Here is a 72089-nt window from a genome sequence, read left to right on the forward strand (position 1 = left end):
GAAGTTTTTGCTGCAAACGTTTCGTTCCCTGGCTAGGGAACATCATCAGTGCTGTTGGAGCCTCGTGTGAAGCGCTGCTTTGATGTTTCTTCCGGTATTTATATTGGTTTGTTCTTGCCGCTTCCGGGTGTCAGTTTCAGCTGCAGTGATTTGTATATGGGGTCCAGGTCGATGTGTCTGTTGATGGATGTTCTTGCCGCTTCCGGGTGTCAGTTTCTGAAACTGACACCCGGAAGTGGCAAGAACATCCATCAACAGACACATCGACCTGGACCCCATATACAAATCACTGCAGCTGAAACTGACACCCGGAAGCGGCAAGAACAAACCAATATAAATACCGGAAGAAACATCAAAGCAGCGCTTCACACGAGGCTCCAACAGCACTGATGATGTTCCCTAGCCAGGGAACGAAACGTTTGCAGCAAAAACTTCCAGCTCAGCGAGCAGAACAACAACAACGGATACCCGAGCTACAAATCTTCAATCAGATTTTAAACAATGGATGAATAAAGATATTGAAGTCCTAGTCAAACATAAAAAAACATATACAGCATTAGATATAGACAACTGGGCCCTTGTGAATATCTTAAAGAGCATAAAGAGTGGCGGGATTACACAGAGAGTGGTAAGTTAACTCAGCTACATTAGGGAGATTTAAACAATCCTTGGATAAGCAGATTGATAGTGTAGGGTGATGAGCTTAGATTAGTTCACAGGTCAGCACAACATCGAGGGCTGAAGGGCCTGTTCTGCGCTGTATTGTTCTAAAATCTATTTTTTTAAAGAGGGAAATCAGGAAGGCAAAGAGGGGATATGAGACAGCCTTGGCAGATTGGATTAATCCAAAGAGATTGTACCAGTACATTAAGAGCTAAAGAGCAAATGGAGAGAGAATAGGGCCTGTTAAAAATCAATGAGGTCATCTTAGTGTTGAACCTGAAGAAATGGGAGAGATATCAAATGAATATTTCACTTCAGTTTCTACTGTAGAGAAAGAAATGAAGGTGAGAGAACTTGGGGAAATAAATATGGATGTTTTGAAAACAGTTCACATTACAAAATAGGAAGTGATGGGACCTGATCAAGTGTATCCCAGGGCATTGTGGGAAGTTGGGGAGAAAATTGCAGTGCACCCAGCAGAAATATCTGTACCGTCTAAAACCACGGGTGACATCCCGGAGGACAAGAGGTTGGTTATTCTTGTGCCTTTATTTAAGAAAGGCTGTAAAGAGAAGCTTGGGAACTACAGACCTATGAGTCTGACATTAGTGGTGGTAGGTTGTTGGAGGTATTTCTGAAAGATAGGATTTAGATGCCTTTGGAAAGGCAAGTACTGATGAGGGATAGTCAGCATTGTTTTTTGCAAGGCTAATTGTGTCTCACAAACTTGACTGAGTTTTTTTTGAGGAAATAACCTAAACAATTGGTGAGGGCAGAGTGATAGATGTTATTTACTTGAACTTTAGTAAAGCCTTTCATAAGATTCTGCATGGTAGACTAATTGGAAATATTCAATCACATGGATTTCAGGGTGAGGTTGCCAATTGGATACAAAATTGGCTTCACAGTAGGAGACAGGGAGTGATGATGGAGAGTTGTTTTTTGGACTGGTGGCCTGTGGCTAGCAGTGTTCCACTGGGACTGGTGCTGGATTTACTTTTGTTTGTAATTTTTATAAATAATTTGGATGAGAATATCGGAAGCATAGTTAGTAATTTTGTGGATGACACCAAAATTGGTGGTATGGCAGACACGAAAGAAAGTTATCTAAGATTACAAAGAGATCTTGATCAATTTGATCAATCGGCCGAGGAGTAGCAGATAGAGTTTATTTTGGATAAATGTGAAGTATTGCACTTTGGTAAAACAAACAAGGGTAGGAATTATACAATTAATGGTAGGGCCCTGGGTAGATCGGAGTAAACTAGGTGTTCAGGTACATAATTCTTTGAAATTTGCATCATAGGTAGACAAGGTGGTAACGTACTTGCATTTAACGTACTTGCCTTCATTGCTCAGACCTTTGAGTATCGGGGTTAGGACATCATGTTGAGGTTGTACAGGACATTGATGAGGCCTCTTCAGCAGTACTGTGCAGTTCTGGTTGTTTTGTTACAGGAAGGATATTATAAATTGGACCGTGTTCAGAAAAGATATACCAGGATGTTACGGGGAATGGAGGGTTTTATTTCTAAAAAAATAGACTGGATAATCAGGGTTTTTTTTTCACTGGAGTATAGGAGGTTTACTAGCAACTGTCTTTTTCCTAGGGTGGGGAGTTCAAAACTAGGGGGCATATTTTTAAAGTGAGAGGAGAAAGATTTAAAAAGGACACGAGGGACAATGTTTTTTACACAAAGTGGCTAATGTGTGGAATGAACTGCCAGAGGAAGTGGTGGATGGTTACAACATTTAAAAGCTATTTGGATAAGCACATGAATAGGAGAGATTTGGAGGGATGTGAGCCAAACGCAGGCAAGTGGGACTAGTTTAGTTTGGGAACATAAGCATCATGGACTAATTGGACTGAAAGGTCTGCTTCCATGTTATATGACTCTATGACTGTAAATCTCTTTTCAATTCTGATAGATTGACAACTTCTATATATTCTTACAACTGAAAATTCCACAAATCAACACTCTTCCGTTAGGCAAATAGTATTCCCCTGAACTGCAAATTTGATTCTCCTGCAAGGGGAAAGTTTCTTCCTTTCCAAATTAAACTGATGAGTTTTTTAAAGTCAAAAGCTAAATTAATGCTTCCTTCGGGTTTATTTCCTCTGTCTGTGTTTAATCAGCTGCATTAACATTCCATCCAAGGGGCTCTTTTGGTATACTAGTTGCGTTTCTACCTCTGAGCCAGCAGATCTGAATTCACATTCCACCTGCTCCAAAGGCACATAATAATATCGCTGAACAGGTAGATTTTTGAAAAAAGTCTAAATATTCCAACGATTAACACAACAGATCTCCTGCTAGTCACTTGACTTATCACATGCCTTCTTGGAAAGGATATATTTAGGTCACTGTTCCACTGACCTTTGTAAAGTGCAAACAAACCTTTGCAGATCTAAAACTACACATCTATCTCTATTTTAAAAATCTATATTCCTAAAATGAATATATTTTATGAATATTTTCAAATACATTAAAGTGACTTCCCCATTTAATTACATCAAAAGAAAATTAGAGTCTTGATCCAATAGTCATAAAATAGTATCACCAACAAAAGCCTATTTGAATGAAAAATAACCACTACGAGGCAGAGCCGCTTTAAGAACCAAAATTACTGAAAAGCAAGGACTACAACACAATCAAATTGTAAAGGTAAAATAATTAAACTATGAATATTTCTACAGTTGTAATTGTTGCTTCTTCTGCCTCTAATCATAGCATTCAGTGACACATTTGTAAACTGTGTATGACCAGTGCAGTTATTTGGGGGTTTCTGTAATTCAGGTTCAAAGATCAGTGGCAAATTTTAAAAAGTGACAACTTTCGTTTATATGAATGCTTTGTGACATACAATGGTCCTAAACAGAGAGGAAAATGAAAACAGTTGCCAATCCAAAGAAGAGGAGAATAAGAAGAATAGGAAAAACCTTGAAGACAGAGTCAGTGAGGAAAAAGGATTTGAGGAAGTGGATAAACCAACCATAGTTAACCATGTAAGTTACAGATAGCATCAAACTGAAAGAAAAAAAAGTGGCATAGATTAGTGGTGAGCCAAAAGATTGGAAAGGTTTAAAAACCAGCAAAAATCAACCAAAAAAGAGGAAGGAGATTAGTTGAGAGTAAACATACAAAAACTTTTTTAAATATATAAAATGGAAGAAAGACGTCAAGGGAACATCAGCCATTTAGAAAATGTGGCTGAGGAAATAATATGGAAACATGGAACATGGAAACATGAAATAGCAGAAGAGTTGAATAAAGATCTCGCATCAGTCTTCACAATAGAAGACATTAATAGTGTTCCAAAATTACTAAATATTCAAGAGCAGAAGGAAGAGAGAAAATAAACAAAACTATCATTGGACAAACCGTGCTAGGGGAACTAAAAGAGCTAAAAATGAATAAGTCCCTTGGACCTTCATGGACGCATCCTAGGATATTAAATGAAGTAGCTATAGAGACAGTGGCACATTAACAAAAATTGCAGCAAAACACTCAGCAGATCTGACAGCATCTGTGGACAGAAAACAGAGTTAACATTTTGGGTCTAGTGATCCTTTTTCAAAACTGACTATAGTGAGGAAAATGTTGGTATAAATGCTGAAGCTGGGGTGTGGTGAGGTACAAGAGTAAACAATCGGTGGAGGACCATAGTTGGAAAACAAAAAGAATGGATAAAGGTCAGCCTGGGAGTGTCAATACCTGCTAATGGGGACATGGTGAGGACAGTGCAGGAGAGAGAGAGAGAGAGAGAGAGAGAAAAAAAACACCTGCACAGCTACTGACTTTGCTGTTTTTGAATTCATGTGTCGCTGGACATCGGAGTGCATCTGGGAAAATTAACAAACAGTGAATTTCACAACTAATCTTGGAGATTTGGGCGAAGTTCACAACACAGAATCAGATAAGTTAATTGTTGTTTTAAGTTGGTCCAAGAGAAAGGCTGTATTAGTGAGTACATTAGGTTCTTTCTTGATTATATGTTTTTGGAGATAAGTCTCTTGATTAAATTTAAAATATAAGCCATTACTCTTAATTTAACCTGGGGCAGTGTTTTGCAGAGGAATAAGATGGTGTTATTTTCTGGATCTGTAGATTGTGAAGGAGCAAAAATGGCCTTTGCAGTGATATGTACTTCTTGTCAGATGTGGAAGTTTAAAGAGAGTTTAAGGGTCACTGCGGATTATATCTGCCATAAATGCTGTTGGATGTGAATCTTATCAGATCAAGTGGATCGGTTGGAGATACAGATAGAAGCGATGAGGAATTTGCATCAGTAACAGTATGTGATGGATGGCAGTTATAGGAAGGGGGGAAAGTCTCAGATACAGTCCCATAGATGGGTTAACTCCAGGAAGGGTAAGCAAGGTAGGCGCTGAAAATGTGTTACTGGAAAAGCGAGCAGGTCAGGCAGCATCCAAGGAGCAGGAGAATCAACGTTTCAGGCATGAGCCCTTCTTCAGGATTTCCTGAAGAAGGGCTCATGCCTGATACGTCGATTCTCCTGCTCCTTGGATGCTGCCTGACCTGCTGCGCTTTTCCAGCAACACATTTTCAGCTCTGATTTCTAGCAACTGCAGTCCTCACTTTCTCCTAAGAGAGACAGGAACCTAGGGCAGAGTCTTTTGTGGATATACCCATTTCAAATAGGCATGCTGTTTTGGAAAACGCAGGGGGTGATAGATTCTCAGGGGAACATAGCACGAACAGCCAAGTTTCTGGTATTGAGACTGGCTCCAATGCAACAAGGAGTACGTCAGCTTCCAAGCGATCAATCGTGTTCGGGGATTCTGGAGTCAGAGATACAGGCGGACACTTCTGTGGCAAGCAGAGTAAAAGTAGAATGGTGTGTTGTTTCCCTGGTGCCAGGATCAAGGATGTCTCAGAGAGGGTGCAGAATGTTCTCACGAGGGAGAGGCGTGAGCAAGAGGTCATTGTCCACATTGGAACCAACAATATAGGAAGGGAAAAGGTGGAGATTCTGAAGGGAGATTACAGAGAGTTAGGCAGAAATTTAAAAAGGAGGTCCTCAAGGATAGTAATATCTAGATTACTCCCAGTGCCACGAGCTAGTGAGGGCAGAAATAGGAAGATAGAGCAGATGAATGCATGGCTGAGGAGCTGGTGTATGGAAGAAGGATTCACATTTTTGGATCATTGGAATCTCTTTTGGAGTAGAAGTGACCTGTACAAGAATGACAGATTGCAACTAAATTGGAAGGGAACTAATATACTGGCAGGATTTAAACTAGTAAGGTGGGTGGGGGGGGGGGTTGGAGAGAATGGGGTGGGACCCAGGGAGATACTGAGGAAAGAGATCGATCTGAGACTGGTACAGTTGAGAACAGAAGTGATACAAACAGTCAGGGCAGGCAGGGACAAGGTAGGACTAATAAATTAAACTGCATTTATTTCAATACAAGGGGCCTAATAGGGAAGGCAGATGAACTCAGAGCATGGTTAGGAACATGGGACTGGGATATCATAGCAATTACAGAAACATAACTCAGGGATGGGCAGAACTGGCAGCTTCATGTTCCAGGATACAAATGCTACAGGAAGGATAGAAAGGAAGGCAAGAGAGGAGGGGGAGTGGCATTTTTGATAAAGGATATCATTACAGCTGTACTGAGGGAGGATATTCCTGGAAATACATCCAGGGAAGTTATTTGGGTGGAACTGAGAAATAAGAAAGGGTTGATCACTTTATTGGGATTGTATTATAGACCCTCTAATAGTCAGAGAGAAATTGAGAAACAAACTTGTAAGGAGATCTCAGCTATCTGTGAGAATAATAGGGTGGATTTTAACTTTCCAAACATAAACTGGGACTGCCATTGTGTAAAAGGTTTAGACGGAGAGGAATTTCTTAAGTGCGTACAAACAATTTTCCTATTCAGTATGTGGAAGTACCTACCAGAGAAGGTGCAAAACTTGACCTACTCTTGGGAAATAAGGCAGGGCAGGTGACTGAGGTGTCAGTGGGGGAAGCACTTTGGGGTCAGTGAGCATAATTCTATTAGATATAAAATAATGATGGAAAAGGATAGACCAGATCTAAAAGTTGAAGTTCTAAATTGGAGAAATGCCAATTTTGACGGTATTAGGCAAGAACTATTGAAAGCTGATTGGAGGCAGATGTTTGCAGGTAAAGGGAAGGCTGGAAAATGGGAAGCCTTCAGAAATGAGATAACAAGAATCCAGAGAAAGTATATTCCGGTTAGGGTGAAAGGGAAGGCTGCTAGGTATAGGGAATACTGGATGACGAAAGAAATTAAGGGTTTGGTTAAGAAAAAGAAGGAAGCATATGTCAGGTATAGACAGGATAGATCGAGTGAATCCTCAGAGGGGTATAAAGGAAGTAGGAGTATACTTAAGATGGAAATCAGGAGTGCAAAAAGGGGACATGAGATAGCATTGGCAAATAGAATTAAGGAGAATCCAAAGGGTTTTTACAAATTTATTAAGGACAAAAGGGTAACTAGGGAGAGAATAGCGCCCCTCAAAAATCAGCAAGGTGGCCTTTGTGTGGAGCCACAGAAAATGGGGGAGATACTAAATGAATATTTTACATCAGTATTTACTGTGGAAAAGGATATGGAAGATATAGACTGTAGGGAAATAGATGGTGATATCTTACAAAATGTCCAGATATACAGAGGAGGAAGTGCTGGATGTCTTAAAACGGTTAAAGGTGGGTAAGTTCCCAGGACCTGATCAGGTGTACCCGAGAACTCTGTGGGAAGCGAGAGAAGTGATTGCTGGGCCTCTTGCTGAGATATTTGAATCATCAATAGTCACAGGTGAGGTACCGGAAGACTGGAGGTTTGCAAATGTGGTGCCACTGTTTAAGAAGGGCGGTAAAGACATGCCAGGGAACTATAGACTGGTGAGCCTGACCTCAGTGGTGGGCAAGTTGCTGGAGGAAATCCTGAGGGACAGGATGTAGATGTATTTGGAAAGGCAAGGGCTGATTAGAGAGAGTCAACATGGCTTTGTGCATGGGAAATCATGTCTCACAAATGTGATTGAGTTTTTTGAAGAAGTAACAAAGATGAGGGCAGAGCAGTAGATGTGATCTATATGGACTTCAGTAAGGCATTTGACAAGGTTCCCCATGGGACGCTGATTAGCAATGTTAGATCTCATGTAATACAGGGAGAACTAGCCATTTGGATACAGAACTGGCTCAAAGGTAGAAGACAGAGGGTGGTGGTGGAGGGTTGTTTTGCAGACCGGAGGCCTGTGACCAGTGGAGTGCCACAAGGATTGGTGCTGGGTCCTCTACTTTTTGTCATTTACATCAATGATTTGGATGCGAGCATAAGAGGTACAGTTAGTAAGTTTGCAGATGACACCAAAATTGGAGGTGCAGTGGTCAGCGAAGAGGGTTACCTCAGATTACATCAGGATCTGGACCAGATGGGTCAATGGGCTGAGAAATGACAGATGGAATTTAATTCAGGTAAATGCGAAGTGCTTCATTTTGGGAAAGCAAATCTTAGCAGGACTTATACACTTAATGGTAAGGTCCGAGGGAGTGTTGCTGAACAAAGAGACCTTGGAGTGCAGGTTCATAGCTCCTTGAAAGTGGAGTCGCAGGTAGATAGGATAGTGAAGAAGGCGTTTGGTATGCTTTCCTTTATTGGTCAGACTATTGAGTACAGGAGTTGGGAGGTCATGTTGTGGCTGTACAGGACATTGGTCAGGCCACTGTTGGAATATTGTGTGCAATTCTGGTCTCCTTCCTATCGGAAAGATGTTGTGAGCTTGAAAGAGTTCAGAAAAGATTTACAAGGATGTTGCCAGGGAGGATTTGAGCTATAGGGAGAGGCTGATCAGGCTGGGGCTGTTTTCCCTGGAGCGTCGGAGGCTGAGGGGTGACCTTATAGAGGTTTACAAAATTATGAGGGGCACGGATAGGATAAATAGACAAAGTTTTTTTTTCCCTGAGATTGTGGATTCCAGAACTAGAGGGCATAGGTTTACGGTGAGAGGGGAAAAATATAAAAGAGACCTAAGGGGCAACTTTTTCACGCAGAGGTGGTACGTGTATAGAATGAGCTGCCAGAGGATATGGTGGAGGCTGTTCCAATTGCAACATTTAAGAGGCATTTAAATGGATATATGAATAGGAAGGGTTTGGAGGGATATGGGCCAGGTGCTGGCATGTGGGACTAGATTGGGTTGGGATATCTGATCAGCGTGGATAGGTTGGACCAAAGGGTCTGTTTCCATGCTGTACATCTCTATGACTCTAACTTTAGTGACTGACAGTAGATTGGTTGTTGTAAGAACCCATGTGATGACAAGGTCTGCTGCGTGAGGGTTGGGGTAAAGACATGAGAGAAGGTGCTCAGGCCCTAAAATTATTGAACTCAATATTGAGTCCTCATGTCTGCAGTTCTCCAAACCAAAAAAAAGCTATTCTCCCAGCATGAGTTTTGCCAAGCTGGAACATTGCAGCAAGCTAGAGACAGAGATGTTGGTCGGCAGCACATATCTTAAAATTGGAATGATTTAGAGGTGCCAGTATTGAACAAAGTTAAAAATCACTCAACACCAGGTTATAGTCCAAAAGGTTTATTTAGAAGCACCAGCTTTCAAAGAGCTGTTTCTTCATCAGGTGATTGTCATGAATGATATAGAGAGGATTAGCATGGTCTCTGTGCAAAGGTGATGCACAAATTCATGAAGCTTTAAACATGACTTATCTTATCATCCACCCAGAGGAGAAACAAAAATATTAAGACTGACATTCATTGCAGTATGGAGGGATTTTTGCACTGTCATCAGTGTAGTTCAGATGAGCCAAACCTTATCTCTTCAGTGGGTGCAAAACAATGCATAACACTACTTCAGATAAGAGCAAGAACTTTGTCCCAGTATCCTAGCAAATGTTAATTTTTCAACCAATACCCATTAAAATAAAATACCTAATGATAATCACATTGCTTTTTTTGTGCAATTGGATGCAATATTTCCTACAATATACACCAGTGACAACACTTCAGAAACCTTTCATTGGACAACTGTAACGCTGTGCAAGGCAGTATATACTTGATGGGGTTTGTGCTGTTTGTGCTACTCCATACATCTGAAGAATCATTTGCTCTTTAGGACCAACAGTCTCAAATTAAATAGTACGGCCAGCGTTCTCAAATGGAAAGGAGATGAAATTAGTCCAGACGAAGTGGACTGCAATTTCCAGACATAGTTTTCACTGTTTCAGCCATCAGGATCACTCAAGCGGTCAGAACTCAGCCATCAGAGCATGGTTTCTTCTGGATCAATTTTCTGTAAGGCAATTAAGTAACAAGCACATCCAGATTCATTGTCCAAACAGGGATAGCAGTTATGGAGTATGGGGAAAATCTGAGGGCTGGTACTCTTCACTGCAACTAAAATATCAATCCCAAGAGAACAGTCTCAAACCAGGTCAAAATAAGACATTTAAAGGGAAAAGCCTGAGAGAGTCAGCAGCCATCTCTGAATTAGAAGACTGCTCTCAGTTCTTGTATCTGCCTACATATGCCCTGAGGCTTGCCATTTGCACCACTTAAACAGTCAAACTGCCTCTTATTTTCGTGAGTGTCCGAACTCCAGCTGTGCAGCCAGGTCCTCTGAACAATTGAGATTTTAACATGGTACTACACTATCAAAATTGCACTTCCCTTACATTTTTTCTGCTATGTGTCCATTAAAAAGTTTGATTGGCCTCTTGGTGCTTTTTAATACTGTTGTGTTAGGGATTTATCTTAACTACATCACAGAAGCATAACTGTAACTCTACTGTTGACCCTAAGTTAATTGGAAAATTCATTCTCTTACAATTCAACACTTTGTTCTTCAATATGATGCACCTGCATTTTCTACCTTCAAGCAAGTGCACTTTTACTGTGCCTTTAGAACGCGTTCAGCTCAATGCAGCCTTTAAAAATATAAGACTGGAACAGTTGCATTTATTATTTATAAGGTAAACTGCAAACCCTTATTAAAAACGTTCTGCAATGTAACTTCTCAAACTCTGCCATACAAGGCAACCAGCAATGGCAAGGATGTGTTACCATCTCCAACTCATTTAACATCTATCTAATATCTATTTACTAGTTTATCAAGAAAAGCCAGATCAAGAAGACTTCGCCAATTATTACCAATTTTGATTTCCTGATCAAATTCCTAGAATTCTCAAACTAACACTATTGATTATGACCTCAACTATTAAAGAAGGACTACCTCCACCTTGTCTAAGTAATTAGGCAATTATTGAAGCCTTTTTGTTATCACACTCTCTCACAATTTTTTTTCTACAAAAGTAAGCTATTCATTTCTACCAACTGCACATTAGTATTTTTTGTAACTAATTTTACAAAGAAACATGCATTACAAACAGTAAATATGAACCCATGAAGATACCTTCAGTAATGTTCCATTAAAACAAAAATGTTTCATTTTAAGAATCCAAAATTAGAGATCATAAACAGTTAATTATTAATATATTCAATAAGTCAGTCAAGAATGGGGAGAATATGGAACTCACTGTTTGTGGTTGAACCAAATACCATTACTGCATTCAGGAGAAGCTAACTTTTTTATTCACTCACAGAATGAGGGTGTCACTGGGTGGCCCAGCATTTACTGTGTTTCCCGAATCTCTAAGTAGAGTCAATCACATTGCTGTGGTCTGGTGTCACATGTAGGCCAGACCAAATAAGGACATTAAAGGACATTAGTGAACTAGAGGAGGTTTTCAGACAATTGATAATAGATTCATGGTCATTAAGTCGTAGAGATGTACAGCACAGAAACAGATTGTTCAGTCCAACTCATCCATGCCAACCAGATATCCTAAATTAATCTAGCCCCCTTTGCCAGCACTTGGCCCATATCTTTCTAAATCCTTTTTATTCATATACCCAGCTAAATGCTCTTTAAATGTTGTACTTGTACCAGCCTCCACCACTTCCACCGGCAGCTCATTCCATCCATACATCACCCTTTGTGTGAAAACATTGCCCTTTAGGTCCCTTTTAAATCTTTCCCTTCTCACCCTAAACCTATGCCCTTTAGTTCTGGACTCCTCCATCCTAGAGAAAAGACCTTGTGTATTTACTCTATCCATGCCCCTCATGATTTTATAAATCTCTATAAGGTCATTTCTCAGCCTCCGACACTCCAGGGAAAACAGCCCCAACCTATTCAGCCGTTCTCTGTAGCTCAAATCCTCATAATTTCAGATTTTTATTTAGGTTGAATTCAAATTCCACTATCTGCCACAGGATTCGAACCAGGTCCCCAGAACATACCCAAGTGTCTCGATTTACAATCCAGTGATAATACCACTAAACGTTCACCTCCCTGTAAACTATGCATGTGAAGGAGAAAGGCATAGAATACACAGTATTAAGACAAATTTAAAGTATTTGAATGTGCTAGAAATTTGAAATAAAGGCAATGGAAATGCTCAGTAGGTCAGGCAGCACCTGTGAAGTAAGCTCAAGAATATTAACAATCTAAGGAGTGCAGATGCTGGAGATCAGAGCTGAAAATGTGTTGCTTCAGGCTTATGCCTAAAACGTCGATTCTCATGTTCCTTGGATGCTGCATGACCTGCTGCGCTTTTCCAGCAACACATTTTCAGCTATTAACAATCTAAGTCAATTTGATATCAAATCAAACAAAATCAAACCCTGATGTTCCCCTCTTTTAAGCATTTCTACCATTTTATGTATATTTTAGAAAGATGTTTTGATGGGATTATGACTTAGAGGTGCTAGTGTTGACTGGGGTGAACAAAGTTAAAAAAAAATCACTCAACACCGGTTTTTCGCCCAACAGGTTTATTTGGAAGCACTAGCTTTCAGGGTGGCATTCCTTCATTAGGTGGTTGTCTGATGATGTAGCAGCTCTTTGAAAGTTAGTGCTTCCAAGTAAACCTGTTGGACTTTAACCCTATGTTCTGTAATTTGTAACTTTGATGGGATTAGGTGAAGTTTCTGTGGTACGTAAAAATCAGTGAGACCTGTTGGGCTGAATGGCCTATATCTGCGCTATAAATATACCTTTGAGGTATTCACCCTATCCGTTGCTAGGTGATTGCATCATTATCCTTAAAGATTGGGATTTTTTTTACCAAAAGCTTAATGGAAATTAGATTAGATTACTTACAGTGTGGAAACAGGCCCTTTGGCCCAACAAGTCCACACCGACCCGCCGAAGCGCAACCCACCCATACCCCTAACCTAACACTACAGGCAATTCACCTGACCCACACATCTTTGGACTGTGGGAGGAAACCGGAGCACCTGGAGGAAACCCACGCAGACACGGGGAGAACGTGCAAACTCCACACAGTCAGTCGCCTGAGTCAGGAATTGAACCCGGGTCTCAGGTGCTGTGAGGCAGCAGTGCTAACCACTGTGCCACCGTGCCGCCCACTAATTCTCGTGTTCAACATCCCAGATGCCTTTCCTCTCACCCACCATCTCATTCCATCCTCATAAACAGTCCCTAAAATGGTGGAAGAAAGCCGTTTTTTTTAACCTTCTTCGTGTACACCTGGGGTCAGGCCAGAAGACAAAACCTCAGAGGGACACGATGGGTGTGTTTAAACGGAGGCGGGGGGCGCGTTCTGGAAGGTATTTCGGTTGGGCACGTGGCGGAAGGGGCGGGATTACTGTGAAGAGTGGATAATGTCATTGATGTTTGTTGCAGAGTATTGTGTGATGTTTCTGCTGTGGGAGTGAGGTTTGGTTCTTTAAATTTTCCTTTTCTAAATATGAAAGTGGACGTGTTGTTTTAAACATTCCAAGGAATTACAGGATATTGTGCGGGCAAAACATGCTTTTATTTGAAAAGGGGCAAGCTTCTCGAGGTGGTTATACGAAACGTAGATTAAACCGTCGTTTTTGCTGGTTCGACGAAACTTTTCGGAGCCCGCATCTGTCTCTCAGAAGGGAGTCCAAGGATATCTTGAATTTTCTGACCTAACGTGGAAGAGAACCTGCCATTCTGGTCTCCTTTCACAAGTCGGAAAGCTGGTGCTATACTATAACTTGGCAGATTTATGCTAAACGGATGAATGCAGGTTGTTCCAATGAGAGCTATACATTGCATTGCCGCTGTTTCGTTTTAATGTGCATTTGGAATGTAGCTTCTGTGTACAGTTCTCATCGCCTTGCTATAGGAAGGATGTACTTAAATTGGTAAGGGTGCAGCCAAGATTTGTAGAACATAGCATCGTACAGGCTCTTTGCCCCACGATCAACCTAACCTACACAACCCTTAACTTATTTCCGTCATGTACTTGTCCGGTAGTCGCTTAAATGTCCTTAATGTCTCTGGTTCTATTACCGCTGCTGGCAGTGCATTCCATGCAGCCCCATAAAGAATCTACCTTTGATGTCTTCCCTATACCTTAAAATTATGACCCCTAGTGATAGTAATTTCTGCCCTGGGGAAGTCTCTGGCTATCTATCTATTCCTCTCATTACCTTGTACACACTATCAATTCACCTCTTTCTTCCTTCTCTCCAGTGTGAAAACTCTAACTCACTCAACCTCCCTTCAAAGGACAAGCCCTCCAATCCAGGCAGCATCCTGGTAAATCTCCTCTGCACCCTCTCTAAAGCATCTACATCCTATGATGATGTGACCAGAACAGGATCCAATATTCCAAGTGTACTCTAACCAGGGTTTTATAGAGCTGCAGCAAAAACTTGTGACTCTTAAACTCAATCCCTTGGCTAATGAAATCCAAAACACCATGTGCCTTAACAACCCAATCAACTTGAATGACAACTTTGAGGAATCTATGTACGTGGACCCTGAGATTCTGCTGTACTACCCTATTGCCAAGAATCTTGTGTTTAACAATGTATTTGGCCTTCAAATTCAACTTCTAAAATGAAACACTTTGCATTTATCCATGTTGAACTCCATCTGCCACTTCTCAGCTCAGTTATGCATTCTGTCAATGTCGTCTTGTAGCCTGCAACAGCCCTTGACACTATCTATAACACTACTGACCTTTGTGTCATTGGCAAACTTACGAACCCACCCTTCCACTTCTTCATCCAAGTCATTTATAAAAACTACAAAGAGCAGAGGCCCAAGAACAGATCCCACAATTCACCACTGGTCACTGACCTCCAAGCAGAATACTTTCCATCCACTGTCTTCATTTGGCTAGCTGATTCTGTATCCCGTACCTCCTAACTTTATGAATGAGCCTACTGTGGGGAACCTTATCAAATGCTGAAATCCATATACACCACATTCACTGCTCGACTGTCAACTTGTCTTAACATCCTCGAAGAACTCAAGACTTGTGAAACATCATTTGCCATGCTGACTATCTTTAATCAAACTACGTTTTTCCAAATAGTCATAAATTCTATCTCTCAGAATCCTTTCCAGTACCTTGCTTTCCACAGATGTAAGGCTGACTGGTCTGTGATTTCCTAGAAGTGTAGCATTTGTTTCCCTCCAATCATCTGGCACTGCTCCCATGGAGAGTGAGGATGCAGTGATCATCGCCAGAGGCACAGCAATCTCATTCCATGCTTCCCTTCCCGTAGTAACCTTTGATATATCTGGTCGGCTCTGGGGACGTATCTATCTTGATATTTCCCAGAATTTCCAGCACATCCACTTTCTTAATATCGATCTGTTAAAGCCTATTAACCTGGTCCACTGTGTTCTCACTATTAACCAGATCCCCCCCCTCTAGTGAATACTGAAGAAAAAAAACTCATTTAGGGCTTCCCTTCAGATTCCAGGCACAGGTTCCCTCCGCTATCTCTGATCGGCCCTGCCTTCTCTGATCATTCTCTTATTGTTCATGTACATGTAGAGCACATTTAGGTTTTCCTTAATCTCTCCACCCCACCCCCCTCTTTTGTTTCCACCCCCCCCCAAGGCTTTCTCGTGCCCCCTCCTAGCTCTCCTCAGTCCATTTTTGTTTTTTCCTAGCTTCCCTGTAATCCTCTAAAGCTGTGCCAGATCCTTGCTTCCTCAACCTTAAGTAAACTTTCTTCTTCCTCTTGACGAGAAGCTCCTCATCCAAGGATCCTTCATCTGACCAATTCTTGCCTGTCTCAATGGGCTAAAGTTATCCAGCACTTACAACAAGTGCTCCTTAAACAGTCTACGCACTTCAGTTGTGCATTTCCTGTAGAACAATTGTTCCCAATTCATTCTCCATGTCTAGTATAATTCCACCCCCCCCTCCCCCCAATTAAATATTTCCCACACTCTTCCTATCCCCTTCCATGGCAATTGTGGTCACTGTCACCAAAATGCTCTCCCATTGAGAGATTTGACACCTGTCTTCTCTAGTTACCTAGCACCAAATTCAATACGGCCTCCCCCCAGTCAGCCTATCTACAGATTCTGTCAGGAATCCTTCCCGGATACCTGACAAAATCAGCTCTATCCAGACTGTGTACACTATGGAAAACACGCAATAGAGTGACTACTCCTTTCGTGTTCCTGACTTCCACCCATACTGACTCAGTAGACAAACCCTTCTCAACAGACTCCTTTTCTGCAGTTGTGATGCACTCGCTATCAATGCTACTCCCCCTCTTCTTTTACCCCTGTTCTTTTTAAAGGTTTAAACCCTGGAACATCCAGCAGCCATTCCTGTCCCTGTGAAATCCATGTCTCCATTACGGCCACGGTGTTGTAGTTCCAAATACTGATCCATGCCCTAAGTTCATCACTCTTATTCCTGACTCTCCTTTTATTGAAACAGACACGCTTTAACCCATCCCTTTGCCCGATCAACTGTATATCCTGTATTCTATTTCTTCCCATTCAACAATTGCCCTCTCCTCTGATCTGTAGTCTGGTTCCCATCCCCCTACCAAACTGGTTTAAACCTTCCCGATGTACTCTAGCAAATCTCCTGCCCAGGACTTTCGTGCCCCTCCAGCTTAAGTGCAACCCATCCTTCAGGTACAGGTTCCACCTTCCCCAAAGGTACATCAATGATCTCCATATTTGAAGCCCTTCTTCCTATGCCAGCCTGATAACCACATATTTAGCTGCACTCGCTCCCTGTTCCTCACCTTGCTTGCACATGACACTGGTATTAATCCTGAGATTACTACTCTGCTTGTCCTGCTTTTGAGCTTCCTCACTAACTCCCTGAAATCACTTTTTAGATCCTCCTCCCTCTTCCTGGCTATGTCATTGGCACTAATGTGCACCACAATTTCTGGCTGTTCACCCTCTCCCTTCAGGATCTTGTAGATTCAATCAGATACATCCAGGACTGTGGCTCCATCCAGTTTCCTAATGTGAGGAGCTGGAGTTGGATGCACTTCCCACAGATTAAGTCAGTGGGGACACTAGTGGTGACTCTTACCTACCACATCCTACAGGAGGAGCATGCAACTACCCTAATATCTGTTCCCAGTGTTCTGAATTCTCAAAGAAACTATTGAGGACAAAATAACTAGTAACCTTGCCAATTTTGGTGCACAGAACCTTTTTTGGTTAGGAAAAGAGGAAGGGTGGGAGACATAGCCTAATTAGTGTTTTGGGTAAAGCAGCCCACAAATACATTATCTCACTTACTTAGCAGTCCTGTGTCTGCTCCTGCTCAGTGTGCGCTCTTGCCTAATCACAGAAGTTATTAAAGAATTAATTTACCTTTCCAGCAGCTCCCGGTCCTTGGTCTCACTACTACTGATGCTGCTGCAAAAATGAAGGCCACTGGAGAGTTCAAGTTATAAAGAGGGCTGGAAAAGCTGGGACCTCTTTCACAAGTTGAGGGGTGACCTTGTAGAGGTTTATAAAATTGTACATAAGGTGACTAACCAAGGTCTTTTCCCTGAGATAGGGAAGTCTAAAACTAGAGGGCATGGGTTTAAAGTGAGATGGAAAAGATTTAAAAAGGAAACAAGGGGCAACATTTTTTACGCAGAGGGTGGAATGTATGTGGAATGAAAATACAATAGGAAATGGTAAAGGTGAGTACAATTACAACATTTAAGACATTTTGGACAGGTATTTGGATAGGAAATGTTTAGAGGGAAGTGAGCCAAATGGAACTCATTCAGTTTTGGGAACCTGGTTGGTGTGGATGTGTTAGGATGAAGAGCATGTTTCATGTTGTAAACCTTCAAATCCTGCCTGCTTTGTCAATGCCCTTTGAGAAAGGAAAACTGCAACCTGAATTTCCATGAAAAAAAAGTGTGGATGCTGAAACAAAAATTGCTGGAGAAACTCAGGTCTGGCAGTATGTGTAGCTGGGGTAGGTAAAAGACATACATGTTCAGTTTCTAAAGTTATTGAATTCAATTCACTATTGAATCCTGAAGGCTGCAGAGGAAGGGTTCCTCAAGGTTTTCATCTCATCTGAAGAACCCCCACCCCACCCCCCATCCCATCTCGAAAACCTCCAACCTCTTTCTCCCAACTACATACAGCCCACTTCGACTTTCTACCCCAAATCCTCAAACCAGACTGCCCAGGCAGACCTATTGTTCCTGCCCCTCAGAGCTTATCTCATCCTACCTTGACTCAATATTTTTTCTCCCTTCATCCAATCCCGCCCTGCTCAATTCTGCAAATTTTCTGACTCTTTGCATCAGTTTCAGAATTTCCAGCTCACAGCTCCAATGTCCTTCTCTTCACCATGGAAGTGCAATCCCATTTTTTTGTCCATCTCCCAATGGGATGATTTTGAGCTCTCCACATAATCATGGAAAGAAAGCCTGAACAGTCCCATCCACCACTATCTTTCTCCACTTAGCTGAGCTTGTCCTAACTTTGAAGAACTTCTCCTCCTTTTAACTCCTTTTTTTTCTTGGTTTAAGTTGTTGCAACGTTTTGGAACTTTGAGCAAGGTGGGGAAGATCTCAAAACAATGGCACTTTGCCTGTCTTCCTCCTTTTCAAAGGTAATGACCACATGAGCAGTGACTCAAATGGAGAAAGAAACCTATACTGCTGTCTGATCCAGCAGTAATCTGCACAGCTGCTTCCTTTGCTGACTGGTTTCAAGTATCTCTGGCCATCAGAGTTTGTTCTAAAAATTGTGAAACTCGCAGCTAACATTGGAGAAACCTGTGTGGGTGCTCACAGCACAAGAGCATGTAAAAGTGGAACGTTACTTTTTCTTCTGTAAATCTACAATAGTGTGTAGAGTTTTTTGTGTAGTGTCATAGAGATATATCTCTTGATAAAACTTTAAAAGTATAAAAACGCAGATACTAAGCTAGCCTGGAGCACTAAGTTTGTGCTGTTTTCTGGGTCTGTTGATAAGATACAAAGATGACCTTTAATAGTGATGTGCTTTTCCTGTCACGTGGGAGGTTCGGGAGAGTTTCCATGTTACTAATTATGCCTGCAGGAGGTGTGTATGGTTGCGGATCTTATCAGATAGCATGGATCAATTGGAGTAGTAATTAGAGGCAATGAGGAATTTACAAGAGCTAGGGGGTGTGATGGATGGATTGCAAGGAGGGAGATAGTGAGGTAGATGGGTGACTTCTGGGAAAGGTAGGAAAGGGAGGCAGGTAGTGCAGGAGTTTCCTGTGGTGCAGGGGAGAAGGATTCATATTTTCGGATCATTGGAATATCTTCTGGGGTAGAAGTGAACTGTATAAGAAAGACATTGCACATGAATTGGAAGGGACGGGATCAAGCCAAGGTGACAATAGTGAGGAAAGATCAGTCTGACACTGGTACAGTTGGGGAAAAGGAGTACATCCAAACAGGCAGGAATAAAGTTGAACGAGCTTGGACTGATAAATTAAACTGCATTTATTTCAATGCACGAGGCCTAATAGGCAAGGCAGATGAACTCGGGAATGGTTAGGAACTTGGGACTGGGATATCATAGCAATTGCAGAGACATTGCTCAGGGCTGGGAGCTTAATGTTCCAGGGTACAGATGCTATAGGAAGATTTAAAAAGGGAGGGCAAGAGAGGAGGGGAAGTGGTGTTTTTGATTAGATATAAACATTTTGGTTGTATTCCAGGAAGTACTTGGGTGGAACTGAAATAAGAAAGCGATCATCTTATTGGGATTGTACGATAGATACCCCCCACACTAAACTGAATATCACCCCCGCCTCCAAAATACTCAGCAGGAAATTGAGAAAAAAAGTTAGAAATCTGTTATCTGTAGGTATAACAGGGTGGTTATGGTAGGGGATTTTTAACTTTCCAAACGTTGACTGACATTATAGTGTTAAGGGCTTGAATGGAGAGGAATTGTGCATAAAGTTTTTTTTTTCTGATTCAGTATGTGAATGTACCTACTTGAGAAGGTGCAAACCTTGACCTACTCTTGGGAAATAAGGCAAGGCAAGTGACTGAGGTGTCAGTGGGGGAGCACTTTGGGGCAGTGACCATAATTCTATTAGATTTAAAATAGTGATGGAAAAGGATCTAAAAGTTGAAGTTCTAATTTGGAGGAAGACCAATTTTTGACAATCTTAGACAAGAACTTTCATAAGTTGATTTTAGGGGTTGATGTTTGCAGGTAAAAGGATGGCTGGAAAATGGAAAGCTTTCAAAAATTAGAGTCCAAAGACACTTCCTGTTAGGATGAAGGGTATGGTTGGTAGATGGAGCAAATGCTGCATGCCTAGAGAAATTGAGGGTTTGGTCAAGAATAAGAAGGAAGCATATGTCAGGTATGGACAGCAGAGATTGAGTGAACGTGATCAATATTGACTTCAGTAAGGATTTTGGCAAGATTTTTCCCCCATGGTTGATATGTTACCTAAGGTAGATCTCCTGGAATAGAAGGAGAATGAGTCTTTGTATACAAACTGGCTCGAAGGTAGAAGACAGAGGGTGATGATGGCTTGTTGTTTAGACTGGAGGCTTGTGATCAGTGGTGTGCCTCATGATCAGTGCTGGGTCCACTGCTGATTTCGATATGAACATTGGATGTATGGCTAGTAAGTTTGCAGATGACATCAAAATTATGATGTAGTGAACAGCAAAGAGGATTACTTCAGAGGACAATGGGATCTTGGTCAGATGGTTCAAATGCTGGCAAATGGGACTAGATTAATTTAGGATATCTGGTTAGCATGGACAAGTTGGACCAAGGATCTGTTTCCGTAACATCTCTGTTCCCATTTCTGGGGATACACTGGCCACTGGGGATATCCACTAGAAATACTGACTCCCACAGTTACCTGAACTATACATCCTCACACCATGCTTTCTGTAAAGACTCCATTTATTCTCCTAGTTCAACAGCTGCATCACATCTGTTCCTATGATACCACCTTCCACAGGAGTGACTCAGAAATGTCCACCTTTTTCCTCAACTAAGGATTTCCCACCACTATGGTTGATAGGACTTCTAGCTGTGTCCGACCCATTGCCTCTTTTTTTTTCTGCATTCACCCCTTCTCTTCCTTCCCATAACACTGATAGAATCTCCCTGGACTTTATTTTCAATCCCACTAGCATCTGCATCCTAAGTATCATAGCTGCCATTTCTGCCATGTCAAGGTGCCATCACCAGACATTCCTTCCTTATGTCACCCTTTGCAGGACTGTGCCCTCTGGGGTGCTCTGATTCACTCCTCCACTCCCAATACCACGTCGCACTCCACAGAACCTTCTGATGCAATCAGAGAAGGTGCAACACGTGTTTGACGTCCCCAATATCCAAGGTTCCAGACACATTCTAAGTAGCAATTTACTCACCCTTCACTTGATCGAGTCCGTTGTATTCACTGATCACATTGTGGTCTCCTCTGTATTTGGAACATGAAACATGTACTGGGTAACACTTCTTGAGGCTCAGCACAAACGAAGAGCAGCATCTCATTTCCCACTTGTGGATCTTACAGCCTTCAGGACTTTCTAAATAATAGAATCTGTACACCACCTTCTATGTCCTATCCCGGGCCCTGTCATGACAAGGAGAAAGGGCCTATGCCCGAAACGTCGAATTTCCTGTTCCTTGGATGCTGCCTGACCTGCTGCGCTTTTCCAGCAACACATTTTCAGCCCTGTCATGACAAGGGTTGTTTTCAGTACAGCCAACCCATTTTCACCTACTTGTGGTCCCCATGATCAGCTTTTCTTTCTCCCTGGTATAACGTAATTGGTTCTGTCTCCATGGGTTCCATTTCTGCCTATTCACTCACTCCTCCCAACCCACACTCTGGCTTTGGTGTATATATACCACCTTTTCCTAACTGTTATCAGGTCCAAATAACGGTCACTGGACTCAATGTTAACTCCACTTTCTCTTCACAGATGCCGTCAGACCTGAATTTTCCAGCAATTTCTGTTTTGACCCAGATTTCTATTCAGGCCATCACATGCTTCCAGTTCGAACACTACAGTTCACTCTTAACATATTCCCAACAAATTATTATTTTCTTGAAAGCCTGCTTCAATAGCTGGTCCTCCCAGAAGTACAGGGGTATTAATAAGGATGTTGTCTACAATTTTTCTACAGTTCTAGTATAGTCTCAGCTTTGGCAATCAATCTTGGCAAATAAAGGAAATTATTTCTTTTATCCCTTCCTACTGTACCTGTCCAGCTGTTATTTGGGATAAGTGAAAGCTGTCATTTAGAGAATCATTGCCATCTTTCCCATGAGAGACAGATGACCTATGGTGAGTTCAAGCTGAAGGACACCATATCCCAGGCAATAGGCAAGTTTAGGCAGGCAGAGCCTTCATGGTAACGTTAACCAGAGCAGGGATTAAATTGTTGTTAGTGTCATACTCCTCACAAACTAGCCATCCACCCAGCTGAACTATCAGATATATGAATGTACATTGAGCAGTTTAAATGCTTTAAGTATAGCATGATATGAATGAAGGGGTTGACTTTAGTTTGGGTAGAAACATAGGTAGAAATGTGAGTGGTCAAATGTAGCTGTCACTGATGTGTTAGTGAATTGTCACTAATAAAATTCAAAGAACAGATTTCAGCTGTTGGTTCTATTCTCCAAAAGTAAACCTTTTTTGTGTAGCAATCTCTTTGATATGAATATGGAGGTGGAATGGGACTGATTATAGTGCTCCAAGAGACCTGGCATGGATTCTGGGCTGAATGGTCACCTGAGCTGTCATGACTATAAACCCTAAAATCACTGCAAAATAACTAATTTGTATTATTCCCTGAAATTATCTAAACATCAGATGTCTAATTTTAAAAGTATGACTTGGAAAATGTTCTATAAATGGTAGCTTTTAAGTGATATGTAAGGCTGTTGTTGCATGGTGGTAGTGTCCCTACCTCTAAATCAGGAGGCTAGGGTTTAGGTCTCTCTGCTTTGGGGGTGCATAATACCATCTCTGAACAGGTTAATTTAGAAAATATGTTTGAAGTGGTAATAACTTTCATGACATAGAAATACAGGAAGGTTAATTACTGTTGTTTTCTTAACTATTTTAAATTCATTGGAACATTAAAATTTCTGTGCAGCAGATTTAAGGCATCTACACTGAGATACTTTGTTTGATACCTTTTTTTGCAGTGCATCAAGTAATAGGAAAGCTACATGCAGAGACTTTTTCAAGTCACAAAAAGAAGTACTTGCACTATTATCTATTACTTGATTCTTTGCTAGAACAAACTAAAGCTAATAGTTAAGTACAGATATGGAATAAACCTGTGTGTGTGTGTGTACAGTTCCCTGAAGCTGACAGGGCAAGTAGTTAGTAATGAAGACATAAAAGTTTCTTTCTTTTTTAGCTTAGATACATAATATATTGAGCAGGTTGATTACTTTAGAACTGCATAAAATCCAGGAATAGTTCTAGTCATAGGATGGGAGGGATGTGAAACAAAAACAAATTACTGGAGAAACTCCACTATATGTAGAGAGAAAGTGGAGTTAAAATTTCAGGTCCAGTGACCCTTCAGAAATGGGCTGTGTTTAAGATGTTAGGGTTACCTCACATTACAACAGGATCTGAACCAGATGAGCCAAAGGGCTGAGAAGTGGCAGATCGAGTTTAATTCAGATAAATGCGAGGTGCTGCATTTTGGGAAAGCAAATCTTAGCAGGACTTGTACACTTAATAGTAAGGACATATTCGCTCATACACTTAATTGCAGTGTATGAGTGAATATGTCCTTAGTGAGGTCAATAATCAAGTAACATTACTAAATAAGGGGGAAAAATTCAGCATATAATGCATACTGACAATAGCAATAGAAATCAGGAAGAGAATGTCAAATGCAGGAGCAAGGCTGAGGCTAGAATAAGGAAGGCTGAGGAAGCATGAGCAAAGGATGGTAGGCTACATGAAAAGAAACTGTAAAAAGAAACAGTAAAATGATCTTCAATCATATTAACAGAAAAAAAAATGTGAAACATAGAGAGGGACCCATAAGGAATATGCAGACTAAGCTGTTCACTAAAGCAAGGGAAATGGTAGAGTACTGAATGAATATTTTGTTTCTGTCTTCACTAAATTAGAAGATGGTGACAAAGGCCTAGTTGAAAATGTGGGCGTTGAACAGCTGAGCAGTATAGTGATAGATGAAGAGGTGATTAAAAGGCTGGCAGCAATCTAGGTAAAGAAGTCACCAGCTCCAGATGGGGTGCATCCTAGATTGCTGAGAGGGGTAAGGAAGCAAATTGCAGAGCCATTGACAGGAAATTTTCAGGCCTCTTTGAACACAGTATTGCTCCCTTGGGACTGAATGACTACAACTGTGACACCTTTTTTTAAGGAAGGGTCAAAGCATAACCCCGGTAACTACTGACCAGTCTGCTTGAGAAAAATAGAGGGAAAACTGGAGGCCATAATACAGGATAAGGTAACTTTTTTTCTCCCAATGTATATTTAATACTAGACAGTCAACTTGGATTTGTCAAGGGCATGCCATGAGTAACAAATTTTAATTGAGTTCTTTGAGGTGCCACAGGCAGTGGTTGAGGTTAGTGCTGTGCATGTTGTGTGTTTGGACATTCAACATTTTTGATATGGTGTTGCATGGCAGGTTGGTTAGCAAATCATAAATGTTTGTTTGGGATTGATTGGTCCTTGGCAGAATTAATTAGAATAGAATCCATACAATGTGGAAACTGGCCGTTTGGCCCAACAAGTTCACATCAATTTTCCAAAGGCCATTTGACTGAGACCCAGACCCCCTACCCTATCCCTGTAACACGGACACTCCGAGGCTGGAATTGAACTGAGTCCCTGGTGCTGTGAGGCAGCAGTGGTGGCCACTGAGCCATTGTGCTGCCCCAGAAATTAGGGGCTTGTCTGAGATCTGCCTACATTACTCTGCAGACTCTGTCATCCTCATCACTTGATTTCAGACCTACTTTTGTGCCTTTCACAAATTTGTCTATAGTACATAACTGTGTGGCCCCAGCACTGGTCCCTGTCACACACTCCACTAGTTACTTCTTCCAAATCTGAAAAGGACCCATTCATCCCAACTTTGTTTCCAGTTAACCAAACCCTGATCCACGCTAATAGGTTATCCCCAAAACTCAGGTCCTAAGATGTTCCAAATTCCATTTGATTCATTGGATACCAGGATTACACTTGGAGGGCATGTGTATTATGGGAACAATTTCCACGATTATTTGGGTGCTCAAGATTCGAAATAAATTTGCAAGAAAGAATAAAGACATGAGTTGTACAATGGTTCTTTCCACATCTGGGAATTTGATTCAAATCCAGCAAATACCAATTAGGGAAGTCTTCTCTGTCTGCAGAGGTTGTGTGGGAAACTAGCTCCAACTGATCATAAAAATGAATATGAAATTATTTAGTATTTAGTGTAAGTTAACAATTTCACTGATACAGATCAGAGATTGCTGTTACAGGAAACCAATAATTCTGCTGTAGTTGGGAGCTCTCTAAACATATACAAAGCTGAAGATTCTTTTATGTTCATTCAACCCATCCAAAATTGAGGGATTAAAGAAAATGTATTCTCGATTATTTCATTGATATAATGATTTTGTTACAAAGCTTCTGTTTTTAAATCCGATTAATGTCTTCACAGAAGACGATGGAAGTGCAGTGTTTAAAAAGGACTGAGTCAACATGCCTTCATCAAGGGGTAATCATGCCTGACAAATCTGTTAGAATTCTTTGAGGATGTAACAAGCAAGTTAGAGAGACAGTTGGGCAAGATCTATTTGGTTTCCAGGAGGCCTTTGACAAGATGGCCTGCTAAATAAGATAGGAGCCCGTGGTGTTGAGGGCAAGGTACTGACATGGGTAGAAGATTGACTAACACAAGGCAGAATGGGGATAAAGAATCCTTTTTCAGGATAGCAGCCGGTGACTCGTGGAGTTCCACAAAGTTCGTGTTGGAACTATGACTATTTATGTTATATAATAATGATCTGGATGATGGAACTGAGGGCATTGTTGCTACATTGCAGATGACACAAACATAGCAGGAGAGACGTTGGAAACATGTAGATAGGCATTTTGCAGATTAGAGACTAGTTCTAAGTGGCCTGGGGATCACTGTTTTGACCCTTTTACTATTTGAGTTATATAAACTATTTGGAGATGGGTATTGAGGGCAAAGTTTCCAAATTTGCACACAATACTAAGTTAGGCAGAACAGTGAATTGTGAGGATGACACTGAGTGACTTCAGAGTGACAAGTTAGCCAAATGGACATTCACTTGGCAGATGAAATTCGATGCTGAGAAATGTGAAGAAATGCATTTTGGTCGAAGAAACAGACAATATGGGCTCAATGGTACAATTTTAAGGGGTGTACAGGAGCAGAGAGGATTCACATGAATGATTCTCTGAAGGTGGCCAGGCAAGGTGAAGCAGTTAAGAAACCTTATTAGATCCCTGGGTTTATAAAATAGAGTATAAAAGCAAGGATATGATGCTACACCTCTACAAATCATTGGTCAGACTGTATTTGGAGTATTGTGTTCAGTTCTCAGTAGCTTATTTAAGGAAGGATGTTAAAGCCCTAGAGAAGGTTCAGGTGAGGTTACTAGAATGATTATCAGGAATTGGAAACTGTAGATCCAAGGAAAGGTTAGAAAGTGGATTTTATTTCAATTCCATTCCCTCCAGTGTAGAAACAGGCCCTTCGGCCCAACCAGTCCACACTGACCCTCCGAAGAGTAACCCACCCAGACCTGTTTCCCTCTGGCTAATGCCCCTAACATTATGGGCAATTTAGCATAGTCAATTCACCTGACCAACACGTCCTTGGACTTGGGAGGAAACCAGAGAAAATCCACGCAGACACTGGGAGAATGTACAAACCCCACACAGATAATTGCCCGAGGCTGGAATCTAACCTGGGTCCCTGGTGCTGAGGCAGCAGTGCTAACCACTGAGCTACTGTGCTGCTCTTTTGGAGCAGAGAAGATTTAGGAGGTGATCTTGTTGAGATATTCAAAGCTATGAACAATTTTTGACAGTATAAAGAAGGATATTCTGTTTCCACTAGTTGGTACGACTGTAGTTATGGATCACAGTTACAACATTCAGCAAGCGAGCTAGGAGTGATATGAGGAATTTCTTTACTCGAACTTGTTAGGATTTGGAATATGCTACTTGGGAGGGTGATTGAAGTGGATTCCATTGGAGGTTTCAAAAGAACTAGAAACCGATTTGCAAGTGATTAATTTAGTTGGCAAAAGAGTTGGCTTCGGAAAATGGGGCTAGCTGGGTAACTCTTTTGGAACCTTGTCCAGACATGATGGGTTGAATAGCCTTCTGTGCTGTAACCTTTCATAAATGTACTTTGATTAGGTTGGTGCACAGTTTAGCACTGGTAATTTCCCAGTAAACCTGCAAGCAAGAGCTGTAACGTAGTCACCAACAAATAAAGTTTAATGAATTTTATTATCAAGATGTGCAGTAAAATTTTGAAAGAACATTATTGGTCCATCAAGTCCATTTTTAATCTCACAATAATTTCCTTACTGAACTTCTGCAGTTATATACAGTTAAAAGTTCAGTATTTTTTTAAAAAAAGCTTTATCCTGTTCTGAGCTTAATATAACTTGCACAATGCTTTCTGTAATGTACCATACAGATAATTTGAGTTAAACATAGCAAATGACTTGCATTTAACCATTTAATTCCTATATCCCTGCTGATTACTGTTTTGCAATTTTCTTTTCTCAAAAATACTCTTTAGAACTTTAGAACGTAGAACATTACAGTGCTGTACAGGACCTTTGGCTCCACAGGTCAGCGCAACATCAAGGGCCAATATGAAGCCCATCTAACCTACACTATTCGATTTTCATCCAGATGTCTATCCAATTGACCATTTAAATGTCCTTAAAGTTGGCGAGTCTATTACTGTTGCAGGCAGGGCATTCCACACCCTCTACTACTGAGTAAAGAAACTACCTCTGACATCTGTCCAATATCTATCCCCCCTCAATTTAAAGCAATGTCCCCTCGTGCTACTCATCATCTTCTGAGGAAAAGAGGCTCTCACTGTTCACCTTATCTAACCCTCTGATTATCTTATTTCTCAATTAAGTCACCACTCAACCTTCAAGGATCTATGTACGTGGATACAGATCTCTCTGCTTATTTACACTACCAGGAATCTTATTAGCCCAGTACAGTATTCCTGTTGCTTCTTCCAGAGAATCACCTCACACTTTTCCACATTAAACTCCATTTGCCACCTCTTAACCCAGCTCTGCAGGTTATCTCAGATCCTCTGAAACCTGCAACATCCCTCAGCGCTGTCATAGCTCCACCGACCTCCTTGTCCTCCACAAATTTACTATCCCACCCTTCTACGCCCTCGTCTTTGTCATTTATTAAAAATGACAAACAGCAGTGGACCCAAAACAGATCCTTGAGGTACACCACTAGTAACTGAACTTCAGGATGAACATTTTCCATCAACCACTACCCTCTGTCATCTTTCAGCTAGCCAATTTTTGGTCCAAACCGCTGAATCACCTTCAATCCCATGCCTCTATTTTGTGCAATTGCCTACTGTGGGGAACCTTATCAAATGCCTTACTGAAACCCATATACACCACATTAACCACTTATCCAATTGTTTGGTAACTATCTCAAAGAACTCTTAAGATTTGTGAGGCACGACCTAACCTTCTCAAAACAGTGTCAACTATCCCTAATCAACTTATTCCCCTCTAGATGTTGATAAATCCTATCTCTTATAACCTTTTCCAACACTTTACCCACAACACCCCTTCTTGATCCTCCAGTTTTCTGGCACTATTCCTGTAGACAATGACGACATAATGATCAAAGCCAAAGGCCCTGCAAAGTCCTTTCTGGCTTCCCAGAGAACTCTGGGATAAATCCCATTAGCCCAGGGGACTTAGCAATTCCGGAAAGTGTGGAAAATAGATAACACCTTGTCCTGATGAACCTCAATCCCATCTAGTCTGTAGCCTGTATCTCTGTATTCTCCTTGACAACATTGTCTTTTTCTTGTGTGAATGCTAACAAAAGATATTCATTTAGCGTTTTCCCCATCTCCTCTGACTTCACATGCAACTTTGCACTACTATCCTTGATTGGCTGTAATCTTTAGTCATTTTTTTATTCCTGATATACCTATAGAAGGCTTTAGGGTTTTATTTGATCCTACCTGCCAAAGATTTCTCATGTTCGACTCCTGGCTCTTCTTAGCTCTCTCTTAGCTCTTTACAGGTTAAGTTGTGACTCAAGCATCCTAACTGAATCTTCACATCTCATCCTAACATACGTTGCCGCCTTCCTCTTGAGAGATTCAACTTCTTTAACCATAGCTCCCTCACTCAATCACTTCCTCCCTGCTTGACGGGTACATACTTATCAGGGACACTCAGTATCTGTTCATTGAACAAGCTCTACGTTTCAATTGTGCCCATCACCTGTAGTTTCCTTCCCCATCCTATCATCCTAAATCTTGCCTAATCGCATCATAATTGCTTTTCCCTCAACGATCACTCTTTCCCTGCGTTATATACCTATCTGTTTCCATTGCTAAAGTAAACATAACTGAATTGTCACTATTGCCAAAGTGCTCACCTACCTCCAAATCTAACACCTGGCCAGGTTCATTACCCAGTACCAAGTCCAGTGTGGCCTCACCCCTTGTTGACTTGTCTACATATTGTCAGGAAACCATCCTGTCAACATTGGACAAAAACTGACCCATCTAAAGTACTTTAGTATTTCCAGTCAATATTTGGAAAGTTATAGTTCAAGTCCCCCATTACAAGTACTAAGTTACTCCCACTCTTATCCAGAATTATCTTTGCTATTCTTTCCTCTACATCTCTGGAACTATTCAGAGGCCTATAGAAAACTCCCAACAGGGTGACCTCTCCTTTCCTGTTTCTACTTCAGCCATAACTATCTTAGAAGATGAGTCCTGAAACGTTCTTTCTGCTACCATAATGCTGTCCTTGACTAACAGTGCCAGACCTCACTCTCTCTTACTATTTTCTCTGTCCTACTGAAACATCTATATTCCAGAACCTGCAACAACCATTCCTGTCCCTGCTCCATCCATGTCTCCGAAATAGCCACAACATCAAAATCCCAGGTACCGACCCATGCTGCCACTTCACCCGCTTTATTCCAGATGCTGCTGGCATTGAAGTAGATGCACTTCACCAGTAGGCAGGAAGTGGTTTGAACTCTTGCAACATTGATACCATATTTCTGACCTCACTACTCTCAACGTCCTGGACACTGGAACTACAATTTAGGTTTCCATCTCCCTGCTCAATTAGTTTAAACCCTCTTGAAAAGCATTAGCTAATTCCTCCCCAGGATATTGGGACCCCTCTGGTTCAGGTGTAGACCATCCTGTCTACCCCAGAATGAACTGCATATCTGCAGATACTACATATGACTCCAGACCTACAACAATGTAGTTGACTCTTAAATATGCAATGAGGGTTGGGCAATAAATGCTGGACAGTAATGCCCTCATCCCATGAATAATAACAATAATAACAAAAAAAAACCATCAGGAAAAGTAGACTGTTCAGTCCATATACTGCTCCTCTGTTCAATGAGACTGTGGTTGATCTGACGATCCTCAAATCTTCTTTACTGCCTATTCCCCATGACCTTTGATTACCTTAAATCCATCTGTCCCAGTCTTGAACATACTTAAAGATGCAGTCTCAGCAGTTTTCCATGGAAAAGAATTTCACACATTCAAAACCCTCTGAAGATATTCCTCCTCATTTTTGTCTTGAATGTGTGACCTCTTATTCTGAGATTATGCCCTCTGGTCCTAGACACTCCCATAAGGAGAAATTACCTTTCTACATCTACCCTGTCAAGTCCTTTTAAGAATCTTGTATGCTTCAAGAAGGCTCTATATATTTCAACAAGTACTGTCCAAATCTATTCTGACTAAACCAGAGATCTGACTTGGTGTATTCTAGGATGTTGTGAGAAGTTAGGGAGGAAATTATTAGGCCTCTAGCAGAAATAGTTGCATTATCTATAACTACAGGTGAGGTGTCAGAGGACAGGAGAGTGGTTTATGTTGTACCTTTTTTAAGAGGGGATGTAAGTAGAAGCCTGGGAACTACAGACCTGTGTGTGAACTTCAGTGGTAGGCAAGTAGTTGGAAGTGAATCTGAAAGCTAGAATTTACATGCATTTGGAGAAGCCAGGAAAGACTGGGAATAGTCAGTGTGGTTTTGTGCATGGGAAATGGTGTGTCTCAAACTTGATTGAGCTTTTTGAGGAAGTAACCAAGTAGCTTGAGGGCAGAGCAGTAGATGTTGTTTACTTTGGACTTTTTGGCCAGGTTCTGCATGGTTGATTAGTTAATAACATTAAATCACAAAGGATTCTGGATAAACTTGCCAATTGGATACAAGAATGGCTTAATGGCTGGAGACAGTGATGGTAGAGGGTTGTTTTTCAGTGCTGTTCTACAGGAATCAGTGCTGATTCCAATTTTATCATCTATATTCTCATCGAAATCACTTTAGCAAATTTGCATTTAACACCAAAATTGGTGATTTATAGTAGGTAGTGAGATTATAAAGATATCTTGATCAATTGTGTCAATGAGCTGACAGATGGAATTTACTTTGGGTAAATGCAAGGTATTGCATTTTGGTATAAAATAAACTAGGGCAGTACAATTGATGGTAGGGCCATAGATAGTGTTTTAAAACAACAGGGTTCCAGTACATAATTCTTTGAAATTTGTGTCACCGAGGGAGGTTAAGAAGGCATTTAGCATGTTGCCTTCATTGCAGACCTTTTGAGTATAGGGACAGTATGTTGAGGTTGAAAAGATATGGAGTACTGTTTCTAGTTCTGGTCACCCTGTTATAGGAAAAACTATATGAAGCTGGAGAAAGTTCAGAATAAATTTACCAGATGGCAAATCTCTTGTCAGGAATGGAGGGTTTGAGTTATGAGGCTGGATAGGCTGGGAATTCTTTTTTCATTGGAGTATGAGTTTGAGGGTTGGCCTTTTATAACAGTTTATCTACAGCCCTCATGATTTTAGAAGGTCAATGACAAGAGGGGGTACAGGACTAGTGGGCATATTTTAAGGTATTAGGAGAAAGTTTTTTTAACACTCAATGGTTCATGTGTGGAATGAACTGCCACAGGAAGTTGTGGATGCAGGTACAGTTACAACATTTTAAAATGGTATTTCGAATAATACATAAGTCTTTGTAGGGTTATGGGCCAAGCACAGGCAGGTTGGACTAGTTTCGTTTGGGATTATGGTCGGCATTGACTGGTTGAGCCAAAGGGTCGGTTTCTGTGCTGTTTTAACTCTTTGTAGTACTGTCCCTTTCCCTCCCCACCCCTCCCCCCACCCCAAAAAAATACATAGTTGGGGTAAATGGGTCTGAGTGGGTTCCTCCTTTTGACTTGTTGGGCTGAATGGCCTGTTTCCACACTGAAGGTATTCTATAATTCTCACCTTCCTGGGCATTACTCAAATGGCAATTCTTCACAAGTGAATCTAGACACTTGTGTGATTTTGATTCTGTACTCTAACCAATGACATTTTTTTATCTCATTGAAATCAGTGGTGGGGGTTGGGGGGGGGGGGGGGAAAAGAGTGTAAAAGCAGAGAATCTAGCATTAATGTTGGTAAACTATCCTCTTGGTAGAAAATATAGGTGAGTCATTCATCCTGCATTTGCATGTTATGAATGATGTCACTGCAAAATAGAAGCAAGAACACAGGGTACATTGTCCTTACTCAGCTCACTGATGTGAAAACTAATTATGCTACTTCTGCTGTGTAAGGTAATCAATATATTGCTATTCAGCAGTACTGTATTAATGTTGATGCCATTGGTGCGATGATTCTATGTCTGGTCTCTGCATCAATCATACAGCATGGAAACAGGCCCCTGGATCCAACTAGTCCACACTGACCATGTTCTCAAACCAAACTAATCCCACTTGCCTGCATTTGGCCCAACAACTTTGTCTTTTACATGTTTTAATCGTACCTGTATCCACCGCTTCCTCTGGCAGTTCATTCCACACACTAACCACCTCTTTTGAAAAGACGTTGGCCCTAATGTCCTTTTTTAAAAAAATTTCCTCTCAGCTTAAGCCTATGCAGTCTAGTTTTGAACTAGTCCACCTTGGGGGTGGGGGGAGGGGGGGTGGGGGTGGTGGTAAAGACCCTTTCCATTCACCTTCTCTATCCCTCAAGATTTTATAAAACCTCTTGGGTCACCCCTCAACATCCTATGCACCAGTGGAGAGGGGGGGGGGTGTGCGTTGGTAGAGATGTCCCAGCATATCCAGCCTCTTTCCAACTCAAGTTAAACTTCATCTAATTGCATGATTCAATTTAAGTTGAATTTATTAATCCTGATTTTAAGTTGTGAAACTAAATTTGAGGGATCACATAATGTAAGTACATCTCTGCAAAAGTTAACATCACTGCTCTTTTGAATGTCAATACAGGACAAATATTTTAGACTTTCTGGCCAAAGGTGGGGACACTATCATTGAACAGCAAGAGTTCTCTCAATAGTGCATACCATCTATACTCATGTAAAGGTCGATCTCGTGGCCAAAAATCTTGCATTTTCCATATCTCGAGTAAAAATCGGCCCTACTTTATCGCATTATAATCCTCTTGCAAAGAAACTGTGTTCTCATTAACCCACTTAAACACAAGCACATTCATCCATTCAATCGTTCATACTGGTAACTCTCTACTCATCACTCTTTATTTTCTATATTGCGTCTCTAGTCATTCATTCAAACTCTATTCAGCTCACCTTAATTAACTACAGTACGTTTTCATTCAATTAGACCAATGCTACATCTATTGGTACTTATTGCACTTTGTTCATTATATATCCAAAGTTAATCATTTTAATTGTGCCATTATGTCTGAATAGAAGTGAGATATATTAGCTACATATCTTTAATTCTTCGGCAAATTTAATATTGCTGACGCTCATTACATATGAGAGTAAATGGGAGGGAAATGGAAGAATTTGGTGGGAAAGTTCAAGATGCTTACACATTCAGAATTTAGTAAATGTTTCATTTAAGTGTGCCATTATACCAGGCCATGACTATGTTGAACAATGTGATTTTGCAGGAGTTCAATGAACCATTGACATGTTAAATTTTTGTCCAATACATAAAGTCAAATAAAATTTACTACCAGTAAATCATTCTTGTTTCTCTTGCTTTTATCTGCTAATTATCTTTACCCAGTTTTAGTTGAGCTCTAAGGAAAGGTTAGATTGGTTGAGGTTGTACTCCTTGGAGCAGCAAAATTTGAGAGGAAACCTGATGGATAAGATAAGGGACATATATATGTAGGATGGATAAGGAGGCATTTTTTCCAATAGTAACAACAGGAATAACCAGGAAATGTAGACTATATTGGATTTAACAGTTAAGGTATTTTTCACTGCAGATGGTGGGAGTCCAGAATTCACTGCCTGAGAGGATGGTTGAATTAGAAATTCTTGGAACATTTAAGCTGTATTTAGATAATTTATTTGCATTGCCATTACCTTCAAGGCTTTAAGGTAAAAGCTGGAAAATGTAGTCAGATTTTTTGACCAGTGTGAATGTGATAGACTTGGATGTTTGCAGAAAAGAAAGTGCCCACTTAATCCATCAGTTCATATCAGTTTCAAATTTTATATCGCTTCCTTTTTTTGTTTTAATTAAAGAACTTCCTGTCTAATGCTCTGGCATTAGTGGTATACTCTAAACCCTTCAATGAGAATGCTATTTGAGTACAATTTGTGAACTCTAAGCCAAAATATATTGATTGATCAAAATTTAAATTTAGTAAATTTTCAGTGTTCTCATTGCTACTGATTTGGATATTTTACAGCAATCTTGCTGTGATGTGCAACTAGTATTTGATAAAAAGTTGCAAGTTATAATTAAAGCATTATTCCAATTGCCATTTGTAACGTATTTCCTGTTACTTGTGGCTTCCACTTGTAGAATAATAGAGATGTACAGCAGGAAACAAACCCTTTGGTCCAACTCATCCATGTTGACCAATATCCTAAATTTAATTTAATCCCATTTGTCAACATTTGGCCCATTATCCCTCTGAACCCTTCCTATTCATATACCCATCCAGATGCCTTTTAAATATATTAATTATACCAGCCTCCATTTCCTCTGACAGTGCATTTCATACGCACAATATTCTGAAAAGGTTGCCCCTTGGGTCCCTTTTAAACCTTTCTCCTCAACTTAAACGTATACATTCTAGTTTTGGAGTCAGCCATCCTGGAAAAAGACCATGGCTATTTATCCTATTCATGTCCCTCATGATTTTAAAATCTTTGTAAGATTATCCCTCAGTCTCCAACACTCAAGGGAAAACAGCCCCGGCCTATTCTTCCTTTCCCTATAGCTCAAATCCTCCAACCTCATCAACATCCTTGTAAATCTCTTCTGCATCATTTCAAGTTTTGCAACATTTTTCTTATAGCAGGAAGACCAGAATTGAAAGCAGTATTCCAAACATGGCCTAACCAATGTCCTATACAGCCACATGACCTCCTAACTCCAATACTCATTGCACTGCCTAGTAAAGGCAAACCTATCAAACATAGTCTTCACTATCCTGTCTACCTGCGACTCCATTTTCAAGGAGCTATTAATCTCTCTTCCAGCATCTCTTCGCTGTTTCAGCAAAACGCAAAGGAACGTTCATTACTACCCAACCAAGTGACTAGATGGAACTTCTCAGCAATCAGTAAATTTCTCCTTTTTAATGGCTAACATATCAATCCTTAATTAACTTTTTGAAAGTCTCTCCCAAACAGCCTTTTCTGATGCAGTTTATACAGATTTGCAAACACCTACATCCCAAGTTTCCCTTGCTTATGGTCATTATGTTCTGCTCCATTCATATTTTGCATATTGTCATGACTTGATGAGGTTGGGAAAGTCAGCTGTACATTTTCAGTGTTGTCATTTTATTGCAGCTATTTTATTTGGTATTATTATTGATAAAAGAAAAAGCTGTTCTTCCTGAAATCACTCCCCAGAAGCCAGTCTATTATCATCAAGCCATCCTTTATTTACATGTGGAGAGTTCTTAACACTAATCCAGCTCAAGGTTTGTGCGAAGATTTGTAGCTCGGGTGCTCGTTGTTGTGGTTCTGTTCACCGAGCTGGAAGTTTTTGTTGCAAACGTTTCGTCACCTGGCTAGGAGACATCATCAGTGCTCTGGAGCCTCCTGTGAAGCGCTTCTTTGATGTTTCTTCCGGTATTTATAGTGGTCTGTCCTTGCCGCTTCCGGGTGTCAGTTTCAGCTATCCGCTGTAGTGGTTGGTATATTGGGTCCAGGTCGATGTGTTTGTTGATGGAGTTTGTGGATGAATGCCATGCCTCTAGGAATTCCCTGGCTGTTCTCTGTCTGGCTTGCCATATGATAGTAGTGTTTTCCCAGTCGAATTCATGTTGCTTGTTGTCTGAGTGTGTGGCTACTAGGGATAGCTGGTCGTGTCGTTTCGTGGCTAGTTGATGTTCATGTATGTGGATTGTTAGCTGTCTTCCTGTTTGTCCTATATAGTGTTTTGTGCAGTCCTTGCATGGTATTTTGTAAACTACATTAGTTTTGCTCATGTTGGATATCGGCTCTTTTGTTCTAGTAAGTTGTCGTCTGAGTGTGGCTGTTGGTTTGTGTGCCGTTATGAGTCCTAAGGGTCGCAGTAGTCTGGCTGTCAGTTCTGAAACGCCCCTGATGTATGGTAGTGTGGCTAGTCCTTTTGGTTGTGGCATGTCCTCGTTCCGTGGTCTATCTCTTAAGCATCTGTTGATAAAGTTGCGCGGGTATCCGTTTTTGGCAAATACCTTGTATAGGTGTTTCTCTTCCTCTTTTCGCAGTTCTGGTGTACTGCAGTGTGTTGTGGCTCTTTTGAACAGTGTCCTGATGCAGCCTCGTTTGTGTGTGTTGGGGTGGTTACTTTCATAGTTTAGGACTTGGTCTGTGTGTGTTGTTTTCCTGTGTACCCTTGTGGTGAATTCTCCGTTCGGTGTTCTCTATACTATCATGTTGGCTATCCTTCTTCTCTTGTGAATCGGATTCCTGTGAGTGTGGCGTTGATGATCCGGTGTGTTCTTTCTATTTCCGTGTTTTTGATGATTACAAACGTGTCATCGACATATCTGACCCAGAGTTTGTGTTGAATTTGTGGTAGGGCTGTTTGTTCTAACCTTTGCATAACTGTCTCTGCTACGAGTCCCGAGGTTGGTCAGTGGCTGAATGTACAATGCTCTTAGTCAATGAAGTGACCTGCTTAGTTGATGTGAAACCAAGTGCAGGGTTTGTCAAGCCGTTCACAAGAATGTGGGGGGGGGGGGGAGCTATTAGCAGTAAATTTGGCCCCTGTTAGCACTTGGCACTGCCCCATCAACATAGTTATGTCTGCATCCAGTCCTGGCCACTGACATAACTTCTTGCCAACATCTTCATTTTGGAAATCCCTGGGTGATCCTGTGAAGTTCAGCCAATATCTGGTGGTGACCTTTGCTTGGGACAATCTCACTCTTGCTTCCTGTAATAGTATACTGTCTGGCCTCTCCGGATGCAGAAAGGTTTCAATTCCAGTTGTAATGGCCCTTTGGTTTCCCCCTTCACCACCAGCTGTTAGATTTGCCAGGACCGGATCTCTGCATCTGAAGTCTGATTAATGTCAGTTGTGACAGGAAGTCTATCCAAAAAATCTAAACATTAGATTCTTCCGGTGGTGGTGCCATCAGTGGTATATCTGGCAGCGGGAGGCATCTCAACTCATTTGCTATTTGGCCTCCCAAATGGTGTTCCAACTTGTAATTAGATTGGATTAGTAAATTTGCAGATGACACTCAGATCGGTAGAGTTGTGGATAGTTCCAAAGGATATTGTGGGTTACAGAACTGAGCTGAGAGGTGGCAAATGGAGTTCAATTCGGAAAAGTGTGAGGTGATTCACTTTGGAAGGAGCAACAGGAATGCAGAGTACTGGGCTAATAAGATTCTTGGTATTGTAGATGAGCAGAGAGATCTTTGTATTCATAGACATAGATCCCTGAAAGTTGCCACCCAGGTGGATAGGGCATATGGTGTGTTAGCTTTTATTGGTAGAGGGATTGAGTTTCGGAACCATGAGGTCGTGCTGCAGCTGTCCAAAACTGGTGCAGCCGCACTTGGAGTATTGTGTACAGTTCTGGTCACCGTTATAGGAAGGATGTGGAAGCTTTGGAAAGGGTGCAGAAGAGATTTACCAGGATGTTGCTTGGTATGGAGGGAAGGTCTTACGAGAAAAAGCTGAGGGACTGGAGTGTTTTCGTTAGAGAGAAGAAAGGTGACTTAATTGAGACATATAAGATAATCAGAGTGCGGGTGGACACTGAGCCTCTTCCTCTGATTAGATTAGACTAGACTTACAGTGTGGAAACAGGCCCTTCGGCCCAACCAGTCCACACCGACCCGCCGAAGCGCAACCCACCCATACCCCTACATTTACCCCTTACCTAACACTACGGGCAATTTAGCTTGGCCAATTCACCTGACCCGCACATCTTTGGACTGTGGGAGGAAACCGGAGCACCCGGAGGAAACCCACGCAGACACGGGGAGAACGTGCAAACTCCACACAGTCAGTCGCCTGAGTCGGGAACTGAACCTGGGTCTACAGGCGCTGTGAGGCAGCAGTGCTAACCACTGTGCCACCGTGCCGCCCATAATGATGGTGATGGCTGGCACGAGGGGACATAGTTTTAAATTGAGGGATGCTAGAGATCGATCCCCAAGGGATCCTTCCATATCCGCCACAAATTCACTTGCACCTCCACACACCTCATCTATTGCATCCGCTGCACCCGATGTGGCCTCCTCTATATTGGGGAGACAGGCTGCCTACTTGCGGAATGTTTCAGAGAACAGCTCTGGGACACCCGGACCAACCAACCCAATCACCCCGTGGCTCAATTCTTTAACTCCCCCTTCCCACTCCACAAAGGACATGCAGGTCCTTGGACTCCTCCATCGCCAGACCATGACAACACGACGGTTGGAGGAAGAGCGCCTCATCTTCCGCCTAGGAGCCCTCCAACCACAAAGGATGAACTCAGATTTCTCCAGTTTCCTCATTTCCCCTCCTCCCCACCTTTGTCTCAATCAAATCTCTCGAACTCAGCACCGCCTCCCTGACCTCTCCGCCCCCACCCACTCCGGCCTATCACCCTCAACTTGACCTCCTTCCACCTATCACAACTCCATCGCCCCTCCCCCAAGTCCCTTCTCCCTACTTTTTATCTTAGCCTGCTGGGCACACTTTCCTCATTCCTGAAGAAGGGCTTATGCCCGAAATATCGAATCTCCTGTTCCCTGGATGCTGCCTCACCTGATGCGCTTTTTCAGCAACACATTTTCAGCTCTGATCTCCAGCATCTGCAGACCTCACTTTCTCCTGGATGATAGATATAGGACAGATGTCAGAGGTAGTTTCTTTACTCAGTAGTATGGGCATGGAACGGCCGTCCTGCAACAGTAGTAGACTTGTCAATTTTAAGGGCATTTAAATAGTTGTTGGATAGACATTTGGATGAAAATGGAGTAGTGTGTAGGTTAGATGGGCTTCACATTGGTTTCACAGGTTGGCGCATCAACTATATTATGCTGTAATGTTCTATGTTCTATATGCACTTGGCTTAGAGCCCACTGCTGAATTTGGCCTGAAGTTGTGGGTGGGCACTGCTTTGTCCTGTTTATGCATACCCAGGAGAAATGTCTAAGGTCAATTCAAAGTTCACTAAATGCTCCTTATTTGTCTTCCCTGTTAATAGCATGTCATCTAGATAAATGATGACCAGGGGTAGACCTTGTAAAATGTCCTCCATCGTCTGCTGAAAAACTGCACAGGCTGACGATACCCCAAATGGCGGTCTTTTATACTCGTACAAACCCTTATAGGTATCAACTCTTCTAGGAATCCGTTTCTAATTGCAACTGCGAGTACACATGGTTGTTCTCCAGTTTCATGAAGGACCACCCCCTGCCAGCTTTGTGCATAAATCCTCTATGCCGTAAAAAGCAGTTTATCATTTATTTTAAATCCCCACAAAGGCAAACCAACTTGTCAGACTTCACAACCAGTAAGACTGATGCTGTCCATTCAGTAAATTGTACTGGCTTGATGATTCCTTCTCTTTCCAGCCTTCTGATTTCTGTGTCTATGTTGGCTCATAAGGCAAATGGTCTGGATTGGTCAGGCAGAATCATAGATTGCTTCCTGGACAGCATACAAGGTGACCTTGACTCGTGTGATAATCCTGAAAAACCTCCGGGTATTTAATTAGGACTGCACTCAGGCAGCCATTTTGTACACAAAAAATTGAGCCAATTTAGGTGAATCTTTCTCAACCAATTTTACTACAATCAATGGTACCTGAAGCAGCTGCTTCTCATAAGAGATCAGAACCAAAATTGTACCATTGATCTATAAAGGTTCCCCAGTAGAAGATCTCTGTCTAGCCAAGGTCTTGCGCAAATAGGTTGAAATACAGAGCAAATTTTGTAAAGAATAGGTACTGTGATCACTGAAAAAGCTGCATTGGCATCGACCTCCATTACAACTGGGTGACCATTTAACCAGACTTTCATTTTTGGTTCTGATTGGGTTGTTGCTAAGCAATTTAACTGTTCCAAACCAGATGTAGGTGACCTTTCCAGGGTGTATACTAGCCTATGAGCTCTCTTACTCAGTTTAGGTCCAGTGCGACTGTTTTGCTGTTTTGGGTCTCCATACCAGTAGCAATTACATTGGCTTACTAGTCCGGATCCTGAAGAAAATTTTAACTGTTTGGCGGAGGCTTGACTTTATTTTGGGTTTTGTGGGCTGAGCTAGAGTTCCTCTGTTCAGGATATGTTCTGAGTAAGGCCTTGCAATTGCCTTTGCCCAGGGAGTGTTCCCCAAGCTCAGTTGGACTAGTGAGGGTGTCCACTTCTAACAGAATACTGTGCAACTTGTATGCTCTACTTGCCATTTTTTCTAATGATCAACCAGGCACTACAACTGGCTTTAAGTCCAGCTGGGCTTCAGCTAGTAGGTGCTTTTGCATGCTTACATCATTAATCCCACATAACAAATGATGTCTCAGCATCTCATTAAGGGTTAAACCAAAGTCCCATACCTCTGTCAATCATTTTAACATAGTTTAAAAAAAATTCCCAATGTGGATTCTGCTGGTTCTCAAATTGGCTAAAAACAATGACTGCAGATGCTGGAAACCAGATTCTGGATTTGTGGTGCTGGAAGAGCTCAGCAGTTCAGGCAACATCCGAGGAGCAGTAAAATCGACGTTTTGGGCAAAATCCCTTCATCAGGAATACAGCTGTGAAAATTCTGAGAAATACCAATAGCAACTCATTTTCTTTGCCTCTGTCTGATCTCACTAAAATCACTACGCATTCTGAATAGGTTGCCTTACCAGTTGTACTCCTCCACTCATCTTTCAGATTTATTTCCAAATTCCAAGGGTAGCAAATGTGCCATTATTCAAGGGCTGCAAAGAAAAAAAGCCTTGGAACTATAGGACAGTAGGCTTAACATCTGTAGTGTGTAAATTACTTGAAGATATACATGCATTTGGAAGACGGGGTTTGATTAGGAGTAGTCTACATGGCTTTATGCAAGGGCGACCATGCCTCTCAAATTTAAGAGTTTTTTGAAGTGACCAGGAAGGTTGACAAGTGCAGGGTGGTAGATGTAATCTGTATGGATTTCAGTAAGGCCTTCATAATGTTCCACATGGTAGTCTGCTCTGGAAGGTTAGATCACATGAAATCCAGGGCAAGCTGACAAATTGGATACAAAATTGATTTGATGGTAAGAAGCAGAGGATACTAGTGGAAGAACCCTTGTTGCATTGGAGGCTTGTGACTAATGGAGTGCCTCAGGGATTGCTGCTGGACCCACTACTGTTTTGTTATCTATATCCATGATTTGGATGAGAATGTACAATAGACAATGAGGAAGGTTATCAGAAATTGCAGCAGAACTTTGATCAGCTGGGAAGAAATGGCAAATCGAGTTTAATATAGATAATATCTTACATTTTGGAAAGTCCAAATCAAGGTAGGAATTCCATGGTGAATGGTAGGGCCTTAAGGAGTGTAGTGGAACGGAGGGATCTTGGCATTCAGGTTCACAAATAGACAGGACAATGAAGAAGGCTTTTAGCACACTGATCTCCATCAGTCTGGGCATTGAGTATGGATGTTGGGAAATTATGTTGCAATTGTACAGGGCTTTGGTGAGGCTGCACATGAGTATTACGTTCAGTTTTGGTCACCTTGCAATAGGAAGGATGTTATTAAACTGGAAAGAGTGCAGAAGAGATTCAACAAGGATGTTGCCTGGACTCAATGGTCTGTGTTGTACGGAGAGGTTGGACAAGCTAGAACATTTTTTTTAGAGCTTAGGAGACTGAGGGGAGATCTTAGAGATGTATAAGATCAGTAAAAGCATGGATAGGGTGAATGCACTTGGTCTTTTTCCCCAGGGTTGGGGAATTGATGACTAGAAGGCATCAGTTTAAAGTTAGAGGGGAAAGAATAAAAGAGAACGTGAGGGGCAACCTTTTTAGAGGGTGGTAGTTATATGGAATGAGCTGCCACCTGAAGTGGTTGAAGCGGGTTCATTAACAACATTTAAAAGGCATTTGGACAAATACATGGATAGGAAAGGATTCGAAGGATATGGTCCAAATGTAGGGAAATGGTGTTAGCATGGACAGACATTTTGGTCGGCATGGATCAGTTCTCCTGTCTTCCTGTAGCTCCTTGCTTCCTCAATTTTCCACTTGTTTCCCTTTCACCATGTCAGTTTATAAACTGACATTCTGTTTACAATTCTTTATGAAAAATTCCATTGTTGCTACTTTTAACATTAATGTTTATATATCTTGTTAGCTGCTGCTACCTGGGGAGCTAAGATACAATGAAGTTGATGAATAAGAACTTTTCTTAATAATAACAAAATTGTACGCCCTTGAATTGGGAGAACTTAAAACTTATTGTCAGGGCGTCTCCAATGTTCTCACTATTCCTTCTAACTATCCTAAATATAATGGAATCATTGGGTCCTTGGAATATATCACTTTTTCTTTCTTCATCCTTGCTGTTTTGCTTGTGTTGCTATGGGTGACTCCTAATGCCTGATTCAGTATTGGTTTTCTTGATGTCAAGCGTGCTGACATTTTCCTGTACTAGGGCGAAGTAATCATTTCAGCATCTATTACTTTTTATGTCATTGAAAACTAATAATGGATGTTAGTCAACGTGCTCGTGCTGCACGTAACCATCTCTTTCTTGTTAACAATTTTTTGAAAAATATATCAACTTTGATTCATCTTCCTTATTTGTTTTCCATAGTACAGTGTAGTTAGAGAAATTGTGAATGTATTCAAGGCCACTGAAATGGTTTGGTTGGGGGAAGACAGTATGGAATTTGATCCCTAAAACATTGATTTTTTTTTAAAGAGTTCAGTATGTTAAATTTTTCTTTATATCTGTTGCTCCAGTTGTAATGGTTTTCTTTAAAGATATAGACTTCTATATACGCTGCCTCACAGTGCCAGCGACCTGGGTTCAATTCCCGCCTCAGGCGACTGACTGTGTGGAGTTTGCACATTCTCCCCGTGTCTGCGTGGGTTTCCTCCGGGTGCTCCGGTTTCCTCCCACAGTCCAAAGATGTGCGAGTTAGGTGAATTGGCCATGCTAAATTGCCCGTTGTGTTAGGTAATGGGTCAATGTAGGGGTATGGGTGGGTTGCACTTCGGCGGGTCGGTGTGGACTGGTTGGGCCGAGGGGCCTGTTTCCACACTGTAAGTAATCCAAAAAAAACATTAGACTTTTCAGGGATCTAAACAAGCTGGTACTGAAATTGAGAAAGTTTTGTGAGCAAAACTTTGCTTACAGGGGTTCAGGAGGAAATTCCAGGGGAGTGGGGTTGGTTAGTTTGAGACCACAGCTGCCAATGCTTGTATGACAGTAGTGACGTTATGTAATTGGATAGAAGTGGGGGGGATAAAGTGGAAAGTTCAGTTGTAGATCTGGGTGTTAGCATTGTAATGAATTAAAGCTGATTTGATTTTTGTCAACATTTTTCAATCTTGCCTTAAACTATGCCAAGATGATGCCAATACAGCGATACGGCAGATCAGGTGGAGCACTGGATAAGCTTAAACATTTCTGCTCTGTTCCAATTAAGTATCTGGTCTCCCTCCTAGGAAGGATGTTGTGAAACTTAGAAAGGGTTCAGAAAAGACTTGCAAGGATATTGCCAGGGTTGGAGGGTTTGATCTATTATCGGGAGAGGTTGGGGTTGTTTTTCATGCTGTATATCTCTTACTCTAGACTCATTAGTCTTAGTAAGTATATCTGAGAAGCAACCACTGAACTTCAGTACTCATTATTTGCCACCTTTTTTGTCATTTGTTTGATTGCTAATGCTGGTGGAATATTGCCTTTCAGAACTAAAACTGCCCCATTAATCTCTCAATCACCATAGCTAACTTAATTGCTACAGTTGGTCTGTGTTAGAGAAGTAATTTATACTGGTATACAAATGCACACATTTGATATAGTTCCTGGAATTTTAATTTTAAGCTGTATTTGCACTTGTTTAAAAATGCATTATTAAATTGCTGAAGAAGTTATTTTTCCCAGTACTCTTTTTTTTCCATTAATTGAAACAATATAAACAATTAATACTCTTGTTCTTTCTAACAGTCATAATTCCATTGAATGCTTCAGTCATTATTTACAAAGTATGGCATACCTAGACTAAACTTGTGTGGTTAAGTAATATATCTTTTTTGATTTTTTGACTATGTAGATGTGGCCTGTGGACATTTTAGAAGTTTCAGTCAAAAACTGTGGAATATGAAGAAGCTGAACAGAAAGAGACATGATCAGAAGACTGTTGCAAAAGCAGTTCTGTTTTTCTAGTTTGCATTTCCTATTAAAAGGATATGGGGATCTTGGAATCAAGAATTCCTTAAAGTGGTTTTTCACCCTAATTTAGGTTAGTATTTTTATATAACAAACAATGCATGATTTATTATTGGTGGAAGAACCTGCCTTTGTGTCTAATGTAGAACAGGTTTTAATTCAGATGTATTTCTCCCTGATATGTGCTCAGTGCACAGTTTGTTTTTCATAACCTACGTTTTGGAGTTTATTCCACATTTGTGTTTATTTGAACATAATTGTCCATACAGAGTTCTGTCAGAATGTGCTCTTTAGGTTGTCCATAGAGCCTATAACTTAATCATGCTCAAAGCTTTTGATTTCTTCAAGGGTGATTCCTGTCCTTGAAAACTAAAGAACAATGTTGCTCCAGGAACGTTCTTTGGAAGTGTATTTGTAAATCTTGTTTTTCTCAAACTTTTAAAGGATTAAAATAAAAACATGGACAATTAATGAAACCACTGCCTTAGATTTGGTGCAGGACTTTTGAGAATAAAACTTTGTGGGAAATAGATCTTCTGAAACTTGGAAGAATTGGTTAAATGTACAGTGTTCCTGCTACTAAACAAAACTAAATGTTGTTCTCCGTCTGTAAGTTGTATAATATAACAGATCCTATATAGAAGCCATAACTACTGATTTTTCTCCTTGGTTACCCAGGATCTGATCCTAAAATATTCCTTTTTGTTACCTTTATGTGATAGACTGAGAACTAGGTTCAATGGGGCATTTTTAATGAGTTTTGCTCGAAGAATTTCTGTTTCAAATAGGAACTGGTTTTGAAAATTCTGAAAGTCCTTTTAAAACAAATTTGAGTAGATGTTTTAAGGTACATGCAATTCTCTGAATTGCACTGGCCATATTACAGTTAAACACAATTGATTTTAATTAGTGATATTGAGGAATGTTGGTCAGGACCCTTGGGAGTCTGCTATAGCCTTTGTGCTTTCGACATGTAGGCTCAGAGAAGAATAAATGCAATTTAAAAAACGTCTGAAACTAATGAGAAAATATGAACATTTAAAACCATTTCTTACAGCTGTTCCATGTTGTCAGATCTTGATTTTAGTCATAAAAAATGAAATACTGTGGTTAGTATTTGGCTACATGTAAGTTGATTGTATTGGTAATAGATCATGTCATAATTTCTGTGTTTTGTATTAAACCCAGATACTTGAAAATAATACTTAAACAGCACTTTGCAAACAGCCATCCTAAAGTATCAATGCTTGTGCAGTCATAAAGATGAGTGTGTGAACATGTCACTTCAGGTATGTACATTTTTGGGGCAGGGGTGGATCTGCTTCATGCATCCAACTTGATCCACATAAATAATTGAGACAAATGAATGGCACTGAATTACAACTCTGCTTGTTCTACTTCAGAAACCTGCCCCAAGGATAAAGTCCTGATCCAACAGACTATATCGGTCATTCCTGATTAAATCGTCTGCATTTACAGTGTGATTATTCAGTTTGTACTAGTCAGCACAGGAATTTACTGACATCATAACCTGGAAGTCCACTCACTCTTTCTTGGGTTTGCTGAATGAATGATTTAAACAGGCGTTGTGCAAAGCTTGCAGATAGAATATTGCCTGCAGTGTACTTCAAAATCTTGGATCTAAGCATAAACTACTTTCGTCAAGTTAGCTGTATGTTTCGTGGAAATTCAAGTTCATTTCAAAGCAAACTGCACTTATCAGCAAGATTCAATCATTTTATTAAACTTAATTTTGAAGTTTTTGCCTCAATCTCAAAATCCTATCCTAAAGCTTTGAATCAGAGCTTTCACTATTAATTTCTCACATCAATTTAAAGTTCAAAACTACTTTTAAAAACAGGTGTAATTTAATTGCAGTGATTTTTCAGAAGTCAGAAAGGGTGTCAGATTAAAATGCTAATTCTTGCATTTTTTGTTTCTAGTGGCACAGATCCCATTTGTTTCTTTTGACTACATTCACATTGCATGGAGTTTTATTGCCATAAAATAGACCTTTTCTATTAAGTTTATATTGAACCTTAATCCAATTCAAGAATCAGTTTTGTATGATTTGGGCTGGGCCACTTTGCTCTCATTAAGTGTAACTATGTACTGGATCTAGAGCATCAGTCAATGTAGGAGAAAATTACTGCAGATTCTGGAATCTGTACTGAAAACAGAAAATGCTGGAAATCCCAGCAGGTCAGGCAGCATCCGTGGAGAGAGAGCAAGCTATTGTTTTGATACTAGATGTCTCTTTTTCCAAGCTGACGTGAAGTTTGAAGGGGCAGCACTTATGCAATTGTGTTTGGGGTGGAGTGCTGGGGGAGAAAGTGTGCTGTTAATGATCAGAATGCGAGAGCAGTAGAATAATGGATGCCCAACTGTCAAACTGGAAAGAACAGATGGTCACACTGGAGTGGGAGGAGGGAAGGGGAAATGGTGACAGAATGCAACAAGTAAAGCTAAACTCAGTATTGAGTCCAGAAGGTTGTAATGTGCTTACTCTGAAATTGTTTCTCCAGTTTGCGCTGTGATTTGCTGGAGCATTGCAACATGCTGATGACAGACAAGTGGCATGCGAGCAAGATGCCATGTTAAAATCACTGGCTGTGGAAAGGTTGGAGTCATGCTTGTGCATGGACTGGAGTTGTTCCACAAAGCGGTCAGCTAGTCTGTTTGGTCTCTCCAATGTAGAGTAGGTCACATTGGGTGCAGCAAATGCAATAGACCCAGCGTCTCAACTGTTGTTTCAAAAAATACTTTTTCTCTTTCTTTCAGGCGTCAAGGACTGCAAGCAACTTTATTTTCTCCAACACCAGTCCTGCACTGCCTTCCTCTTTCCTCCTATTGGACCCCATCCCCTCCTGTCATTCAGAGCCAATCCCTTACCCTCCGTTAGCATCCACCTGTTCCCAATCCTCAGGTGCCACCTCTTTCTGCAGAGGACCTGACTCGTTCCCCCCCCCCACCAATCTCTGAGGCTCAACATACCATTTTCGGCAAAGGGCTCAGCTTCATACTGTTACGCCTCAACCTTAATGAATTTCGGGCTCGCCATGACGTTGAACTATTTTTCCTCAGTCTTCATTTTCACTTCAGCAGGAACTCCCCATCCCACACTCCAACAACCCCAAAGATACCTTCACCCACTTCCAGTATTCACCCTCCACTTGAACCCCTTCTTCTGGCCTCTTACCTACCCTCCATCTTTTCACTGAAAACTGTCGGCGTGACATCAGCTGAGTCAATTTCTCTGCTCCTCTCACTCACTAACTTGTCCCCTTCTGAAATTGCTTTGCTCTGTCACGTTCAACAGGCACTTCTTCATATCTCACCCTGGACTATGACCCCACATCAAGCCATTGCTGCCAGGGCTGTCACTGACCTTATTACCTCTGGAGATCTCTGCCTGGCACCCCAGCCCTAACTGTCTCCTCTTCACCATGGATATCTAACCACTATACCTCCATTCCCCACCAGAATGGTTTGACAGCTGTGTCAGCTTTATCCTCGACCAGAGGCCTGCACAATCCCTATTTCCCATCATTCTCCTCTGCGTGGCTAAAGTTGTTCCCTCACTGAACAATTTCTCCTTTTAATTCATCTCACATTGCCATGTCAAAGGAGTGGCTATGGGCACCCTCATGTGTCTTATATCTGCCTCTTTATGGGGTATGTGGAACAATCTTTGTTCCAGACCTACATTGCCCCCCCCCCCCCAATTTTTTTTTGAGTACATCAACTGTATCAGATCAGCTTCATGCTCCTGTTTTGACATTGAAAAATTTGTTAATTCTGTCTCCAACTTCCACCCCTCTATAATTTTTCATGGGGGGGTTCCATGTCCAATACTTCGCTTCTTTTCCTTGACTTCTCCATTCCGGGTTATAAACTATCCTTCTTCCATAACCTTAGTTTCCTGCCTAATGTGGTTGACAAGGACATGGACGATATAATGTCTTGAAACACGCAAGTGGATAAATCGCCAGGACCTGATCAGGTGTACCGTAGAACTCTGGGAAGCTAGGGCAGTGATTGCTGGGACCTTTGCTGAGATATTTGTATCATCAATAGTCACAGATGAGATACCAGAAGACTGGAGGTTGGCTAACATGGTGTCACTATTTAAGAAAGGTGGTGAGGACAAGCCAGGGAACAATAGATCAGTGAGCCTGATGTCAGTGGTGGGCAAGTTGTTGGAGGGAATGTGGCTTTGTGCGCAGGAAGTCATGTTTCTTGAACTTGATTGAGTTACTGAGTAAAGAGACCTTGGAATGCAGTTTCATAGCTCCTTGAAAGTAGTTATAGGTAGATAGGATAGTGATGAAGGTATTTGTTATGCTTTCCTTTATTGAGTACAGGAGTTGGAGGTCATGTTGCGGCTGTACAGGACATTGGTCAGGCCACTTTTGGAATATTGCAAGCTATTCTGATCTTCCTATCAGAAGGATGTTGTGAAACTTGAGAGGGTTCAGAAAAGATTTACAAGGATGTTGCCAGGGTTGGAGGATTTGAGCTACCGGGAGAGGTTGAATGGGCTGGGATGTTTTCCCTGGAGCATCGAAGGCTGAGTGGTGACCTTTACTAAGGTTTATAAAATCATGAGGGGCATGGATAGGATAAATAGACAAAGTCTTTTCCCTGGAGTGGGGGAGTCCAGAACTAGAGAGCATAGGTTTAGGGTGGGAGGAGAAAGATATATAAAAGGGACCTAAGGGGCAAGTTCATGCAGAGGATGGTATGTGTATGGAGTATGCTGCCAGAGGAAGTGGTGGAGGCTAGTACAATAACATCATTTAAAAGGCATCTGGACGGGTATATGAATAGGAAGGGTTTGGAGGGATATGGGCCAAGTGCTGGCAAATGGAACTAGATTAGGTTGAGATATCTGGTTGCCATGGATGAGTTGGACCGAAGGGTCTGCTTCCATGTTGTATATCCCTATGACAGAGCAATCTTGCCTATGAATCATGCTTCTGCCTTGCCCCTTCCTATCATACTAGCCAGATGAAATTGTCTGAAATGGTGCAGAATGCCACCACCAAACACATGGTCCCTCTGCTCCCCCTGTCTGCACTTTGCAGGGACCTTTTCCCTCCAGGACACCCTTGTCCACTCCCCGTTGGCCATCAACAGCACCCTCCCTGCCTGTGTAACCGCAGAAGGTGTAACACCTGCTCCTTGCTCACCATCCAAGGGCCTAAACGGTCTTTCAGGGTGAAGCAGCATTATACCTGTACACCTCCAATCTGGTCTACTGCATTCACTGCACCCAATGTGGTCTGCTCTACATTGAAGAAACCAAAAGCACTTTGTAGAACACCTCTGTTCCATGTCTTCCTGTAGCCAATCATTTTACCATAACATCCTGCTCACATGTCCACTTGTCTGTCCTTGGCATGCTGCAATGCTGCAGCAAATCCCAGTGCAAACTGGGGAAACAACATCTCAGTTTCCGAATAGGCACTTTACAACCTTCTGGACTTAATATTGGTTCAACACCTCCAGATTGTGAACACTCCCATTTCTTCAAGCTTTACTTGCATTCTCTGTCACCATGTTCCAATCCCCACCCTCACTCCAGTGTGACCATCTGTTCTTTCCAGTTTGGCAGTGAGACATCATTGCTCTGCCATTCTCATTCCGGTCACTTAATCTGCACTATTAACCCCCTTTCTACCCCAGTATTCCTCCACCACACTATTGTGTGAAAGCTTCACTCTCCATATTTCATGTCAGCGGTTGAAGATTCATCTAGATGAGAAACATTTGCTTGTTCCACAGATGCTGCTTGACACAGATTTCCAGCATTTTGTTTTCACTAAAGCATCTCACCTCCACTTGTTGAATCTGTCTGCAGTGTGTACCATTACCTTCTGATATATGCAAATATTCTACCACTAATTACCATTCACTCTATAAATAGTAGTTAAATACCAAATTCTATTTTTGTTTGTTCTAAACAAATGTAGAACTTTCTTCCTTTCAACTTTGTAAAATGTTGGCTCACCAAATTAATCAGCATTGTAAAAGTGAGGCTTTATTCAATTTCATAAGCTTGTACTTAAGTAGTGATATATTGAAACGCAGTTTGTTTGAGACAGTAAATACAGAAAATGTGAGAAAAACTCTGGTCAGATAACGTGTGCGCAGAACAAATAAGTTAGTTGCAATTGTATGCTTTTGTGATCACTGCAGTATTTTAATTACTATCTTTAGTCACAGTTTGCATGCTGTGAGAATCATTAGTAGCACCCTTGTCTCTGAATTAGAAGGTTGTAGGTTTAAGTGCTACTTTTAAAACTAAACAATTTTAAGCCTAATATAATTTTGCTGCATAGTCTGTTTTCTGCTTCAATATTAAATGAAGGCATATCTGCTTGTTTGAGTTGGTTTCAGTCTCATGACTCTATTACAAAAGAAAATGAGCACTCAGGCCAATGTTTATTCTCAACCAGTGACACCAAGAAAATATTATTTGATCCTTTATCTAATTTCTTTACAGGATCTTGCTGTATGCAAATTGTCTGCTATATTTGCATACATGGTTAAAGTAAAAAAAAAACTGCAGATGCTGAAATCCAAAATAGCCAGGCAGGACGCAAGAAGAACAAAGCAGACCATCCAGCGGTGGAGAAAGAAGGTTCTGAAGAAGGATTGCACCTGAAACATCGACTTCTCCACCTCCTTGATGCTGCCTGGCCTGCTATGTTCTTCTAGACTCCTGCCTGTCTATATTTGCATATATAAACTGACCTCTGGATACTCCATTGGCTGTGAATATTTTGAGATCTGAAATAATTGCTATTTCATTTTTGGTAACATAAGATTTGTATATGAATTTATATAGTCAGTTCTTTCTACTTGCCCTGATTGTAATTAGTTTCAGCTGGACCTTATACCTTAAAATTCAAATATAATTTTTCAGTTTAGTGCTGCATTGTGGATCTTGCCATCTGAAATATTGAATTATTTGGTACAAACTTGAATTTACTAAACATTATTAAAAATGTACAAAAACCTACAAACTTAAAGCAGTTTGGATCATTTTGAGGCATCAATGGTCTTGTGAGTCAACTGAAGAGCTAGCCGGAAACATGCTGTTTGTTTCAGAAAGGCCTGCTGAGTCAATAGGTCAGTCAGATTGTGGCAAGGCTGCCAGCAGGCCTTCCATAGTCCCTGGAGGTGAAGCCTGACCTAATGAGAGTTGACCAACCAGCAGCATCACAGGAGAGCATGGCTGGAAGAACAATTCTGAAGTCCCAGATTGTGAATTAACCACTTAAAAAGGTAAATCGTGAGGCTGGTCTTGGGTTGAATCATAAGAATGTGACTCGCAGTAGGGAACTCCTATCCATCCAGTCACTAAATTTAGTGCCAGCTACTTTTTGAATGAGATCCCAAACACATGTGACAGAGTGACTTCAGGATAACTGCTGTCATGCATAGTAACAGGCCCATTTGCAGCTAGGTTAATTCCAGTGACAGTGGGCTGACAGCACTTAAGTGGTACTTAATTATCCACTTAGCCTTAGTTGGTGGCAGAAATGGGAAGGCAACAAGGTTCATTTACAGTACCACCCTGTCTCCTTGCTTGCCACTTCTGGGAGCAAAAGGTTGTGCCTGAAGCCTTGCATTTTTGGACTCTGTTTGCCCTTGTGGAATATGAACAAAACAACTCAATGAAAGATTTGCTCATTTCAATGTTTTCTAATCATTGCTGAATAATTTATTATATTTTGTATCATAGCATTTAATAAATTACCAAATCAGTTAATTTGTGTTTAGTCTGAGTTATTTGTGTTAATTGTCAACAATTCTAAAAGTAAATTTCAGCAACAGTACACTTAATATGCATTGCCTTTACGTTATGTTGGAAACACTAGTCAATGCTATTGTGGTCTCTTTTGACATAATCTGGTATTTCATACAGAAGACATTACCATTACCATTATAAAGTGATACTTGACGATCAAGCTAAGCATAACTGCAGCTTTCAATCAGAACCAGGGATCCAGTTGGTTCCTTGATTTGAAATTGGAAGTGTTGTTTCTTTATGTAACTACTGAATTTAAAAATAACAATACCAGATTTCTCCCTTACTTTATCTCCTTCCACTTAAACTTTGTTTTTATCCTATCAAACTTGTAGATTTTTTTCCTAATCTTAATTGTTAAATGTCTATTTGAAATCTGAAGATATGCTGTCTGAAAAATCAAAGACATTGTTCAATGTTCTACTGATCCAGATGAAAGGTTTTTTTTTAAAGAAAAGCCTACTTTTCTAATCAACCTGTTCAAAGATGTTATTACACACCTGGAGGAGGTGGGACTTGAACCTGGGCCCCTGAGGTAGGAATACTACCACAGTACCACAAGAGAGCTGTCATAAAGAACTTTTTTTGTCACCAATTCACCCATCTTCTTTCATCCCCACACTCTTTTAGACATTTTAAGCAGATGGTTGATTAAAAAGCTGAAATTCTCCAGTCGTTTCTTTATCTCCGTCTTTAATACTACAAATTGCCATCCGATAATGTTAGTGACTGGAGTTGGATGCAGTCTTTGAGATGTGACCTGACCAGAGCATTGTGCAATTTGATTACAACTTCCTCTGACTTCATTGTATAGTTTACCATCTTATTGGCATTGCTTTTCTGCATACTTGGAAATGTGGAGTTCCAGATCTGTTAAGACTTAATCAGTCAGCTGGTGGCTTAGTGCTTGGACTTCCGATGTCTCTATCAGAATGTTAACAGAAGCCACACTCTAGACTTGGATGCGTAATGCATGTTGACAATGCAGTGCAGTATGAAGGAGTACGGTCTTATGACTAGAATGAGAGGAGTTACAAAATTTGCATTCAGGTGCAAAATAATCCCATGCTGTTATTTGCAGAGAAGAACCCTGGCCAAGCACAAATTAGCAGTAGCAGACTAAGCAAGTAGTCAGACATATAGTTATCACTCAGATGGCATCCTGATTCTAGAAACTTTTACACACTAGCAATAAACTGAATGTCCTAGCCTAGATTCATAATTTTCATCCTTTTCAATCCAAAAAAGTCTGTGCCATGCTCTACTGTCCCATTCTTCTAATGTCTGCATATTTCGGAGCACCTTGACTCTTCTGCGTCTGTTGATGAGGCAGGAAAATTGGTTCTGTGGGGTCTTCAGAAGTACAATGGAAAGATGCTATTGTTGGAGATGCTCCAGTTATAATATAGTTAGCTGGATAAATGTGGAAGCAAAGAGGGCAATCTCACGAACCTACACAATGAAGATACAATTGAGAGCTGCAAAACATAAGGATGAACTTGGAGAGATATACCAAGTCAGGCTTGTTTAAAGCTGTGGCAGAGATGGAGTACTAATTGAATCTTCACATGGAGTTCTGGACTAAATTTGGATGACTTTTGAGAAGAAATCTGGTATGCAGAGGAATGTAACTTCCAAGGACTGAAGTCTAGCGTGGGTTTGTGGTATAGGTAAAAACAATTTAAGATGAAGGAAGACAGTATATGAATGTGAACCATGTAAAATATCAGCTAGTATGGAGGTCAGGTTGAACATTTGGTCAGCAATCAAATGATCCCACCCCACTGCGTCTAAATTCTTGTCATCATAGGTAAATACTGAAAATTTTTCATTGATCACTTCATCTACATATCTCCATCATTCCTAAATGCTCATCCTCTTTTGCATATTAAAGTTATTTTTCTACATTATCATCTATGAGCCATTTTTGTTTGGACTATTGTATTCCCCTTTTTATTTACCAATTTATTTTTTTCCCCAGTTTTTAAATTTGTTAATCCATTTATCAATGGAGTGCTTATAATTGGTGCCAATTAAGAATCAGTTTTGTATACTCTGTTCTGTTCCTGTTCTGAATATTTCCATAGTCCCAAAAACTATCTTGTGCTTTAACTCTCTTCTGGGCCAGATTCCTCCTTTCAGTATTATTTTTGCAACATCCTTATCAATACCAAATTTAGTTTCAGACTTATACGACATAACAGGCTACAAAGCAAAGTAGAATAGAATCGCGGGCAACATGAGGTCAATGCAATCTATGCTCTCCCTCAACAGAAAGGTAGTGAAACTATATCACCTGTCCCACCTCTCAGATGCACCTGTACCCTTGGTCACTGCTGTAGATGTTAAATCAGCCGCCTTAAAGGTGAACCCACTGAAATCGACTGGCTGGGATAGGGTCCCTACTTGTGCATTCGGACCCTGTGCAGACCAGCTGGCAGGAATACTCTGATCTTCAACCTTTCCTGACAATGTAAAGCCATCACCTGCTTCAAGAAGACACCATCATTCCAAGAAAAATCGTGCAATGTGCCTCAATGACAACTGCCTGATGCCTCTGACATCCATAATTATGAACTGCTTTAGAGAGGTTGGTCATGGCTCACATTAACTCCCGCTCCCACATTGATTCCTTTCAATTTGCCTACTGTCACAGAAGGTGCCAACTCCCTAGCCCTACACTCATCCCTGGAACATCTGTACACAAAGATACCTGTGTCAGGTTCTTTCTTATACACTACAGTTCTGCCTTCAACACCATGATTCTAAACAAACTCTTCTCCAAACTGCAGGATCTAGATCTCTGCTCTCCCCACTATAACTGGATTCTCAACTTCTTGACCAATAAACTGCAGTCAGTAAAGATAGGTGACAACACTTTTTCCACAATAATCCTCAACACTGCTGTCCCCCAAGGCTGCGTACTGAGCCACTGCTATACTCTTTATACACATACAACTGTGTGGCCAAATTGTGTACCAACTCTTTTTACAGGTTTGCTGGCAACAACATCATTGTAGGTTGGATCTCAAAAAATGACAAGACTGCATACAGGAAAGCGATTGAATGCTTAGTGGCATGGTGTAAAGACACTAATCTCTACATCAACATGAGCAAAATGATGGAGCTGATCATTGACTTCAGAATGCAGATTGGAGGTCATGCCACAGTCTGCATCAATGGTGTTGAGGTATTGTTAGTAAGTGTGCAGATGACACCAAAATTGGAAGTATAGTGGACAGTGAAGAGGGTTACCTCCCATTACAACGGGATCTTGATCAGATGAGCCAATGGGCTGAGAAATGGAGGATAGAGTTTAATTTACATAAATATGAGGTGCTGCATTTTGGGAAAGCAAATCTTAGCAGGACTTATACACTTAATGGTAAGGTCCTAGGGAGTGTTGCTGAACAAAGAGACCTTGGCGTGCAGGTTAAAAGCTCCTTGAAAGTGGAATCACAGATGGTTAGGATTGTGAAGAAGGTGTTTGGTATGCTTTCTTTTATTGGTCAGAGTATTGAGTACAGGGGTTGGGAGGTCATGTTGTGGCTGTACAGGACATTGGTTAGGTGATGTTTGGAATATTACATGCAATTCTGGTCTCCTTCCTATCGGAAGGAAGTTGTGAAACTTGAAACGATTTAGAAAAGTTTTACAAGGATGTTCCCAGGGTTGGAGGACTTGAGCTTGAGGTTGAGTAGGCTGGGGCAGTTTTCCCTGAAGCATTAGAAGCTGACTGGTGACCTTATGGTGGTTTATAAAATCATGAGGGGCATGGATAGGATAAATGGACAAAATCTTTTCCCTGGGGTGGTGGAGTCGAGACCTAGAGCGCATGGGTTTAGGATGGGAGAGGAAAGATATAAAAGAGACCTAAGGGGCAACTTCTAATGCAGAGGGTGGTACGTGTGTGTGGAATAAGTTGCCAGAGGAAATGGTGGAGGCTGGTACAGTTACAACAATTAAAAGGCATCTGGATGGGTATATGAATAGGAAGGGTTTAGAATGATATGGGCCAAGTGCTGGCAGGTGGGACTAAATTGGGTTGGGATATCTGGTTAGCATAGACGACTTGGACTGAAGGGTCTGTTCCGTGCTATCCATCTATGACTCGATGCTCTTCCCATGACTGAAAAACTGCAAAGTAGTGAACACAGCCCAGCCTCCCATCAATTGACGTCATCTATACATCGGGACAGCAACCAACAATTCCTCGCTTGCCCCAGTTGTACTCTCCTTCGCCCTCTTCTGCTGAGCAGAAGGTATGAAAGATTGTATATACGTAACAAAACAGATTCAAGAACGGCTTCTTCCCTGCTATTATCAGACTTTTTGAATGGACCTCTTTAATATTAATACTCTCTCTGCACCTTCTTGGCAGCTATAACATTGTATCCTGTACTTGGTTCTGTTAAATATGAAAGTATGACTTGCATGGATTTTGGACCCAGGAGAAAGCATACTGATGAAATTATAAACCGTTTTAACAACAAAAACAGAAGGTCTCTTGTTGGAAGTCTGTTTGATTATATCTGGAAGATTGAGTGGAAGGGCTTTTCTTCTCTAGCAGGGATAAAAGTCAAAGTAGTTTTGAGACTTAATTGTCCAGGCTATGTACCTGCTGGGACCATAGCATAATGTATAAATGTAGTGTAAGCATTTTTGGATTTCTCAATTAACTAATAAGGAAGTAACTTTTCAGTAATTTGGTCTGATTGCTTGTCTATTGAGTAACATAATGTGAAATCTTATCATGTAATTCTTTTCACCTGTCACTTGGAAGTTTATCTAAGTTATTGGGATCTTGGGGTCATAACAGTTGTTAGCTATGAAGCAGCTGAAGGTGAAATTGCAGAAATGTATAAATGACAAATGTGGAACATTTATCCAATACCTACCAAGACAGGACAAAGGAGCAAAAATGAGATACAATGAAGCCTGACTAACTTGATAACTGGAATATTGGAACAAGGGGAATGTTTAACAAAATTTCTTTGTGGGTGATAATTGGAATGCAGAAGCAGAGCCCACAAACTTTTATTTAAAACTTAATTTCTTAAAAGAACTATGTTACAGGATATGGTGAGTGTGCATTAGTATGAAATTAAAATACAGACACACAGTGGATCAAATATGGGGCAGCACGGTGGCACAGTGGTTAGCACTGCTGTCTCACAGCACCTGAGACCCGGGTTCAATTCCTGACTCAGGCGACTGACTGTGTGGAGTTTGCACATTCTCCCCGTGTCTGCGTGGGTTTCCTCCGGATGCTCCGGTTTCCTCCCACAGTCCGAAGATGTGCGGGTCAGGTGAATTGGCCATGCTAAATGCCCGTAGTGTTAGGTAAGGGGTAAATGTATGGGTGGGTTGCGCTTCAGCGGGTCGGTGTGGACTTGTTGGGCCGAAGGGCCTGTTTCCACACTGTAAGTAATCTAAAAAATAGCCTGTTGAAGTTCTGTAACATTCCACGATTGGAATCCAGTTTGCCTGTTTTGTCAACTTGCTAGTATTCTACTGTTAAACTATCCCTAACGGCATGGCTAGTTTTTACCTTTTGAAAATTACTATCAATCTACCTTTCTTGAGAGTGATTTGAATGGTCACTTTATCTCAAATAATCTCTCCATGTTAAACTTTTCCTTAACCATATAATTGCAACCTAAATGCATACCACTTATGCTTAGTGCTGTCCCTTCCATTGGTTTCAGATCCAACAACAGCATTAGCATTGCAACCACCTTGATCGAAAACATCAATGACATCTGTGAGATTGTTAACATGTTGTCAAAGGCAGCGGCAGGGGGATCTAAGATGGCAGCAATCTGAGAAGATCGAACTGCAGAGTTTCACATCACAGCAGGAGCAGGACGACCCTTTAACCTGCCCAGATCATCGGGATTTCTTGGGACTCTGCAAAGATCGTGGAGTCCCAAGAAACGTCTAAAAATTAACTTACCTTTATTTTCAGCCGTTCAGAGATGCCTAAAAAAATGAGCAGGAGCATCTGAGGCCGGGTCTGCAGATCAGCCTGCAGCAGCCTCTGAGCCGATTACTCTACTCTCCAGGATCTGGTGAACCAGCTCTCGAAGACTCGTGGGATGCTGGGGAAACAGATTGAAGAAAAGCTGGCTGTAATCTCTCTCATGCTGCAGAAGCATGAGCAGCAGCTAGGAGACCTGGAGATGAAGACAAATGAGGTGTAGCACAGGGTCACAGTGGTGGAAATTGATGCCAGTTCATCCAAGGATGAGATCCAAGCCCTCAAGTCGCAGGTCTGTAATTTACCTGACCAAGTGAATGATCTTGAAAATGGGCAGGAGAAAAAACATTCGAATCATCAGTCGGCCTGAGGGTAAGGAAGGTGAGTGGCCTGCAGAATCTGTTGAGGATTGGCTTCCGAAATTCCTTGGACTTGGAGGCTGGCATATGAGGGTTGACGATAGAGAGGACTCATTGGGCCGCAGCGTGGAAATCTGATCTGGGCCAACGTCCTTATCCTCTCCTGATGAGTTTCCATCATTACCGAGATAAGAAGAGAGTCATGGATGCTTCCAGAGTTCAGGGGAAGGATCCGAAGGGCTCTAAGATCATGTTGTTTTCAGGACTTTTCAGCGGTGGTGATCCGAAAACGAAATCTTACAATGATGTCCAGAGGAGACTGAGGGTGCTTGGGATTCAGTACTCCCTGAGATATCCGGCAGTGCTTCGGATCACCTTGGATGGATCCATGCATCTCTTTGACACATCGCAGAAGGCAAGAGACTTTGTGGACAAACTAATTTAATTTGAACAATTGTAGTATGTATAAGTAGTGTTGTTTGGGTATGTGGTTGGGTATGTTTTATCACTTTGTAAAACAAAAAATTGAGGAAATCCAGTTGGAGCTTTATTTTTCCTTTTTTTTTTCCTCTATTGATAATAATTTGGTTTAAACTATGTCCGGTCTGGTAGTGGTTAAGATGAACATTTTCAATTTCTAAATTAGGATATACCAAGGGATGGGTGGGGTATTTATTTCCCCCCTTTTTTATGTTTTTTTTATTCATATCGATATTCTATGGGGTTTGCAGTACGGCTCTAGCTTGGAGAAATGAAGGTGGTTGGAATGGTTAGATGCCTGCTTATGGGCAGTTCGGGATGGGTAGTTGCCCCCTCTGGGCTGAAGGTGAGTTCCCCTACTCAGCGCTGTTGGTGCTTTGTATGTTGGTCTTTTTTTTTGGTTTTTGTTTTTTATTTTTAATCATTTTGTAGGTTTTGTTAAATGTAGTGGTTTTAATTTAAGTAGTTTTTATATTTGGTGGATCATGTGACACTAAGGCTCAGCAGTTTGTGGTTCAGGTTCCTCCTCTCTGGAATTTAAATGTAATTGCAGAAAATTATTGCCAATGATTCTATTAAATGGTGTATCTGAAATATCAAGGGAAGTCACTCACCAATTAAGAAGAAGAAGGTATTCTTGAGTCTTAGAAAGGAGAAGGTGGATATTGCTTTGTTACAGGAGACCCATTTGGATGACCAGGAACATCTGAAGTTACAGCAGAGTGGCTTTGACAGAGTTATTTTTCATAATTTAAAATCAGAAGTAGGGGAGTGGCCATATTGGTTAAGAAAAATCTCCCATTTAAATTGTTGAAATGTGTTAAAGACATATCCGGGAGGTTTGTAATTTTTAAAGCCTTGATTAAATGGGGAAGAATACGGTGTTTTAAATGCTTATTGTCCCCCAGCTCATCCCCTTTTAAATTTTCGGTAGATGCTTTTTCTAAATTGGTATGTCTCTAGTCCTGGCACATCATTAGAGGGGAAGATTTTTAACTGTCTCATGGATCCCACAGTAGACAGATTGCCCAAAGGTCCCTCGATACCCTCTGTACAAACTAAAGAATTAGTGGGTCGGTGTGGAGGCGTCTCCACCCTACAGGTAGGGATTTCACGTTTTTCTCCAATTCGCACAGATGTCACACTAGGATTGATTTTTATTTTCTGATCCCTGCAGTAACCCTGGATCTGATGGCATCTTGTACAATTGGTAACATTACCATCTCTGATCATGAAATTCGACATTTCGGGCCAGAGCCCTTCATCAGGAAAGATGATCCTGATGAAGGGCTCTGGCCCGAAACGTCGAATTTCCTGTTCCTTGGATGCTGCCTAACCTGCTGTGCTTTAACCAGCAACACATTTTCAGCTCTTATCTCCAGCATCTGCAGACCTCACTTTTTACATCTCTGATCATGCTCCAGTGTATCTTATGGTTAAGACTAAGGATGTTACAGTGAGTTGAAGGTACTGGCGAATGGATCCCTTTATCCTCAGATAGTAAGTTTGTGGAGTATTTCTCTAGGGAATTTCAGGGTTCCTAGACATCAACACAGGCTCGGTTGATAGCTCATTTGTTTTCTGGGAAACTGCCAAAGCCTTTGCTAGGAGGTTAATTATTTCATAACCGCCAGTAGGAAGCGGCAGAATGGTGAGCAGCAACATCTCCTTGAAGCACGATCGAAGGCAGCCGAGAAGGCCTACTTTGACTGACCCTTATTGGTCAAACTGCAGAAGATTACGGCACTGCAGTCTGCACTAAATTCCGTGCTCATGCAGTCGGCAAAGAAGGAGCTGGCTTTTGCAAAGCAAAGGTTATAAGGGCATGGTGACAAGCCAGGCAAATACTTAGCAAATCTTGCCAGAAAGAGAAGTGCCCCACAAACCATTACGGCAATTAGGGAGGGGTCTGGGAACCTAACCTGTGATTCTAAAAAGATTAATGTGACGTTCCAGAGATTTATACCAATCTGAGAATGGTGAGGAGGGGCAGGCCAAAATGGAATCCTTTTTTAAACATCTGAAGCTCCTGGGTGTGACTCCCGAACAACAGTTCTTTCTCAATGCCCCATTATCAGAGCAAGGAGTGCAGGAATCTGCAGGGCAGCTTCAGAGTGGAAAGGTGCCCGGTCCTGACAGACTTCCCAGTGAATTCCATAAGTAATATATTTAATGACTCATACAGTCACGATTGTCTCCCACGATTATCTCTGAGAGAGGCCAATATTTCACTTATCCTTAAAAGAGAAGGACTGTACTTCATACAGGCCCATCTCGCTTTTAAATGTGGACTTTAAAATCTTCTCTAAGGCTCTTGTGTTAAGGCTGGAGACTGTGCTACCTTCTATTATTAAAGACCAGACGGGCTTTATAAGGGGTCGTAGATCCTCCAATAATGTTAGGAGGCTGCTTAATGTAATTCAAGCGTGCCAACAGCAGTTAATACAGGGATTGGTGATTTCTGTAGATGCAGAGAAGGCATTTGACCAAGTTGAGTGGCCGTACCTTTTCTATACTCTCAGCGGTTTGGTTTGAGCGAAGTCTTCATAAGATGGGTAAAGGTCCTGTACGGTGTACCTCTCGTGGCGATCATTACCAACAGGGTACAATCAAGCAATTTTAATATTTGGCTGCCCCTTTTCACCATTGCTTTTTACATTGGTGATTGAACCATTGGCGGAGGCCATTTGTGGGGATCCCAATATATCAGCTCCAGAAGTGGGATCAAAATTATGTCTGCATATGAGATCTTACAATGTTCTAATTTTTTTTGACAAATCCAGCAGTTTCAGTGCCTCGCCTGATATAATGTATTCACGCCTTTGACGCTTTTTCAGGGTATAAGATTAATTTTGCTAAATCAGAGGCTATGCCTCTGGATGGTCTTACAAAGGAGCTATTGAGAGTGACTATAGATTCCCATTTAAGTGGTCATGGTGGTGGGGGTTGTGTATTTGGGCATATTCATCACTCCAGTTCTGGATTGCTCTCTAAAGCCGATTTTATTCAGTCTCGTAGTTGGGTCGGATAGCGCTTAAGATGAATATTCTCCCTCGTTTGCTATACCATATACGGATGCTCCCCCTGACTTTCAATAAACAAATACTCGGGAGACTGAACGGCTGGTTCAGCTCCTTTATTTGGCATTGTAAGTGGCTCCTCCATTAAATTAACCAAACTTCAGTTGCCTCACAGATGGGGGGGAATAGACTTTCCAGACATTAAAAATTATCAGTTAAGCTTGCTTTTGACCTACGTCAGTGAGTGGGTTTGTGAGGATCCTCTTTCAATATGGCTAGATATCGAAGCCTCCTAGGCAAGGTGCCCCCTTACCAGTTTGCTGTTTTTGGACAAGATGAGGACAGTTAGGGAATATTGCTATAACCCATAGTCATCAATACTGTTAAAGCATGATTCAGCAGAGGGAAGGCAATATTGACAAAACATCTTTGTTTACACCTTTAGTGAATATGCCAGGTTTTTTAGCCAGGTATAATAGATTCAGGATAAACGTTGGGCAGTTCGGGATGTGTCTTGCATGGGCGATTTATTTGAGGGAGACGTGATGATGGCCTGCGATCAGTTAGTACAGAAGCACGAGTTATCTAATAGAGGCCTCTTTCGATTTTTTTTCAAGTTAGGGATTTTATTAAAAAAAAACCCACACTTTTGACTGATCCCTGCAAATCTGACAGAGAGGGAGGTGCTAAGGGCTAACGGTACACTCTCTGTCAGTACTTTATATCATCAGTTGGGGGGGTGGGGGGGAGGTGCCACCTCAGATGAGTCTGATCGACTCTGCAAGATGTGGGAAAGAGAGCTGGGTGTTGAAGTTTCCTCAGATGCATGGGTGGATATTTGGGCGAATGCAAGGAAAATATCAATTTGCAATAGGATCCATGCTTTACAGTTGAAGATTCTCTACAGGGTCCACTTGGCTCCAGACCGTTTGTCAAAATTTAAACCAGGGGTATCTTCAGCATGTCCGAAGTGCAAGGTCTGCACGGGCATTCTTACCCATTGTCTTTGTCTTGCAATCGGCTTTAAACAAATTGGAGTGCTGTGGCGGGCGCACTGGACAAGATTTTGGTGTAAAGGTGGAGAAGGACCCTATCTCTCTCCTTTTGGGCCTACCCACTGTATTTCCTGCAGATGTGCATAAGAAAAACCTTTTCAATAGTCTTTCTCGCACAGAACGTGAGAATATCTTGTTAGGTTGGATATCCAAGAAACCCCCAGGTCTGTTGGGTTGGCGGAAGATTTTTATGGAGCATATTCCCTTGGATTTTCTCACAAATATGGTACACCACAAAACTGAGAATTTTTACAAGACATGGCAGCCCTTTTTGGAATACCTGGACACAGATTTATCTGACACACTAACGAGGGCTTTTATATAGCCATAACGATTGTGTTTCACGAGTCCAGTATCCAGGGAGGAGGAACTGTGAATGTATGAGTGTTTTGTTTGGCTGGCTGAGTTATTACTATTTGTTTGTTGTTATTCATTTATTTAGTTAGGTAGCTAGTTTAGTTTTTTAATTTTATATTTTTCTATATATGTTTATACATTTGTACAGGGGGGTGGGTTGGGGATATTTTTTATTTGAGTTTATTTTTGTACTGTTTTGAATTGCATTGTTTTGTACTTGATGTAATTTTTTTTTAAAAAATCTCTTTTTCTCAATAAAAATATTGTTTTTTTTTTAAAAAACGGCAGCAGAGAGAGTGAGCAGGATGTCTGTCCTCTTCAACTGCTTCTCTACAATGATTCACTCCATGGAACTTGTTACAGTTCCTATTCAGTTGGTACATCTACAATAGTTTCTCCTTCAGTAATTATCATTTTGTAAACCAGCAACTGCTCAGAACATAACCCACATTCATCATATAATGAATCACATTTGATTCTGCTTCTTCATCTCCATCAGCAGTGACTCCAGCATTATAGGTGTGCTGAGTCAGTATTGTATACTAAATGTTAAATGAGCCAATTTTTTCCAGAGATTGGTATAGGCAGGACTGAAGTATTTTCTTCAACTTCTACCTGCTTTTGGCTCTGATTTAATCAATTCTCCATACCTCCAGGTAATTCTGTACAAACCTTTCCTTTTACAAATAACAATACTTCCAGTTCACAAACTTCAGACAGCCCATAATTCCAAGTGGTATATCTATTAGTTCTGTCCAGACCCTCTTTATTTTGTTCTTTATGCTTATGCAAATTATTTCATGTTCCGTCTCTATTATTGTCTCACTGTATTTGGATTTTCTTTGGGATGTAATTACAAATATGCTAAATGTAAATTGGGAAATTGGATAGCAGTGGCAATCTCTCTCTCCCTCTAATTTTGTCCAAACGTCATTAACTCACTACTAATATGCAATTCCTTCCTTTCAATTGTTGTTTTTCTAAAATTTCTTTTCTGTCAAATCACTGTGAATGATGGGAATTTATAGCTATTACCTTTAGTCAGTAATTGAAATGTTTATGAAAGTGATTTGGAGTATCCACCTAGCTTTTTGTCTCTAACAAGATTTAAACCCACAAACCCAACTGTCCATCTTGTTCACTAATGTCCTTTATGGAAGGAAATCTGATGTCACTGTACTTGACACTCAACCCTCATCTGCAATGAGTTGAGAGTGTGGTGCTGGAAAAGCACAGCAGGTCAGGCAGCATCTGAACAGCAGGAAAATTGATGTTTCATGCAAAAGCTCTTCATCACAAAAGCTTTTGTCTGAAACATCAATCTTCCTGCTCCTTGGAGGCCTATCAAGCCACTTAGTTGTGTCAAAATGTTATACAGTAATAGAAATGAAATCAGAGAGATCGCGCAATGTCCATGAACACAGGAAAATACAATGGTACACCCAAAGGTAAAGGAAGACCCAGAAAAGAGTTCCCTAACACCACAGCTAGAGAACAGGAGCCCTAGCCAAACTGGAATCAATTCGAATCAACGAGGGAAATCTCCCCGCTGAATAGCTTCACACCTAGCATGAAGGAAGATAGTTGTCTAGTTCAGATTCCAGTTTGACTAGGTCTCCTTTATACCACTAGGCAAACATGAGGACTGCAGATGCTGGAAATTAGAGTCTAGATTAGAGTGGTGCTGGAAAAGCACAGCACGTCAGACAGCGTCCGAGGAGCAGGAAAATTGACGTTTTGGGCAAAAGCTCTTCATCGGGAATGAAGGCTGGGAGCTTACCGGGTGGACTGTATACCACACCTGCTCAGATACCAACTCATGTTACAGGCAGGCACATTCTGCCCATCAATTGGGTTGAATCTTGTGTTTTTTCTTTGGCTCAATATCAACTTCGTCAAGAGTCATGAAGGATTTTTCTCAATGAGGCTGAGTAAGTTTCCTGCACTATTATTCAAAACCTGCTTCATTAATTACCTACCCCACCTCATAGCATACCTCCTATCTAATGCTAGTCCAATAAGTTGTGGCTGTTGGACATCAGTCATCTCAGTCTGACAAAATCACTGCAGGTTCTCTTCAGGTTGGTGTCCAGAGGGCAACTATTTCCAGCTGCTTCATCAATAACCCTGGTCAAAAATAGAGATGTTTGCTGATGATTTGCACAGTGTTCCATACCATTCACAACTCCTCAGCTACTGAAGTGGTCCATGTTTATTTGCAGTAAGATCTAGACAATGTTTGGGATTGGGCTGTTATGCGGCAAATAAAACTCATGCCATATAAGTGCCAGTCAATGACAACTTTGAGCAAGACAAAGTCTAACTATTGTTGCTTGATGTTCAATGTCGAAGCATTCCTGAATTCCCCAATATCAACATCTTAGAGGTTAAAATTGACTAGAAACTAAACTAGACCAACTAAATAAATATTGTGGCTATAAGCCAGATCAGAGGTTAGGAATTCCTTGTCAAGTAAATTGCCTCCTGATTCTCCAAAGGCTGTCCACCAAAGCTTGTCAGGAGTATGGTGGAATATTCTCCAGTTGACTGAATGAGTGAAGTTCCAACATCACTCAAGAAGCTTGACACCATCCAGCATCAAGCGACATCATGGTTTATCACTCCATCTGCTACCTTAAAAATCTTGTCTACCACTGATGTGCATTAGCAGTAATGCGTGCCGTCTACATGGAGCACTGTAGGAACTCACAAAGCCCTCTTCAACAGTATCTTTGAAATATGTGATCTTTCCCATTGAGGAGGACTTGGGCAGCAGATGTGTAGTAACAACATCACCTGCAAGTTCCCATTTATTTTGATTTGGAACAATGTCATCGTTTATTCACTGTCACTGGGTCAAAATCCTGGAATTCCCTTCCTAACAGCACTGTACTGGAACAATAACAAACAGACTGCTGCAGATCAAGAAGAAGGCTCCCCATCACCTTCTCAAGGCCAATTAGAGATGGGCAATAAAGGCTGGCTTAGCCAGTGAACCCACATCCCATGATGTGATTTTATAAAAGTATAAAAATTTGCATTTTGTGGGCAATTGTGCCTGTGAACTTGGTGTACAGGACTGCATTATTGATTGGTTGCTATTCCTAATGGATAGCTTGGTGATCAGAATTTTGTAATTAAGTTATATTTGTCATTCAAAAGTCAATCTACAATAAATGTTTGAGTTCTGCAATTAACAGCAGATGGTTGTGTGTTTCAGTATTTCAAGCTAGAGAGTGTTGCTGAACAAAGAGACCTTTGAGTGCAGGTTCATAGCTCCTTGAAAGTGGAGTCACAGGTAGATAGGATAGTGAAGAAGGCGTTTGGTATGCTTTTGTTTATTGGTCAGACTATTGAGTACAGGAGTTGGGAGGTCATGTTGCGGCTCTACAGGACATTGGTTAGGCCACTGTTGGAATATTGCATGCAATTCTGGTCTCCTTCCTATCGGAAAGATATTGTGAAACTTGAAAAGGTTCAGAAAAGATTTACAAGGATGTTGCCAGATTTGGAGGTTTTGAGCTACAGGGAGAGGCTGAACAGGCTGGGGCTGTTTTCCCTAGAGAGTCGGAGGTTGAGGGGTGACCTTATAGAGGTTTATAAAATTATGTGGGGCATGGATAGGATAAATAGACAAGGTCTTTTCCGTGGGGTTGGGGAATCCAGAACTAGAGGGCATAGGTTTAGGGTGAGAGGGGAAAGATATAAAAGAGACTTAAGGGGCAACTTTTTCACACAGAGGGTTATATATGTATGGAATGAGCTGCCAGAGGAAGTGGTGGAGGCTGGTACAGTTGCAACATTTAAGAGGCATTTGGATGGGTATATGAATAGGAAGGGTTTGGAGGGAGGTGGGTCAGATGCTGGCAAGTGGGACTAGATTGGGTTCGGATATCTGGTCGGCATGGATGGGTTGGACCGAATGGTCTGTTTCCATGCTGTACATCTCTATGACTGTAAGACTCTAAGCCTACCTGACCAGCAATAGGCTAGTGTGAAACTAAAGCAAATGCATGTATTTTTACATGTCCAAATGTGCATGTTTGTACATCTTTGAAAGCAACAGAACAGGTAAATAAGATGATTAAGAAGACATATGGAACACTTGCCTTTATTGATCAAGGCACTGAATACAACAGGAAGGAGGTTACTGTGTGCAATTCTGTTTGCCACACTATAGGAAGGATGTGGCTGCACTAGAGAGGACAGAGAAAAGGTTCACCACGATGCTGCTTGGGCTGGAGCTTTGAAGAGAGACTAGATAGGCTGAGGTTATTTTCCTTAGAGCAGAGAGTGGGGGATCTACGTGTAAGAAGTTCAGAGGCATAAACAGGGATGGGGAAAAACCTTTCCCCTTATTCCAGCAGGTCAATAACCAGGGGCATAGTTTTAAGGGCAGGAGAAGGAAGTTTATAGGGGATTTGAGGAAAACATTTTTATCCAGAGGGTTGTGGATTTCTGAAACTTAATGCCTGAAAAGGGTGGTAGAGGCAAGAACTGTATTTAGTGCAGTTCAGGGGGCTCATTTCCTGTTTATCAAAGTGTAAACCTGTGATTATTGAATCTTTGCATTCACTTGAATGTCTTAATTTTCTGTTGGAGGATAATACCTGTCCACAGATTTTAACAACTATATATTTGGAAAATTATCCCTCTTTGGTGATCTCTAACCTTTAGTCAATTTTTCTTGTTTAAATGTACCAATCATTTACTAACATCTTGGGCAGCATGGTGGTTCAGTGGTTAGCACTGCTGCATAACAGTGCCAGGGACCTGGGTTGAATTCCAACCTTGGGCAACTGTCTTGTGTGGAATTTGCACATTCTACCTGTCTGTGTGAGGTTCCTCTTGAGTGCTCTGGTTTCGTCCCACAGACCAAAGATGTTCAGGTTAGATGAATTGACCATGTCAACTTGCCCATAGAATCCAGGGATGTTCAGGCTAGGTGGATTAGCCATGGGAAATGCAGGGTTACAGTGATAGGATGGGTCTGGGTGAAATGCTCTTTGGATGGTTGGTGTAGACTTGATGAGCTGAATGGCCTGCTTCCACATAGTAGGGATTCTATCAAATGGAGAAATTTTTCTAATAATATTTATTGAGTTTACAATTCTAGAAAATTCCCTACATTGATCCAAATTTTGGGGTAATATTTCACAAACATTTTTACAGGTACTGCCAGGAGTATGCAATTTGAATTCTACCAGTGAATCTTTAAAACATTCTGGAGATGTACTGCTTATGCAAAATATTAAATCTAATTAAAACTGTAAATCAAAACAACTCCTGTGTTAGTCGAAGTAGATGTGAGTTTGTGGTCTAGATTTTGAAATAGTAATGATAGAAGTATCAGTGTTCACTTCTCTTAAAATGTCAGCAATGCTTGGAATCCACTCATATGCAGTTAAACACAGAAATCAAGAAGTGATTCTATACTTCCCCACTGGGGGGAGGTCCTCACAGACTGCTTAGATCTCTAAATTGTAAAAAAAATGTTATTTTGCACTTCACAGATTCCATTATGTGAGCTGGTGAAATTTAAATATAATTTATACAATCTAATTGAAAACTAATCTCAACTATGGTGACCATGAAATTACCATCAATTGTTGTAAAAATATGTTTGGTTCACTAATATTCTCTCGAAAAGGACACTTCACACAAGTGTCTTCCAATCATTAATTTTTCTGTCTGTAAATTATTACTTAAAATTGAAAACCTAGTGCATTTTATTCCTTGTTTTCAAATCTATAAGAATATTTCAGTGGTCATCTGCCTAACCTGTTTGCTGAGATCAATGCAGCTAAACTGAGAGATATCTTTGAATTGGCACAAGATTCAAACTGACTTTGGGAAAAAGGAAATCCATGCCACAGATAACACTAGACCTTTCTATATAACAGTCAGTGAGCAATTAATATGAGTCACTGGGTTTTAAGTTTTTACATAACATAATCACCATAACACAATAAACAAAGGCAAAAACAAACAAACAAATTGGAATGTTAAGGCAGTGTGCCAATATTACTTGTGAACCATTTACCAAGGCACATGTTGTCTTATTGTATGTTCAGAATCTAACCAGCCTTAGTTTAGTGCTTCTTCAGTGCAAAGTACTCTCCCTAAAACTTGTTACCTACGCATAAGAAATGCATACATTCTATTCAAATCTGAAAGAGCTTTTTACTCTTCTAGATTTTTTGATATAATCAAGTCACCCTGACATCTCCATTATATACTTTCTGTTGATGTCTCATTATTCTACATCTCCCTCCAGGTCTTTATCCTCCTTATGAGCATCCCTGTCCTTCAATGTCTCAAATTTCATATGGTTAGTCTTCTTGGTGCTTTGAACAATCTTTGTGATCTGGTCTCATTGTAATGAGATGGATGCCTCTCCTGAATGTTTGTAGAGCTATGTCTTTTCCTCTTTTTTTCATGGGAAATTTTTCCACATTTCTATTAGTTTCTTGTCCAATTATGTTCAATTAATTCTATCACTGCTTTTCCTGTGATCTTATGTAAACCATTTTCTTCAATTTATCTCATCATCAGGAGTAACTCATGAAATTACTCCTTGTCTGACCATTGAATCCTCTTTTTCGTTGCCTTAATCTAGGACTGGGTGTGGCACTTTCCTTGATGTGTACGAGTGAATTGGTATGATACCTCAGGGTAATATAATTCTCTGCTAGTTCTCCCAAACCTTTATACAATACAGTCATAGAGATATACAACATGGAAACAGACCCTTCAGTCTAACTCATCTATGCCGACCAGATATCCTAAATTAATCCAGTCTCATTTGCTAGCACCTGGCCCATATCCCTCCAAACCCTTCCTATTCATATATCCATCCAGAAACCTTTTAAATGTTGTAATTGTACCAGCCTCACCACTTTCCCTGGTAGCTTGTTCCATACACAGACCATTCTCTGCATGAAAATTTAGATCCCTTTTAAATCTTTCCTTTCTCACCTTAAACCTATGCCGTCTAGATTTGGACTCCCCTACTCCTGGGAAAGACCTTGTCTATTTACCCTATCCATGCCCCTCAATTTTATATATCTCTATAAGATCATCCCCCAGCCTCTGACTCTGCAGGTTAAATAGCCCCAGTCTATTCAGCTTCTTCCTAAAGCTCAAACCCTCCAATCCTGGCAACGTTCTTGTGAATCTTTTCTGAACCCTTTCAAGTTTAGAAACTTCCTTTCTATAGCAGGGAGACCAGGACTGCACACAATATTCCAATAGTGGCCTAACCAATGTCCTGTGCAGCTGCAACATGACCTCCCAAGTTCTATACTCAATGCACTTGACCAATAAAGACAAGCATACCAAATGCCTATCCGATCTACCTGCGAGTCCGCTTTCAAGGAACTATGAACCTGAACTCCAAGGTCTCTTTGATCAGCAACACTCCCCAGGATCTTACTATTAAGTCTATAATCCTGCCCTGATTTGCCTTTCCAAAATGCAGCACCTTACATTTATCTAAATTAATTCCATCTGCCACTCTTCGGCCCATTGGCCTATTTCATGAATATCCCATTGTACTCTGAGATAGCCTCCTTCATTGTCCAATACCTCTCCAATTTTGGTGTCATCTGTAAACCTAATACCATACCTCCTATGTTCACATCCAAACCATTTATATAAATGACAAAAAGCAGTGGACCCAGCATCGATCCTTGTGGCACACTGCTGGTCACAGGCCTCCGGTCTGAAAAACAACCTCTACAACAATCCTCTATCTCCTACCTTCGAACCAGTTCTGTATCCAAACTGCCAATTCTCCCTCTATTCCATGTGAACCAACCTTGATAACCAGTCTACCATGAGGAACCTTGTTGAATGCCTGACTGAAATCCATATAGATCATGTCCACTGCTCGACCCTCAATGATCCTCTTTGAATTTTTTCTGAAGGAATAACA

The 72089-nt window shown here is 41.1% G+C and overlaps 1 long non-coding RNA gene across 3 annotated transcripts; it reads left to right on the forward strand.

Moving 5' to 3' along the window:
• Positions 1-13347: 13347 nt before the first annotated feature.
• LOC132815385 (uncharacterized) lies at positions 13348-51974 on the forward strand. Of its 3 annotated transcripts, none has more exons than XR_009644646.1 (4): positions 13348-13424; positions 44968-45156; positions 46272-46372; positions 51592-51974. It is a non-coding gene; the product is annotated as an uncharacterized LOC132815385 (long non-coding RNA). The 3 variants fall into 3 exon arrangements; XR_009644644.1 differs by lacking the exon at positions 51592-51974 and adding an exon at positions 47865-50987; XR_009644645.1 differs by lacking the exon at positions 51592-51974 and adding an exon at positions 46487-46663.
• The last annotated feature ends 20115 nt before the right edge of the window (positions 51975-72089 follow it).

The sequence above is a fragment of the Hemiscyllium ocellatum genome, chromosome 4 (assembly GCF_020745735.1).
Source record: "Hemiscyllium ocellatum isolate sHemOce1 chromosome 4, sHemOce1.pat.X.cur, whole genome shotgun sequence".
Taxonomy (NCBI): Eukaryota; Metazoa; Chordata; class Chondrichthyes; order Orectolobiformes; family Hemiscylliidae; genus Hemiscyllium; species Hemiscyllium ocellatum.